A 69,248-nucleotide genomic window follows, 5' to 3' on the forward strand; every position below is an offset into this window, starting at 1 on the left:
GATTTGCTTGATAAAGAAATCTATACTAAGATTATATCGTGAATCACAAACCATCGATCTAACCAATTACACAAGTTGTTTCAACACGATTTGTTCGACAAAGAAAATTATAGTACTAGAATTATACCGTAAATCACAAACTATCAAATTTAAGCAATTGTACAAGTCGTTTTCATAAATATTTGTGCATTATGTTATCTCAAATCCGACCTTTTCATGAGTACTTAATTACTCGAACTAATATTTATTTATTTAATTATGTTACGATTACGTGAAGAGCAATGGACTGTTCATAAATGTCGTCAAACGTGCATGCTACAATTTTTTTTTAAAAAAAAAAAGTAGTATTACCACTTTATTACTATAATAAAAACACTTAAAGACTCCTCCCTCGTGCGATTGACCTGACCTTTTGATTGCTTAAATTACAAATCCCGTTCCCTGCTCGATCGACATTGACTTAACACATGAATAGATGTGTTAAAATGGGTGATTTTGATAGATTTGGATGAATTAAAGTGGGTAATGAATATAAGTGAGTCAACTCATTTTTACCCATTTTATTAGATGGGTATAAATGAATAAGTCAAAAAATGAGTTGGGTAACCCAATTACTTATTTACAACCCATTTATTCCAATTTTTTACAAACTTGTCTAAATTTATTTTGTAAACTAAATTATATATTTATATCACCCTTTGCAGTTTGCACCCATCATTAATTTTAAATATTTACTTGTAATGCTCATTACGTCTAATTATCATTTTTCCTCCCATTTGCGTGATATGTCGTAAAATTACATACTATTTAATAATTGAACAATAAGAATATTTTTGTTGTGTAATATGGAAAGGATTTGGAACCATGAAAAAGAGAGATTAAATAATGATTGACCAACTTATGAACTTGAAACTGGATACCAATAAAATACAAATGAAAATAGGACAGAAAAATCTCCAAATGTATAGTTATCCTTTAACTTTAAATTAAAAACTGGCCAACAAATTCTCCCATCTTTCGGTTAGGTTCTCCACTTTTCGATGCTAACTTTGGTCAAAGGTGACGAAGAAATTAGGATACTATTACTAAAGACAATTCTAAATTGATGTAATTGTAGACAATTCTAAATGGGTTAATTGGATTTGATGGATTATCCAATTATATACATTTAATTTATTAAATGGATATTATTGAGTAACCCATTTATACCTATATATAAAATCTTAAGATACCCATACTCATCTATTCATGGACGGGTACGAATAAATTTGTCTAAATGGATTTGTTTGACACCTATACTCATGAAAATTAAGCGGATTCAGTTAAAAAATTTGTAAACCGTTAGATAAAAGCTTGATGCTGAAACCGGCTCTGCATTTGAGCACTTCAAAAAGATATTCAAACCTCATTAATTTTAGAGATTCCTACATTTGTGTCCATCGTCGCCGTGATCTTCAACCGTTTAGATTCAATTAATTAATTGTTTCTTTGTCTGAAAAGTCTTTGTTTCAATGGGTTAGGTTGCTGCAACGTTCTGTGCACTTAAACAACGGAAGCCACTAGCAATTTTTTGCCGGTTAAGTTGGCTTTAAAAAAGCAAATTTGGACCATTTGACAGTTCCTCCCGAAGCTTGTTTAATTAGGCCATATATTGCTGCTCAATTAATATACTAGCCCATTGTATCCAGTACTCTATTCTAGCTACGCACAAAAAAGATTCGACCATCGTTTAGAATGTTGTTATGTTATAATAACAACTTTAAGGAAATCGAGCCATTTCATGCCGTAGTCTCAATCTGTCATCGATCGATTCTGCCCAATAATTCAATAATGTCATTCTTTATCTGTGGCCAGGGGCGGGGAGCAGCCCAGGAAAGCAAATTAGCAAAAACACCCACAAATTACAATTCACTTCAACATCTCGAGGCCACGTTATAAAAGCCATTTCGTGGATGGTGTCTCATCCCATCCCTTCTTTTCCTGCGCTGAGGGGTGCTAGCGGTAGTGGGCATGCACTTTTACAACACAATGTTGGCTTCTCGCTGCACATTATTATGGTTTCAAGTGAGATTTGAAGCATAAAAGGAGAGTCATACTTATAGAGAGTGTTTCATGCACGGCCTACGAGATTGTAGAGTTCATGCATGATTAACAATGCAATCATATCCAATCTCCTTTAAAAGTTGCTTTTGGGGTCATATTTTATAGAATGTATTTGTCAATTTCACCTACCAAAAAGTAGCATTGTAATGATGTAAAATTCATCAATTTGATTAATCTTTATCGTGCCTCTATGACCAGTTCTTGGACTGATGTTTTGAAATGGATTTGCGAATAATAATCGGTGCAAGCTGTGCTATTTCCGAACTTCTTGGTTGCTCTATTTACACCTCATGTTTCGACTAGTGAAATTAGAAATAATAAAAAAAAAAAGTCATCTAGAAATTCATATTTGGATTATAGCTCGTTGTGTATGCCACTTCGTTAACAATGGCTTTCTTGAAGGTGATGAAACGAAATATACATCAACCCCTGAAAAGATTTCCTATAGCTCGTTTTATGCTCCACACCACCTCACAATTAATATTTTTCTTCAGATTACTGCCCAGGCCCCTTTATTTCTTTATCTCCATGGAGATGGAACTCTCAAAAAAGGTCACTCTTTGTCCTTTTCTTAAGGACTCTCTCTCTCTCTCTCGCTCTTTTTTTTTTATTGTTAATTAATTTTATTTTTCAGTTCTATCCGACCCAGAAAATAGTGGGCCGGGTTGGCCAGTTAACAAGTCCACCACAACATGCAGGCCGTTTAAGGGCCACTTCATTTGACATTGGAAGCCCAAGTTACACAACAAATCTAACGGCCTTTTACTGCGTAGGCTGTCTCTCCGCAACGGTTATTCTGCGACCAAGTTCTCTCTTTTTTCGCGGTCTTCTTTGAACACAAGCTGTTTTTCGATGAACTAAGTAATCACCTGCCAACTTCCATTACAAAATTTTCCTCAAATTAGATACCTTACCAACTTCTCCTAATTTAGCGCAAATGCCTAGCTTGTCGGAACCAATATCAGATTCAAGTTCTCTTGACGAAATTTGTGCGGTCAAAATCTAATATATATCCTAGACAATACTGCAGAGCCTCTCAGATGATGGTTTAGTCTTGAATCATTTTCTAACCTCACATTGTCATCCCCCTTGTGACACCCTGAATTCATCTTCTATAGAGAGTCTTGGGGGCTACCCCTGGCAGCTTGGCATTGCGTTCTCATAAAAAATGCAGGGTTCCAGCTGCTTCATCCTTTCTCTCCTCCTATTTTCTCCCATAGTATCTTCACTTTCTTCTGCACTTTCGGACGAAGAAGCATCAGTAATTGCTATTGCCGAGGGCCAATTCTCAACCCTTCCTGAAAATGGCGACTTACCTGATGATTTTGAGTTTAATGTAGACGTTAAAGTTGAATGTCCCAATCCAAGGCTTCGACGTGCCTACATTGCGCTCCAAGCTTGGAAAAATGCCATACATTCTGATCCTTCAAATTTTACAGGCAATTGGGAAGGGCCTGATGTTTGCAGCTACAATGGTGTATTTTGCGCAACTGCCCTTGATGATCCAAATACAACAGTTGTAGCCGGCGTCGATCTCAACCATGCTGATATTGCAGGCTACCTTCCTGTTGAATTGGGATTGTTGAAAGATGTAGCTCTTCTTCATCTGAATTCCAATCGTTTTTGTGGGATTGTTCCCAAAAGTCTGTCCAAGCTCGCATTATTGCATGAGTTGGACATAAGCAACAACAGATTTGTCGGCCCTTTCCCTAAATCAGTCCTTTCGATGCCTAGGCTTAAGTACCTCGACATCAGGTTCAACAATTTTGAGGGAGAGTTGCCTCCTCGACTTTTTGACAAAGATCTTGATGCATTATTCGTGAATAATAATTGGTTCAATTCATATATTCCTGAGAATCTCGGGAAATCTCCAGTTTCTGTGGTGGTATTTGCAAATAACAAGTTCAAAGGCTGCATTCCGTCTACCATTGGTAACATGACAAACACCTTGGATGAAATTATATTCTTGAAGAATGAACTTTCAGGGTGTTTGCCATCAGAAATCGGACAGCTGAGGAATACAACTGTCGTCGATGTTTCATTCAATTCATTCTCTGGCATCCTGCCGAGGACATTCAGTGGCCTTGAAAAGGTCGAGTTCTTGGATCTTTCTCACAATATGTTGACAGGCTTTGTTTCTGATGCCGTTTGCCAGTTGCCAAGTTTGTCAAACTTCTCATTTGCATACAACTACTTCAACGGAGAGGGAAAACCCTGCGTGCCAAATTCTAGGAAAGATATTGCAGTGGATGATACAAGTAACTGTTTGCCAGACAGACCGAAACAAAAGTCCCAGAAAGAATGCAATCCTGTGGTGAGCAAGCCGGTTGATTGTAGCAAGGCCAAATGTGGTGCGTCAAAGCCTTCGCATAAAGAAAGCCCTGCTGGGAGGTCTAAGCCGTCAAAACCACAGCCTAAACCATCACCAAATCCACCAAAATCGACTCAACCAAAGCCTAATCCTCCGCCAGTTGTAAAGCCACAACCTCCAAAATCAGCCCCTCATCCTCCACCGGCTGCAAAACCACAGCCTCCAAAATTATCCCCTCATCCTCCACCAGTTGCAAAGCCACAACCTCCAAATACTCCGCCAGTTACAATGCCATCACCCGTCGTTCATTCTCCTCCACCACCAGTCTCCTCCCCACCCCCTCCCATTTTCTCCCCACCACCACCACCAGTAGTCCACTCCCCACCTCCTCCAATCTATTCCCCGCCACCACCCGTCTTACATTCCCCACCCCTGGTAGTCCACTCCCCACCACCTGTGGTCCACTCTCCACCCCCTCCAACTTATTTCCCACCACAACCCGTTGTTCACTCTCCTCCCCCACCACCTCGTGACTACTCTCCACCACTACCCGTTTCCTCTCCTCCTCCTCCGCCACCTCCATATCAAGATGTTGTACTTCCGCCAACTATTGGTGCGGTCTATGCATCACCACCTCCACCAATATTTCCGGGATATTAGCTGATACTAATAAACTGATGGGTTTTACTTAAAATTACCAGTAACACCACCAGTTTTGCTAACCAATAGCACTAGTAGTTATTAGAAGAAACAGAGGGATTAATTTTACCAATTCAAAGTGGTATTTTGGTCGCGTTCCTATGATTCAGGATACGAAATGTAAATTGTATACTACCTATTACAACTGTAAATAGACAAATCAATTAAACCCAGGATGGCCTGGCGTTGTGGTATGAACCTGATGATTCACTGCTGTTTCACATAGTCAACATATTTGCCTACTTTTAGATTAGGGTTATTATCACTTTACCCCTTAACGTTTGGTGCCACTGTTAATTTCCCCCTTAACATTATATTTTAGTCACTTTACCCCCAAGACTAACGGTCAAACTTAACGAATTTTGTTAATTAAAGTGAAAAGACACGTTTAACCCTTAAAATTATTATCACTTTATCCCCATAAACTATAGTCTCATTATCAATTTACTCGGTAGAATTCTTTTTTAGGCAATTTATCCTACCATTAAACCAACTTAGTAAGTTAAAAAAAATTTAGAAGAAAATACCCTGCTCTTTGCATAATAAAAATAATAAAAAATTTAAAGCGGTTCTTCTCCTTTTTAGTATCAAGAACAAAAATCAAAGTATTAATTTCTTCTTCTTGGCAATCTTATTAATATATATATATATATATATATATATATATATAAGATGGAGAGAGGAAGGGGGAGAGGGAGAGGGAGAGGGAGAGCTCAATTCTTTTTTTTTTAAATTACAAATAAGAAAGAATTAAATACTTTTATTATTTTAAAATTATTTCACTTTTCTATTTACTACCAAATTCCAATCCTAATCCTCATAACCTTAAAGTAATATGATAATGTTATACTTTTCTTTATTTTTTTTCTTTGCAAATTCTAATTTTCTGTCTCCTTCTTTCCTATCTCTTTTTCTTTTCCTAGTATTGATAAGTGTGAAAAAAAAAATTTGAGAAAACCCTTTTATTTTTATGTTTTTTGATCTCTTAAAGTGAAAAAAAAGAAAGAATAACCATTCCAATTTTTTTTACCTTTAATTATATATAAAAAAGGGTGAATATATTAAAAAAATTTTGACCATACTAGTTAGATTAACGATGAGGTAAAATACCTAAAAAATAATGTTATGAACTAAAGTGATTGTATCACTATAATCTAAACAAATAAAGTGATAATAACAATGTAGTAATGCTATAAAATAAAAGGATATTTTTGTCCAAAATTTCTTAACATATTGAGTTGAATTACTTATGCGAGTAAAATGACTAAAAGATAACTTTATGTGGTAAACTGATAGTAGTGATATAGTTTAAGGGAATAAAATGAAAATAACCCTTTAGATTATCATGTTTAAGGATATCAGTTATCCTGCCCGGAATGTCCGGTTGTATTTCATCTATCAGGTTTTGGCAGTTCTCTAAAAACGGCGCAAACAAATGCAGAGCATAGGGATGGCAATGGGGGCGGGGGGGAATTATTTCCCCCCGCTTAGAAACGGGGCGGGGGGCGGGGGAGTATACCCCCGCCCCATCCCCCGCCCCCGCCCGCAAAAAATATATATATATATATAAATATATATAATATGTAAGTTAATTAGTTATAAACTTATGATAATGATATTATTAGTTAGATGTATTATATAATGTATATTAGTTTATGTAATATAATTGATATTATCAATTATATGAATAATTATGCATGTCTACTAATAGAATTTATTAATTAGTTATATAAATTTACTAATACATTTATACTAAATTTCTAATTACACTTAATAGAATAACACTTTTTTCTCAAAAAAAAGCACAAACACAATAAAGAATTAGTGATTGCATTTGTACTAAAAGTGAAAATTTGACTATTTTAGTTATATTTATTTCATCATATTGGATTGTATTCAAATAACTTCTGTTTGATTGTTTTTATGAGTTTCAATTGTAAAATTACAATGAATAATAATTTGGTGATGTGTTGATATTTTAGTACTTGGCGGGTGCCCCCGCGGGGGAAGCGGGGCGGGGCGAGGCGGGGGAGCGGGAAACGGGGGACGGGGGGAACTAAGAACATCCACAATGGGGGTGTAATACACCCCCATTACACCACTCCATGACACGGCTCCCCATGGGAGCCGTGTCATGGAGATTACACGCATCACATGTATGATGCGTGTAATTCTCAGAATATGGGCCTAGGCAACGGTACAATTTCAGCATTTCCAACGGCACCCAATATTTCCTTTCCAACGGCACCCAATTTTCCTTTCAGCATTTCCAGCATTTCCAACGGCACCCAAATTTCAGCATTTCCAACGGCACCCAACAGCATTTCAGCATTTGATTTAACTTATGTAATATTATGTTATGGAGTTCAACTAATTACATTCCGAATTATTAATTAAGTATGGATTATTATGATATCTTCGCATTTGAAGTATCAAATATTTGTTTAATTTCCTACATAATTATTTTTTAAAAAATAACAATATATTATTTTTGAAACATAGAAAAAGATATATTATTCAAACTTAAAAATTAATAATATCATTTTTAGAAAATAAAAAAATTCAAAATGTACAAAATTTAACGAAAGTTAGTACTTTATTTTTTAAAAATAACAAAATTAGTTTTAAAAATTACTTTATTTATTTATGGGATATGAGTTATGCATTATTAAAATAAATATTTGATTAATTGTGGACCCATGCTATTACACCTTGTGGAGTGTAATCCATTGTGAGTGAAAGTGTAATAAAAGAGGAGAAAGTGGAATGCTGACGTGGCATGTGGATTACACTCCACAAAGTGTAATAGCATTGTAGATGCTCTAATAGGCAATGGGGCGGGGGGCGGGAACCCTGCCCCGTTGCCATCCCTAGCAGAGCATCTTGGAAGTGGAAGACTGATTGATTCTTTCTTGTACTGTTGTGTTTGGTGGTTCAGTCTATTGTTTGCAGTTCAAAACTGGGCATAGCGTAGACATAAGATTTTGGTACTTCAACAAACTGGGCAAAAGGACCCTCAAGAATTCCATTTTTGGCTAAAGGCAGTAAATAGAATAGAGCAGGCTGCCAGCAACGAGGGGTCGGGCCCAACAAATGAAGACTGAAAGCAAAAGCATGTCAGTCCTAGGCCCCAAATGACTTCAATTAGAGAAGGCACCATTAATTAAAATGAACTCATTTAAAGTGCAAAACTTTAATGTAATAACTACTGGATTAAAAGCTAGTGGAGTGGTAAAATTAACTTTAGATGTGCAATTCATTTTAACTTGAGAAGTGCAAAACTTATTCCAACAAGCAGACTAGAAGCTGCTACAGTATATTCTATGAACCGTATGAGTAATGTTGCTAAATCTGGTTATAATTGATACATTGGTTAATTTAGTAATATTGTTAGAAGCTCAATATTTATTCATGATAAATTGCCTTTTGTGTTTATCTGAAAGTAAATACATGTTTTTTTTTAGCATCCGGTGTTTAATAATTGACCTATTGATATTTCACATAGTATACCCTACCCACTGGCTGCAAATCAGCTGTTGGTGGCAGAGGAAGAAGGAAGGTCCCATGCATGCATTATTTTAATACCAGCATCTAACTCGACCCGTACAAGTATCATGGGCCTGTGAAAGGAAAACATATATATATATGCTACACGACAAATCTAAATTATTATATATTTCTTGTGATTTAATAAAATGTGATGAATATTTCAAACAATTATTGCTGTACACACCAAATACCAGATTCCACGCTATGGTCCTCTGATTTAAGTCGTAAAAAATGTTATCCGTCGAGTCCAACCCTCCGTTGGTCCTTCCCATACCAGTCGCAGGGCAAAATGAAAAAGAAACGGTTTACATCATTTTGTGCTATTTTTATTTTATTTTATTTATACTCCTTGAAAACACCTGAAGTTTTTGAATATTGATTCGACGAATCTTATGCGGGTCTTTCCCGTCATACGCGTGAACTGGCTCCGCGCAAAATGACAAGGAAACGATTCCAGTCGTTTTCTGCTATTTTCATTTTCTTTGCACGACTTCAAAGTTCAAATCCCCTCATGTTTTGACGTCAAAGTCCTCTAACGTCTAATCATTCGGTCTAATACCGTTTGAGTGGTAGAAACGGAAACCAAACCACCGTAACATTTTGACTCGGCTTTTTCTTTCATTTCATTAAAATTGTCATATTTTTTTTTAATATATTTATTTTATTAAAAACATTAAATTTCTTTTTAAACTCTTCTTCTAGTATGAGGATAAAATGAAAAAAAAATACAATCATCACTATTAAGTCACAATACATCTTGGTAGATGAAGAATGGGTGAATTCCAATCTTAGATGCTAGGCATCAGTGATCTTGTAGGACAGTTTGTCCGTTTGATTGGACCCTTGTTCAAATACTGTAAAGTTTACGGATCTATATATATAAAGCTAACGTTTCGACAAAAAAAAAAAAAATCACTATTAAGTCACCATTCTTAAAATATTGAACCTATGAAATATGATAGTAAAATAATTAGGAGGGAGAAAATATTATTATAATATCCACGACACTCAGCGAAGATTCTGCGAAGCAATGGGACGCCACCACGAAGACACTTGCGGACGTCAGAAAGCGTTATGGGAGAGGCACGTGAATAATTGTTGTGGTCCTGTGAGGGGCCCAGCGTGAAAGGACGTAAACATTTTCCAAATAATGGGTTTGTCAATTGGTTTGTTTGGATATCAAATTTTTTTAAAAGACTATTAGGGGGAGAGAGAGAGAGTTGAACGTGCGAACGTGGACAGAGCTGTCGAATTAAAAATGCAAAGTTCCAGGACCAAAAACAAAAATGCAACGCAGCAGCGATTGAATTAACTAACGAGGAGAATTGAAATGTACGATTAATTACGCCAACCATGGGTAGAGGATCAGAAAAACGTGACCCGCCAAATATGGGTCAACATCAAGTAGTGCTGAAAGGAAAAGCACAAGAAATGGGTAGGTAGAAAAGTAATACTTAATCCTTTTATATACAATAATTAGAATTAAGATAATAAATGCAAGTACAGTACTAAATATTAAATATAACTAGTCTTTAGATATAGATTCATCATTTATATTTAAATTATCTTTTACTATTGATAAGAAAAATGTATGTAAGATTCAGATCACGTGTGTGTTTTGATTGCCATTTTTCAAAGGAAAATTGTTACGCTTTTTATGAACACATTTTTTAATCATTTTTTTACTTCATATATATCAAATCGTTATAATAATATTTTTTTACAAAAAGAATTCAGAAAAATATAATCCAAACAAGACGATGGGTACATCATTTTTTACATCATTCATAAAAATTTGTTTTATATTTACTTTACGATCAAAAATGAATTACTGATCTTGAAGAAATAAAAGATACTCCGTACATCTTGCGTAGCTCCAAATCCGTTTCACGTGGCGGGCGCAAGCACACAATAGCCTCCAGAATAGGAAAATGCATCTGAAAGTTGAATGGCATATTCGAACAAAAACCTCCAGTTCTGTAAAGGACAAAAGACCTTTTCGTCTTCTTTCCCATCAGCATCTTTAGACATATTTAAAAGTTTTTGAAATATTGGGTCTCAGAGTATCTTTCCTATCATATTAGTCATGAAGTTTGAAATATTGGGTCGTGGTCAATAGCCAGGAAGAGTCCGCTAAAACTTTTCCGCATTTGGCCAGAATTTTAAGCCTCCCCCTCCACCTCCCTAATCCTTCTTTTGCTAAAACGATTCAGAGAGTGCAATGCACTTGTCTGTCTGATTTAAGTGGTTCACTCCCCCTTGTCTGCTTGCCTGTCTAAGTGCAGACAAGTAAGAGTAGGAGCAGGTTTTCTGGGCTTTCTCTATAGAATAAAGAGGAGGTTAATTAGCTACGGTAAGAGTAAGAGTAAATTAGCTAATTACCGTTGAAGGCAAACGCAAAAAAAAAAAAAAAAGAATTTTTGTGTTGTTTGTATAATTCACCGACAGACCTATCCCTATAAGCTGCTGATTGCAACTGATGCCAACACAATTGGTATTTCTTTGAATCCACTATTGAGTCGATGCTGCGGGGTTGGTGGGCGATTCTAAGACCGAGGCCAAATCCACCCAAATATTAAAACAAAGGCAGCTGCCTGTCCTCCTCACTTTCTACATACCCCCTCAGTCAAAATTTGCAAGTGGCAGACAACACTTCTCTATTGTTTCTTTTGCTTTGATTCATAGTGCTATGGCTCATAATGTTCAAGTACTTCCATGGGGAACAGCGGTTGCCGTGGGCGGTCCTGCTGTTGCATTAGGTGGGCTTTCCTTATTGTTTCTGAAAGCATATGCTGATGATCAGAGGAGGAAGTCGTCTTCCAACCTTCCGCTGGTCCCTGGTAACTTCTATATGGTCACTCTTTCTTGATATTTCTATGATTCTGCTGAGTTACTAATCCCATATAGTTTCGGACACAGCTTATTGGTTAAAGGGTCTCCGGTCCTCGTCTTAGAAATTAGAATGGTTATTCCTTTTCTTCAACCCGCAATCCCTCCTTCCCTTGTTTGTTCTTCCCCTTTAAAAGTTCTCATTAAGGCTTTGCGTATCTTGAATAGTAGTGATATCTGCAGATTGAACCCGAACCCGGGTGAAAGTTTAATTTCTAATGTACTTTTATTACTGGCGTAGAGGTACCGGGGCTACCGTTGATTGGGAATTTGCTGCAGCTGAAGGAGAAAAAACCCCACAGGACTTTTGCTAGATGGGCTGAGACTTACGGACCCATTTATTCTATCCAAACTGGTGCCAACAAAATTGTTGTCCTCAACTCTAATGATGTTGCTAAGGAGGTATGCATATTCTCTCTTTCGCTTACAACCATTCAACAGCAAACAATACTGGTTAGTCCTGGATAATGACCTTTTGACTGCTGCTACTGTTTCAATAATGAAAAGGTAAGAGATACAAAATGTGACAATTTAAAGCTTCAGAGTAAGTGGCCTTGGTTCTAGGAACACTGCTACTCAATTTGAACATTATATGAGAGGGCAATTTATGGATTATTATGCAGGACGATGAATTGGAATGCTCCCAATATAGGGGGATTGTCACTAACAGTATAACCTCAAAAGTTTCTGATAAAAAAAAAAAGTTGAAAAATGTTCGCCTGTCATCTTTGTGTTAAGATAAGTAAGTGCAGAAATTTGAGTGACTAGCACTATGGTTTGCTCTTTTTTCCGACTTTTTCCGTAATTATTGCTTCCCGTTAGAGAAAAATCACATGCAAATTTGATTCCACTATTCTTAATGAAAGTTGATATACATGGAATGATTGGTTGTAAGAGCTAATTTTTAAAGCAGAATGGTGTTGTCTGAGTTAGCCAACCATGAATCTGGTATTTCAAGAAGTGGAAAATGTTGTAGACCTACTCTAATAAATGCCACTCCCATGACCTAATGGACTGCCTTTTTTTTTTTTGACATTTGGACAATGGGGCTAAGAAGATTGGTCTACCTAGTATATCACTTTCCCCTTAATATTTGTTTACATGACATACAAGATGAGTAGCATCCTGTCCGTGATAGTTTTTTGTCATGGAATGAGTAGTCTTTTGTCGCTTGTGATTTAGAATTTTCAGCTTTCTCTACCTGTCTGGATTACAATTTCTTCCACCAAGACTAAGGGCCCGTTTGGATGGTGAGTTTTTTGAGTGTTCATATAAAATTTTTTGAGTTGTGTATTTTAAAAACTTAGGAGACTTTTTAGAGGCTATTATAGCTAAAGTTATTAAAAAACTTGAAGGGAAAAAAATCACCAAAAAACCCATGTGCCAAGTAGGCCCTAAGATTTGTCAAGGTTGTTGAGAGAGACACACATCCTATTTGCTTGACTGAAATCGTTTTGGCTTCAGCGTCCCTCTTCTGACCTGGTTTCTGTTCTGGAAATATAGCATAGTTTTGAGGAAGTTCTATTTCACACAATAAGTCCACAGAATAATTTTCAAATGCATTCTAAACTGTCCATTATCACAATGATGATATAGTAACCTTCTCATGCGTTATGTTCCTATGTGGATGTGCATCTTAAACTGGCATGTCGAAAATCACATGAACCACAGAGCAGGCTTGTTAATATTGGTGTAGTCGTTTTGTCCATTTTAACAATATGAGAACATACATTGTTGCATAAATGTCTCAAATGTGTTTGTTTGGTTTAGGCTATGGTGACTAGATACTCATCCATCTCAACAAGGAAACTATCAAAGGCACTCACTATTCTCACTGCTGGTAAAAATATTATTGCAATGAGTGATTATGATGAGTTCTACAAGACGGCAAAGAAGCATATACTCATCAGTACTTTAGGAACACATGCACAGGTTTGTAGTGTGTACTATTGCCGGGTTGCACAACTTATTCACAGAATTGTCTATATTTGTGATTATTGGCTTTGCTGATTCAAACTTCTTGTATTTCAGAGACGACATCGTGCCCACAGAGATGCACTGACAGAGAATATTTGTAATGAATTGCACGCTTCTCTAAATGAAAATCCCCTTGAAGCTGTAAATTTCAGGGACATATACCTGCCTGAACTTTTCCGCTTAGGACTAAAAGAAGTGAGTTTATCTTTTATTGCTCGAAAGGACTCCTCATATTTGGACTGGCTATCAGTATTCAAGTACTTGAAATCCTTGTTTTGGATTTGCAGGTTCTGGGAGAGGATGTCGAGTCCATTTACGTGGAGGAATTTGGAACTACATTCTCAAAGGAAGAGCTACTTAAGGTCTTAGTGCATGACCTGATGGTGGGGGCAATTGAGGTGGACTGGAGAGATTTCTTCCCTTTTCTGAGCTGGATTCCTAATAAAAGTTTTGAAGACAAAATCCATCAAATGGATCTCCGCAGGGGAGCAGCCACGAAAGCCCTTATTAAGCAGCAGAGGAAACACTTCAAACCAGGACAGGTAATCCTGCTCTTCCTTGCACAACTTGATTTTGGATTTCTATGGTTAATCTATGAATATGTAATGGCTTAATATTCATGATTAGTTAATTTGATTCCCTTTCAGGAAATAAACTGTTACCTAGACAGCTTATTGTCCGATGAAAAGGCATTTACTGAGGAACAAATAATGATGTTAATCTGGGAGGGAATAATTGAAACATCAGACACTACTTTGGTAACTGCAGAATGGGCAATGTATGAACTTGCAAAGGATCCAGCAAAACAGGTTGTCACACTCGATCCTTTCTGTAATTCCATAATGCATAGCCTCCTATATGATTTTAGCTGCTCTGATTTCACCATAATCCACAGGACCGTCTGTTTCGCGAAATCAAAAATGTTTGTGGACCCAACAAGGTTACCGAGGAGAACATGTGTAAACTCCCTTATTTGTCTGCCATATTTCATGAAACTTTGAGGAGACACAGTCCTGTGCCCGTAGTTCCTCTGAGATATGTGCATGAAGATACAGTGATAGGCGGATATCATATTCCTGCTGGAACTGAGGTGAATGCCTAACCGTGAGCTGTTTCATGTTTGCTATCCTTGCTAAGACATTTCTACCTTATATTATATACTTACTGAACCGTCTCTTACAATGTGTAGATTGCTATCAACCTTTACGGGTGTAACATGGACAAAGAAAGGTGGGAAAACCCTGAACAGTGGATTCCTGAGAGATTTCTTGATGGGATGCATGATTACATGGAATTGCACAAGACGACTGCCTTTGGAGGTGGAAAGAGGGTATGTGCAGGTGCTCTTCAGGCTATGTTGATCGCGTGCATTACAATTGCGAGGTTAGTGCAGGAGTTTGAATGGAGACTTGCAGATGGAGAAGAAGAAAATGTGGATATTGTCGGGCTTACCAACCTAAAACTTCATCCCCTGCGAGCAATCATAAAGCCAAGAACCTGATTGGAAAGCCTCAACCATCTTGGTTCATGCCTAGAGTTGGTAACTTCAGATACAATATGTAATCTTTATCTTAATGTATCTCCGTCATTTTTGAGTCATTAAGAATGGGGAATTTTATGTTCCAGCTTCTGGAGCTCCATATCTTCTGTATGGTACATAAAACGAGGGCTGAAAAATGTTGCTGTTGTTTAATGGCCTATATTAGGAAGTCTTGAGTGATGACTGGAGAGGTGGAGTAGCTTCTTGTATGAAACAAAAGAATCATGCTGATTGCAACTTGGTTTCGAATAAATGGTTTTTTCTAAATTACAGTACCAGGGTACTCCGTAAAATATTGGCGTAGTTAAGAATTGACAGACTTGCCGTAGAAAGTAGTGCGTTTAGCTTTCGTGTGTTATGGATGATCGCTGCGTGTGTGAGAGATGAGATTCACTCTCTCTTTGTTTTGCTGCCTATTGCTTGAATTGTTCTCCGACCATTACCAATGTTGCAGAATTACGGTTTACCTCAGTCGAATTAAGGTTTAACACTACCTGCTCCGGAAGCCTTTTGATTTGGTGGGAGCAGTAAGACACGCATTCTTTTGCCAGGAACAAGAAAAGAAGAAGATGATGATCAAGTATTGAAAGCCCACCCGCTTGAAAGTAATACAGCATATGAAATTAATGTATAAGTTGTTCATTATTCACAATTTCTTGTAGTTTATATATATATATATTGATACTACTTTTCTTTTCTTTTCTTTTTTTCCCGACGATAACAGAACTTTCATTCATTCATTAAAAAAAAAAAAAAGGTTTACATCACGGGAGCAACTGCTCCTTCTTAGTTCTTAGCCTCATTCCTTTCCTTTGCCTCCACCAAACTATTCCACCAATGTCAGAAATTGTTCCTGTAACCATCAAGACCATCCCAACTAATGGGCTTTTCAAATCGCTATTTTTTGCTATAGATTCGACGGCCTAAGAACTATCATGATTTTGATGTTTGTCTAAGAAACTTCAAAGAATAAAAAGGGAAGTAGTTACATCTTGACATTTGGGATGTAGTAACTCAAAAGACGCACAGAAATTCTTAATGAGAGATTTGGGAAATAAGCACAGCACTGTTTTGTTACATGTGGGATCATTCTCAGCTGGGCAATTTTGTCGCAAACGGTGCTCTGGCAGAAGATGCGGTGGCGACTAGGGGTGTATTCGAGCCGAGTCGAGCTAGAGTACCGCTATACTCGAGCTCGATTCGGCTATAATATAATTATACTCGAGCTCGAGCTCGAGATCGATCGAGTCGGAGAATCACAGCTCGAGCTCGAGCTCGATCGAGTCCTTAAAAAGCTCGAGCTCGATTTGATAAGGGTACTCACCGGTAATTTTTCAGAATTTATTTACTTATATTAGTAATTTTATATATAATTTTTTTTTAATTTTTTTATGTGATATTCGATAGAGCTCGTCGAGCTCTCAAGTATCAAATTTCTGAGCTCGAGCTCCTGATCGAGTACATATCGAGCTCAAGTCGACTAGCTTGAATCAGCTCCACCCTAGTGGCGACCATTTCCCTTCACCAACCCACACGCCCGATAAAAGACAATACTGATTGATGCCATTTATTATTCATTCAGTTGGATGTGACGGCTCTGATTGATGTTACTCACTTACTAGGCGTGGACTCTTTGGAGCATAATCATATTTACAAAAAAATAATTATTTTTAACACACTTTTCGTATACCAACCTATCTTGTATTACATTACAAAAAATATATTTTTTTATATCAATTTATTTCACATGCATCACGTCACATCATAATTTTATTTAGCCCACAATTGTCCCGTCAATCTTTAAATCTGCATTCACCGGTCCGCCCTAGAAGAAGGAAAAGATCCATGACGTCTAACCCTTTGCGTGGTGGATTGATGGTTGAAGATTCTTCTAACCTTTGCTCAAAAGCTGAATAATCGGGTGAATCTTAGGCCGCATCTGATAAGTGAATTTTTTTTGGTATTTATCTAAAATTTTACTGTATGTTACTATAAAAGTTATAGAAAAAATTTTTAAAATGTGTAAATTTTTAGATATTTTGAAATGTATAGTTTAAAAATTTTGAAAATTTTTTTGTAATCACTGTAGGTAAAATTATTAAAAAAATTATAACAGACAAATTTGATCAAAAACTTGCTTATCAAACAAGGCCTTCTTTTACATTGCAAAGTTCTACTTCTTCGTCGGATCTTAATACTCAGGGTAATAACACTCGTATTGAATGAGGCGAGAGCTCGTCGAGCTCAATTGAGTTCAATTGAACCTCATATATATATATATTTATATATATATATATATATATTAATTATTTATTAGCATAAAATATTTATTTTATTCCTCATTTAAAATTGTATAAAATATATTCATATTTCTTAAACTCGATTGATCTTGAAATAAGCTCGATTTGTCTCGAAGAGCACGAGCTTGAGACGAGATAGAATAATGCATAACAAAATCCAATCGAGTTAGAGTTCGAATCCAAGTTTTCTAACGAGTCATGGAGTTATAAAAATATGCTATATATTATGGGGAAGAGACTTGCTTAAATCTGGATTGAAATGGAGGATAATGATAGGGACTTCGGTGAGCATAACTGACGAATGGATTCCTAATTACAGGAAACCCCTTTGCGGTAATGTGTTGTTTAGCCGATATCTTACACTCAAGGTTTCGGATTTAGTTGACCAGAATAAGAAGTGGAGAGAATCCGTCGTTCAGGCCATATTTCCTGAGCCAGCATTGCAGAGAATTTTAGCGATCTATGTTCCTCTCCAACCGGTTGATGATCGCATGATATGGGAATTTGATAAAGCAAGACGATATATATAGTCAAGACTGGCCATCTTCAAGCCTGGAATCTTCGCATTACGGGACAGCCATCTTCATCCTCAACGATGGAGTTCTTACAGGTTCCCATGAAAGCTTGGAAGAAGATGTGGTCACTTTCAATACCAGCCAAGGTGCAGTTCTTCTTATGGCGTCTATCGCATAATATATGTCCTAATAACCAGGTCTTGTTTCCAAGGGGCTGTTGCTTTGAACCTCTCTGCTTTAGGTGCACGAAGAGAACATCTCTCATCTTTTCGACTTTTCTAGAATGTGATGCTTTCCAGAGAGCTTGGCAGGTTTCATGGTTAGGATTCTCTTTCAATATTGGTCAACCTAGTTCGTTTACATGATGGTTTACTGGTTGGCTCTGTTTTGGTCCTTCTGATAATAAGATCATGTTGTCGGCAAACGTCTCATGACAAATTTGGATAGAGAGGAACCATTTCTCATGGGAGGACCGACCAACCATTTGATCCTATACAAATTTTGCATGCAGTATGCAGTTCAACCCGCTTGAGAATCCCTTTTGAAAGGGATTCTCCCCCAAGAAAAAAAAAACATTAAGATTGTCAATTCAAGTGGAGTATAATTGGAGGAAGGAATATGGTCATCCTTCTTCAAGAACCTAAGAATATGAAGGATTATATGCACGCATGCAGTGGGGTTATCACGTTTGATGGATCTTTCTCTATTCAACAGAACTCAGCAGGCATTGGTTGGGCGTTTCAAGATCCGGAGTACAATATTATACATCAATTGAGCAGGTCAAGACTGATTGCCTTTTGCTGTTAAAGTATCTCTTTGATCTATCCAATTCAGATGTTTATGTCAGGGCCATTTTGTAAGATACTCCCTCCGTTCCACTTTGATAGTTCTGATTTTTTTTTCCACACAATTTAATAAAAATTAGTTAACTTTATTGGAACAATCAATTTAGATAGCTATTTTTCTAAAATACCCTCACATTAATTAGAGTACAACTTTATGGGAACTTGAATTGATGGTAAAAAAAAAATTAACTCTCATTAAATAGAGTAGGTTTATAGTAACAATAACTTACATTCAATAAGGATATTTTACAAAAATTAATATACAACTACATTTTTCAATTGGAAAGTGGACTACAATTTGGGACAGACGAAAAAGGAAAACAAGACTATCAAAGTGGGGCTGAGGAAATATATTTTATTTTGTATTCCTCAATCCTCAATCCTTTGCTAAGGTTTTTTTTTCCGTCTAAGTTTGCAGATCATCTGTACGCCTTTCTTTCAAGTTATGATAGGGACATCATAAAAAGATCTCTTCTTAAAAGCTAAACCCAACCCCCCCCCCCCCCCCCCCCGGCTCCGCCCTCCAAAAAAGACAGACCAAAAAAGATATCAACCGTTCATGGCCGGCCTCATTTCAAGTTTTTTGGTGCTGTTTTTTCTTTTTAATTTAAAAAAAAGATAATTGCAGAAACCTCCACTGAGTTTTCTTACACTAGCACCCACCTCCCTTATAGTTTCTAAAATTGCACTAACCTCCCCTAGGAAGAAATTGGACCTATTACTAACAATAAATTGTATGATTTTACTTTTATACCCTAACTAATTGCAAAAACTTAATGAACAAATTTTAGAAAAGAAAATTTATTTTTTGTCGACAAATTGAGTGACTAATTAAACTAGATTACCTGTGAGTTTTAGTATCATTAGCCATTGTAAACAAAACTAAAGAATGGTGCCAATTGAGGAGAGAAAATAGCGTACATATTTCCATATTATGTTTTTCAAATCAATCAATTTTAGTTTAATTTTATACAACTGCACAGAGGAAGGCCAATAAGTAATTTTTGAGGTTCTACTAAAGTAAGTATAAAGAGAATTTCCATAAATGTATCTACTCAAATCATTTATATTTCAAAATCTCCTCTAATTCAGCCTACTACCACCTTTCAAATTGCTACATCTTTTTCCATCAACACAGTTATAATTCTGTAATTTGAAAATATCATCAGCAGCAGTAGCAGTTTTAGTACGTGGTTTTAATGCACTTATTGTAGTTTTCATTTATTAAAGACAACTTTATCTTATTATTATACACTTCTAATTATTTGTAACTAAACTTATCCCATGCTCAGTAACTTTTAGTGATGTTTAAGTTTGCTATTAATTAACTGATTGTTCAGTGATTTTTTTTTTTTTTTTTTGTATATGATTGGTGCTGATAATATAAATAGTTGTGTTACCCCCACAAATAGTTATTCATATTACTAATAGAGAGTTTTAAAGTGACGTGTATTCTTTATAAACTTTGCTGCAAGAACCTGGATATATATAGTCATTTAACTAGCCGTTAGTAATATCCCTTAAATTTTACTAATTCTTAATAACTTTTCATATTCCTCTATTAATACAACTTGACAAGCAGTATGAAGGGCAAATCTGATACAAATTTTTCATCTCATTGCTTAAAAAAAATTTGTAACGGTAACTTTTCTGGCATAGACTGTGAATCTGCAACACAATTCTTAAGTTTAAGGGTTGTAAGTGTTATTTTGTAAACCATAAGGAAGGTAAGTGCTAATATTAGAAACCTCAAAGGAGGTTTATGCAATTTTCGCAAAAAAAAATGCCACTTTAGTTAGCTCCAGCGCCAATATGTATTTTATATTACGAAAAATGAAACGTCACGTTGCTTGCTCCAAAGAGAAAAGGGGGGGTTTCGAGGAGATGGGGGGGACCGGACAGCCATGCCATTTTACTTGTCATCTATTTTCTAGGAAACAGCATCACCTACGAATAATCAAAATTGTAATTAAAAATTAGCATCACCCCGTGACACACAGACACACGATTATTATTATTATTGACTCCATCTGAAGCCGGGGTTGTTAGATGCAATTTCATCTTATTCATGGCAATAATAATAATAATAAGTCTCATCCGTAGGTACAAAAAAGAATCATGAAGAATGTGCAGTTGAACCCACAAACCAAAATTACTAATTGTGTTTGGATTGAATTTTTTAGAATTTTTTGTAAAAAAATTACTGTAACAATTTGATGTATATGAGAAAAAAATATAATCACGAGAAATGATGTAATTTTCCGACGAAAAAAGGCTATTCTTTTTTCTTTTTTTTTGTCGACACAGAGATGTCCGGGTCAATCCTTACGGGGCCCGACTAATCCCCTGCGACCCGAGCCTTGACGCCCCAACCCGACCCAAGCACGGTACCCAACCCGACCCTAAACCCGACCTAAGGCCCGAAAAATGGCTATTCAAACCAGGCCTTATTTGTTTTCCAAAAAAAAAAATCATTAGCTAGCTTTTATCCAAGATAGTCATGTACATTTGAACCTTTCTTTTTATTTTTCACAATATTTGTCTTGAATTATGTGAGGATTGACCTGACTCGATTGAGTCCAGTCCAATATTGATTGATTGATTAGCCGTTAGACAATATAAATAAGTGTGAATCTCGAACACAATCTTTGTATTTTATATCTTTCTCCTTTGGTTGCCGTCCTTTATTGAAGTCCATTTAAGCTCCTACTCAAGCGCAATCTTCAAGGGAGTGGTTGGTATTTATTATTTAATCAAAAAAATCAAATACTGTAATGGATTCACTCACTCTACCCACTTTCATCAGTGTCACGTGCAGAATAGGAAAAAATTGCAGATTTTTGTACCATTAGTGATTAAAATAACCGGAAATTGACAATTGAATTACTGACATTATTGACACCGGACACCTACAGTTTCACGGCATTTGAGATATTTATTTACCATTGACAAGCACACAGGTTCCACTAGCCTCCAGAACAGGAAAAATTGTGGCCACCAGACCAGAAAAAATCGCATATTCCACCCCTGCTTCGACTTCACTATAAGACGAGAGCTTATTGTCTTCTTTCTCATCAACTTCTTGGGGTATCATTAACCAAGAAGTTCGATTCTTTTGCATAGAGAACTCCTCTTGTTCTGTTTATATAATCCAGCGTCACTTCCATCCTCATCCTCATCCCGTCTTTGTACACCCTCTCAGGCAAAATTTGCTAGTAAAAACAGACTTTTTCTATTGTCCATTTTGCTTTCATTCGTAGCACTGGTACAATACTATGGCTCTGATGGAAGGAATTCTTGATGTTCAAGTAGTTCCTTTGGGGACTGCCGTTGCCGTGGCTGTTGTTTTAGGTGGGCTTTCCTTACTGTTCCTGAAAGCATTTGTTAATGCTCAGAGGAGGAAATCGTCTTCCAACCTTCCACTGGTCCCTGGTAACTTCTATATGATCGCTCTTTCTTGATATTTCTATGATTCTGCTGTGTTACTAGTCCCAAATAGTATCGGATACAGCTTTTTGGATAAAGGGTCTCCGATCCTCGTCTTACAATTGTTATTCTTTTTTCAAAACCCCAATCCGTGCTTCCCTTATTTGTTCTTGCCCTTTAAAAATTCTCAAAGGAGAGTTTTTTTTTGGGGGGGGGGGGGTGGGGGTTTGCTTATCTTGAACAGTGATATCTGCAGATCGAAACCGAACCCGGGTGAAAGTTCAAGTTTTAATGTACTTTAATTACCGTTGCAGAGGTACCAGGGCTACCGTGGCTTGGGAATTTACTGCAGCTGAAGGAGAAAAAGCCCCACAGGACTTTTGCTAGATTTGCTGAGACTTATGGACCCATTTATTCTATCAAAACTGGTGCCAACAAAATAGTTGTCCTCAACTCTAACGATGTTGCTAAGGAGGTATATATATTCTCTCTTTCGCTCACAACCATTCAACAGCAAACAATATATGGATCATTATGCAGGAAGATGAATCGGAATGCTCCCAATTTAGGGGAAATGTCACTAACAGTTTTGTAACCTCAAAGTTTTGACAAAAAGTTGAAAAATGTTCGCTAGTCATCTTTGGGTTAAGACAAGTAGGAGCAAAAATTTGAGCGACTAGCACTATGGTTTGCTCCTTTTTCCGTAATTATTACTTCTTGTTAGAGAAAAATCACATGCAAATTTGATTGCACTATTCTTAATGAAAGTTGATATACATGGAGTAATTGGTTGTAATAGCTAATTTCTAAAGCAGAGCGGTGTTGTCTGAGTTAGCCAACTATGAATCTGAGTATTTCAAGAAGTGGAGAATGTTGTAGACCTACTTTACTAAATTTCACTCCCATAACCTAATGGACTGCCTTATTACTTTTTTTTCAACATTTGGACAACGGTGTTAAGAAGATTGGTCTACCTGCATATCACTTTACCTTAAATATTTATTTACATGGAAGATTGGATCGAGTTGTATTTTGTCGCTTGTGATTTAAAATTTTCAGCTTCTCTACCTATCTGGATTACAAAATTCTTTCACCAAGACTATAATTTGTCAAGATTGTTGAAAGAGAGACATCCTATTTGCTTTGACTGAAATCGTTGTACCCCTTCAGCCTCCCTTTGCTGACCTAGGTTCTGTTCTGTAAATATAGTATAGTTTCTCGGAAGTTCTATTTCACACAATAAGTCCATGGAATAATTTTCAAAATGCATTCTAAACTTTCCGATACACAAATACCACATAGCAATTTTCTCACGTGTCATGTTCTTTTGTGGATGTGTGCATCTTAAACCGGTGTCGAAAATCACGTGAACCAGGGAGCGGGCATGTTGATATTGGTGTAGTCGTTTGTGCTGCATAAATGTTTGAATTTTGTTTGTTTGGTTTAGGCTATGGTGACCAGATACTCATCCATCTCATCAAGGAAGCTATCAAAGGCACTCACTATTCTCACTGCTGGTAAAAGTATTATTGCAATGAGTGATTATGATGAGTACTACAAGATGGCAAAGAAGCATATACTCAACAGTACTTTAGGAACAAATGCACAGGTTTGTACCGTGTACTATTGCCGGGTTGCACAACTTTGTCCACGGAATTGTCTATATTTGCTATTAGTGGCTTTGCTGGTGAACTTGCTGATTCAAACTTCTTGTATTTCAGAAACGACATCGTGCCCACAGAGACGCACTGACAGAGAATATTTGTAATAAATTGCGTACTTCTCTGAATGAAAATCCCCTTGAAGCTGTAAATTTCAGGAACATATACCTGTTTGAACTTTTCAGCTTAGCACTAAAAGAAGTGAGTTTATCTTTTATTACTCAAAAGGGCTCCTCGTATTTGAACTGGCTATCAGTATTCAAGTACTTGAAATCCTTGTTTTGGATTTGCAGGTTCTGGGAGAGGATGTTGAGTCCATTTTTGTGGAGGAATTCGGAACAACATTCTCAAAGGAAGAGCTAATTAAGGTCTTAGTGCATGACCCGATGGAGGGGGCGCTTGAGGTGGACTGGAGGGATTTCTTCCCTTTTCTGAGGTGGATTCCTAATAAAAGTTTTGAAGACAAAATCCATCAAATGGATCTCCGCAGGGGAGCAGTCACAAAAGCCCTTATTAAGAAGCAGAAGAAACGCTTTGAATCAGGACAGGTATTCCTGCTCTTCCTTGCATAACTTGATTTTGGATTTCTATGGTTAATCTATGAATTTGTAATGGCTTGCTATTCATGATTAGTTAATTTGATTCCCTTTCAGGAAATTTACTGTTACCTAGACAGCATATTGTCCGATGAAAAGTCATTTACTGAGAAACAAATAATGATGTTAATCTGGGAGGCAATTATTGAAACATCAGACACTACTTTGGTAACTGCAGAATGGGCCATGTACGAACTTGCAAAAGATCCAGTAAAGCAGGTTGTCACACTTGATCCTTTCTGTGATTCCATAATGCATAGTGTCCTGTATGATTTTAGTTTCTCTGATTTCACCATAATCCACAGGACCGTCTGTTTCGGGATATCAAAAATGTTTGTGGACCGAACAAGGTTACCGAGGAGAACCTGGGTCAACTTCCTTATTTGTCTGCCATATTTCATGAAACATTGAGGAGACACAGTCCTGTGCCCGTAGTTCCTCTGAGATATGTGCATGAAGATACAGAGTTAGGAGGATATCATATTCCTGCTGGAACTGAGGTTAATGCCTAACCGTGAGCTGTTGCATGTTTGCTATCCTTGCTAAGACATTTCTACCTTGTATTATATACTTACTGAACCGTCTCTTACAATGTGTAGATTGCTATCAACCTTTACGGGTGTAACATGGACAAAAAAACTTGGGAGAACCCTGAACAGTGGATTCCCGAGAGATTTGTTGATGGCTTGCATGATTACATGGAATTGCACAAGACGATTGCCTTTGGAGGTGGAAAGAGGGTATGTGCAGGTGCTCTTCAGGCTATGTTGATCGCGTGCATTACAATTGCTAGGTTAGTACAGGAGTTTGAATGGAGAGTTGTAGATGGAGAAAAAGATAATGTGGATACTCTGGGGCTTACCAACCAAAAACTTCATCCCCTGCGAGCAATCATAAAGCGAAGAACTTGATTGGAAAGCCTCGACCACATCTTTGTTAATGTTCCAGCTTATCCTTATCTTCAGACACATTATGTAATCCTTATCTTCCTCTTTATCTCCGTCATTTCTGAGTCATTGGAAGTGGGGAATTTTATGTTCCAGCTTCTTGAGCCGAGCCCCATATCGTTTGTATGGTACTTAAAAACAAGGGCTGAAAGATGTTGCTGTTGTTTAATGTCCTGTATTAGGAAAGTCTTGAGTAATCACTAGAGAGGTGGAGTAGCTTGTATGAATGAAACAAATAAATCATGCTGTGGCACCATTTGGTTTTCAATAAACGGGTTTTCTAAATTACAGGACCAGGGTGCACCGTAAAATATTGGCGTAGTCAAGAATTTACAGGGTTGCTATAGAAAGTGGGACGTTTAGCTCTCTTTCTTGTTTTTATAGATGGCCGCTGCCTTTTGCTTGAATTGTTCTCCTGCCAATGTTGCAAAATTACGGTTTACTCGTCACATTGACAAGCAAATTTTTGTATAACCTCGAGATAGCAAGTTTATATTGTTGTCGGAGCTGCTAAACAATGGCGCAAGGTTCGGAAGAACATAAAATCACTGCCGTTTCATAAAATCAAATACCTTTTGGGTTGGCGGGAGCAGCAAGACGTGCATTCTTTTGCTAGGAATGAAAAAAGAAAAAGAAGAAGAAGAAGAAGATGAAGGACTGAAAGCCCAACCACTTGAATTAATGAGCATGAAATGAATGTGCGAGTTCATTGCTCACAATTTCTTCTTGTAGTTTATATATGTCATAAAGTTGAAGCTACTATTTTGATTAATTAGTTTTTTTTTTATGTTGTCGGTTATTTTTGTATTCCGATTATAAAATCTTTGATCACTAAAAAAGTAAAAATATATAATCATTCAATAACTTTTACTGATTTTGATTATTTTCAATAATCAGTTTTTATACTCAAATTATGCAAAATCTGAAGCAACCGAAAGGAAGGCCTTAATATGAATGAATGGGACACATCATCATGGTCCATGCTACAGAAGCTGCAACCGAAAACAAGGCCTTAACATTAATATGAATGAAAGCCATGCTATACAGACGCATATCAGCTTCAGCCAACGCCCAAACGGAAGCTACCAACCCAAAGCCTCCCTCCCCGCGGGCCTCGTCAAATCTCTCTGCAGCTTCTCTGGCCGACGCCTGCCTCCTCCTGCGCCTGGTATTGTTCTTCCCATTACTCATATTCATTGAAAACTAACACTAAAGTATATGGCAGTTAATTTTGAACCAAGACTCTGGAATTCTGAGATGGATAACGGACGTATTTCAGAGAATGCGAATGTAAATCACGGGGTCCTAATTGAAATCTTTAGAACCAAAAAATCAAGTTTATCTGAACAATAATGTACCGCCAATTGATGCATAAGATGTATGCTAGAACCAAAAAATAGGCAGGCTTTGTTTGGATTGCATTTTTCTGGTCCTTTTGTAGAAAAATTATTATAGCGATTTAATAATATTTGTGAGGTAAAAAGAAATGCTAAATTTAATGGTTCAGGAGGCAAAGTACAACTCGTAACTGTTGAACGGAGCATATTGCAATTAACCATCTTTATAATGATCAAGATGAATGTGGAGTTCAACCAAGAAAAAACAAAAAGCCTTTTGTATACATTCATTGTACAGAAGAAATACAACAAATGTGTTACAACCTGCGTTTGATTGTCTTCTTTTCTTTCTTTTTTTCTATAATCTTTTTCGTCATCATAAGTTCCTGAAAATTTGACTGCCAATTTGTCTCATTGCAGTTAACAAGATACTACTATTAAGCAAATTACACAATTAATTATAAGCTGTAAAGTACACGGGTATTCTGTTAGGTTACCGCTTGATTGCAGCTTATCATAAGGTGAGTTTAGTGGGTAATTAAATAACAAGGAAGTAAAGATATTTGATAAAACAACCACAAGAAAAAACTCAGTCCAAACAGTCCAGCAATAAAAATATATTTTTTTAAAAAAATGGAAAAGGGGCGAAAAGGTTTTAGTATTGTTAAGTAGTGGTGTTTATTGGTAAGATGGTAATTAAGGACTAATTAGGAATTGATTACGTAATGTAGGGCCGTCTTTGGCGTCTTCTTCTCTTAACTTACAGAAGAAACTACTCACATACTACAATACAACCACTGCTTTTAGTTTAGTAGGAGTACTACCGTCTTGGGTTTGCACTGTTGCTAAAAGGATGACTTAAATTAAAGAGGAGGAGAGAATCAGGAGTTGCAGAGGCCGAAAAATCCGGCAGCAAGTGATGATCAGAGCCTACAAAGTCCAACAACGCATCCGAGTGGGTGGAAATAGGCAGAGAGGGAGAATGGGATTTGGGAGATGTTGATGATGATGATGATGGCCGCCTGATCGGGGATGATGAAGGAAACTGAAGAGTGGGGAAAGAGGGGACGACCCAATAATTGCTCCCCACGCTCTCCCGACACTAATCATGCTGTCTGCTGTCTAATCCCAAAATTTCCCCCTCCAAACCCTCCCTCTCTCTCCTGTCTGTTTCTTGTTTCTAGGCTGATGGCTTCTCTTTTCTCGAGTCTTGACTGTTGTTTCAAATGCCAATTGCTCATGACACGAACCCCAACTTTGAGAACTTCGTTACTCTGTCTTTTTCTTCTTCCTCTTCTTCTTCTCCTCTCACGGGGCTGCAGTTTGAATTGTTGTTTTTTTGAAGTTTTTTTGTAAAAAATTGTATTGTAGTAAAAATTTATTCACAAAAAATCAAAAAAATTTTCAGGAAATCATCACATTTTTAAACTCCTCGAAAAATCCCTAAGGAATGTCTGAGTTTTTTTTTTTTTTTTAAATAAGGTCTCATTCGAATTGTTAATTTTTTGAGTTTTTGTAAAAAAAAAAATATTGTACTATAGCAGAAATTTACTCACAAAAAATTTTTTAGGAAATGATATTAGCACTTCTCTAATGTTAGTGTTTGAATAGAGTATTATTTGAAATAATTATTACCGTAGCACTTTTTATGATGTGATATATGTAATATAAAAAATATGGTTGAAATAAGTGTTTGGATAGAGTATTATTTGAAATAATTATTATAACACTTTTTGTGATATGATGTATATGAGATAAAAAAGTAGTTGGGAATATAAAAAAAGTGGATTGAAAAATGTGTTTACGATGCAAGCAAAATATTATTTGAAAAAATTCAACAATCCAAACACACTAATCAATGAATTGGAGAATATGTTTACAATGCAAACCAAATTTGGCAAAATTGAGATATCCAAATCCGAACACCACTTGACCCTTTGCTTGTACGCGGTGAGATTTTTCTTTCCCTTTTCGTTAATGAGATGAAGAACAGATTAAGTAGTATTACTCTTGCATGCATAGGGAATGCACTGAAATTAGGAAGAATGCTCAATATGTTTATCTTATGATACAACTTTCTTTTTTCAGAGGGATTATGATGACTTCCATTCTCGAAATGGAAAAAGAAAAAGAAAATTCCTGTAACTTGGGTGAGAATAACAGTTACTAAATGATTTGCTTAGTTCTGATCACTGTAACTTCCCCTCCCTGCTTGCTGTTACTTCCAGCTGCTTGTGTCTTTGGAGGCGTGACAAAATCCCCAAAAAGAAGAAAAAATCTAAATTAACTATCCAAATGTTTAGGCAAGGGTTCTTCAGATTTTAGTTAGCTCAAGGACATATGATCGACAAGAAGGATTCCATGGCGTTTGATTATTTGACTTAAAAAGATAGCAAAATATTTGAAACTGGTTATGCAGATCTACAATATTATTGTTGTGGATGCTTAGTAGTATCCGCTCAAAGCACAGGATTTCTTTATTTGTTTATTTATATGTTGAGAAACATCCTAGGATAAGTTTGGCAGATCTAATGATGATTGGTAGGTCTAATTACTTATAAATGAAAGTTTGGACAATCTCTTTCCGAGATATATAAAAAAAAAAAGCAAAAAAAGTAAAAACATGTTACAATCTCGAGGCGAAACATCACTGCAGTCCGTATGTTTGGATTGGAAATTATCTGAAATAAATTATTTTGAAAAAATTGTTTGGATTACACATCGTTCTTTCCACCTTATTTACACACACTGATTCGTTTGCATCATCAACACATTTTTCAATCATCTTTTTATTCCACATATATCACATCAAAAAAAGTGTTACAGTATTTTTTCACAAAATTATCTCAAATAATTTATTATCCAAACACAATCATGTATTACTTTTTATGATGTAATATATATATATATATATATGTACGAAAAAATGACTAATGAAAAAATAAAAAAATTATTGAAAAACGTGTTTATGGTATAATTAAAAAATATTTTACAAATTAAACTCAATCCAAACACATTATAGAATGTCTATAATTTTAAAATGAGATGCTTTGAAGTTTCATTGCATATTTGCATGTAAGCGTACATCAAGGACTATAGACAAAGACAATAAACAATTTGAGCCATGAAGATTCAAGATCATCAACGGTCTAAATACGCTCTGCACACCAGACCACTAAAAACCGTAATAATCGGAGGCACCGCATGTTTTCAAGTGTCAAAGTTCGCACTTAATTCAGATATCAGATTAAAAGGTGTAATCATTTCCCTTAATCCGTTAATCTTGGATTCTCCTGGACCTTGGGTCAAAATCATATATAGATTTCGGTCAGTTTTTTTAATCTGATCGTTGTTGTATAGAATAGACTATTGAGTCTTCTTAACCGCCTCCAACTTCTTTATTTTATTTTTTTTTGTTGGGGTTGAAATTTTCACCTTAGCACTCATTGCTTGCTTAGAATTTTTCTCACGCGTCTAGCCTCTGGAAACAAACACAGCTCGTGGAAGTTTGTCTGGACTTTGGAGCTGCTGCCCATTCATTGAACACGTTTCGATCCCTCTTACTTGACCGGCAAGTTTCAAGTGCTTTTTCTTGCAAATATAATTGGGGCAGCTCAAGTGATTTTTTCTATGATTAGGAGTCTATTAAATTTCATCTAGTTTATGCAAAATCAGTGCTCACATGTGTACAGGTAGGGGAAAAGGTGATTTGCAGATTACGACCTCACAAATTGATTTTTATCCAATTCAAATTGAATCGTGTAACTTCTACAATTTCTAGTAACATGAGTTTGAATTTATCAACTCATGCAGTTAAACTGATAATTACAGTACTAAAATTAAAAGTGTACGAGTTTACATCCAATATAATAAGAATTACACGATCCGATTTGATCGAACAAAACTAAGGCCTTGTTTGGATTGCGATTTTCCGTCGAAAAATTACGTTGTTTTCCGTGATCACATTTTCCTATAACTTTTTTCCTTCACATATATCAAATCGCTACAATAATTTTTGTATGAAAAATCATGAAAAATACAATCCAAACATAACCTAAACTTGCGGAGACATAACACTCAATAATAAACACTTGCCATTACATAAGAGTTGAATTGTGGCTCGGACAAACCCGTTATTTTCTACTTGCTATTTATTTACGTACTCGCACCAAACCTTTTCTTAATCTCAACTTAAGAGATGGAGAAAAAAATTTGTACAAAACATAAATAATTCAACTCATTACTAGTATTCCGGAGTGTACACTGCACCTCACCCATTTGGATCGAAAATTGTTTGTTTGAAAAGTCTTTTTTTTTTTTACCATGATAGTAACGAAAAACGTGTAATGATATAGTGATATATATAAAATAAAAAATAATTTTAAAATTTTGGAAAACGTATTAATGGTGTAATAAATTTTTTTTTGCAAACAACTATTAATACGAAAGCAATTGCGCGGGTTTGTTTGGATTGGGCTTTATTTCCCCAAATTTATTTACTTACATCATCATTACAATTTCCAATACACCTTTTTACCTTCCCAATTACTTTTTTATCTCATATACTCCCTCCCTTTTTTTATAACTGACGTTTAAGAAATTTGCTCTAGTGTACTTTTATCTGTCGTTTTATTATCCCCATACAGTATTAATTATTTTTTCACAATTTTACCCTTTTATTTCTCTTTTCCAATACAAGATTCTTAATTACTACTCCTAGTTTGGTGGGAGTTAGTTTGCATTGCTTTTGGCCTAGTAAAACAGCAACATTTAGTACTCTAGTGAGAGAATACATGGGTGAATTGGATAATTAATGAGGGTACAAAAGGAAAGTAGCGTACAGATTTAAGCAATGAAAAACTTTTCTTAATTGGTGTGCAAAACCTTAAACGTCAGTTACAAAAAAAGGGAGGGAGTACATCACATCACAAAAAGTGCTACAGTAAAAATATCTCTAATAATTCACAATCCAAACAGACATTCTATAAAGGTATCTCGTGCTATAAAAAAAATAAAAAAGAATTAAAGAAATATATATATATAAAAAGAGAGAGAGAGAGAAACAATTAGCCTGCCTTCTTGGTGCTTACTATACTACTTTACTCTATTCTGTGTCAGGCTCTCACTGAATATAAAATTGATTTCTCTCTTCCAGAACAAATCCTTTTTCAGTTCTCACTCTCTAGTCTCTACCCTTTCTTTTATCCCCCACCCTCCCAACAAATATTTTTTGTCTCTTTCCTAATATCCCCACCCTCCGAAGTCTCCTCAGCACCTGCTAAATCCAAGATACCAATATTCCACCCATACTACCAGACAAGGACAACTCAAAATGTCCTCGGAAACCGGTGACCCACGGCCGGCGAGGCTGTCAACCATGGCAACGAGGCCATCGGAGCCTGAGCACCTCCCATGCCCCCGGTGCGACTCCACCAACACCAAGTTCTGTTACTACAACAACTACAACCTCTCTCAGCCCCGCCACTTCTGCAAATCTTGCCGCCGTTACTGGACTCGCGGCGGAACCCTCCGCAACGTCCCCGTCGGCGGTGGCTCCCGCAAGTCTTCTTCCTCATCCTCCTCCTCTAGCTCCTCTTCCAACAAACGTCCCCGCACCACATCCGGCACTAACAGTCCAACCGCCACCACTCCCACTGCGTCGTCTTCTTCTGATAGTATGGCCCAGGCCCACCATCATGAGCCGCCCCTGCATGCGAACCCGGTAGCCATGCTTCCCCAAATGGGCTTAATGGGCTGCGAGGTGAACCTGAATGAGGCCGTCCCAGAGGCTTCCAGCTTCAGTACTCTGCTGACCACCACGCCGGGCAACATGTTTCCATTTGGAGGTGGATACGGGCTCGGGCCGGGCCTGCATGGTTTGGGATTCGGGCTTGGGGGGATGGACTGGCCCATGGAGTCAGTCGTAGCTGGTCAAGGGAATGGCGGCGGCGTGGGCGGAGCTGGAGTTGGAGTGGGAGGAGGGGATGGGATAAGTGATGGTTCGGGCGCAGGGGGTTCTTCTTCATCAGGATGTAACAACACGTGGCAGATGGGCAGTGGGGTTGAAGGCGGTTTAGCGGAGGGTGATTGCTTTGGTTGGCCGGACCTGGCAATATCAATGCCAGGCAAGGGTCTCAAGTGAAAAGTAAACCACTTACTTTGTTTAGTCTTTCGAGAGAATGGACAAAAGATAGGCTTTTTGTTGTATTTTGTTTTTTTTCGGCCTTGGAGGATCGAGTGGACTTACTTTTTGTTACTTGGCTTGTCGGTTCTTCTCCTCTCTCTCTCTCAGTATGGCTTTTTTGTTTGCGCCTTTGCGGTAGCTTATGTAGCCTAGGAATACACGTACTGATTACTTAGTGCTCCGGTAGTTAAATATGTACTATTAGTATATGATCTGCCTATATGGATTTGATGATGATCAGGATTTTGGCATTCGGCAAGCCACACATTTCTGTCTTGGGCTTTGCTTTGTTTGATATATTAACAAAAGGGTTTCTTGTATATGTATTGGGGTTGCATTCTTTGGACGACATGTAAGAAAACAAAACAAAGTAGTAGTAGTAGTAGAAGATTTTCCGGGCTAGCCTTGTCTTTCTCTGATTTTGAGTTGTTTTACTTTTTGTAGTTGCATTTTTTTACTATCTGTTCATCTGCACTTGTTCTTCTGGACTAGCTTAGATAGGGTATGAGAAAGCTTCGAATCTTTGTCCAAGAAAGATAGCCTCCGCAGGCGATGGGTGTGAGTTAGGTTCCTTTTCGGTTGGGTCTGGTGTGATGATGGTAGCTAGTAGTAGTATTAGATGTTCATTAATTCAATCAGGTGCATCCTCCTTGTCTTTCACTGGTGAGCATTTTGAAACTGAAATCATGTATGTACTACTTGTCATTTGGTTGAATGGAACGAGGAGGGAATAGGTAAAGGCTTGCCATCTGCTGCCATACACTATTAATGACTGTCTACTACGACTGAACTCGATAATGAAAAAGGCTGATAGGTTAGCAGCAATGTGGAATAGTGAGCCTAGTATTGTCCGGGTGACTATACATATATACATGGCTGAATTGGTTCCGAAGCCTGAAAACCTCGGGGGATAAAAAGAGAGTCTGAGTTAAATGGAGAAGTCGAGGTTGATATAGTGTTGTGTTTACGTGTTTTCTTCCTCTTCCATTAAGTGAAAGGGATCACGGACGACAGACCACCGACCTTCGGGCCCATTTTGGTGGAACATGGGAAAGGAGTGTTTTAATAGTCTATGGTTTCTGATACGATGATTCTGCAAGTTTGTCCGTTTCGGACTTTCCATTTTATTCTCTGCTCTGTACCTGGACCGAAACTCCCCAACAAAACCAAGCGAAGGGGCTTCCAACTGACTCGTTAGTTCGGAGCCTTGAGAGAGGCAATGCATTGTACTAGCATGCAAGTATACAGCGGCATCGCTTTACCCCACCGTAGCAGCGGTGATTAGTACGGTAGTCGACCGCTCATCCTGTTTGGATTGCAATTTTTTTTGGATATTTTTTTTAAAAAAAATTATTATAATAATTTGATATATTTGAGATAAAATGATGATTGAAAAATGTAGATTTCTTGTTGTTCATTTTTAATATGGATCTTAATTTGTATGCTTGGTTAGCCAGTCTCGGAAATTTGGATCTTGAAGAGCCTCTTGTGAGTTCAACTTTCGACCGTCATCAAGTGATTTTTTTTTTTTTTTTTGTCGACACAGGGGTGTTCGGATCAATTCTTACGGGTCCGACTAATTCCCTGCGGCCCGAACCGGGGTCATCAAGTGATTTAGTACCAAGTCGTTGGACAGGTAGCTTATTTTCCTATTGCAAATATTTTGGACCGTCATCAAGTGATTTGGTACCGTCATCGAGGTGATTCATACCACCAATGTATTGTTCAGCCAACATAATTATTTTGTGGACGAAAATGGACTTCAAATATGTTAAATTTGGGTGGGGCAAAAGGAAAGGAAAATTCTAAAAATTTGGTACTTGAATATTCTTTTTTTTTTTTTGAACGTAATAAATGCAAAGGATCAGAAAAACCAAAAACTGTTTCATCCACCAACATTTGCTCGCTGCAACAAGAATTCCGTTGCGGCCTAGCCGACAGCCACACTCAGACTACAACCCTCAAAACATCAATTAATCTTCCTGATTTTGGACTCCTTTCATTCAAACTATAGATCCCAAATTTCAACCTAGATTAATAAATTCTCCACCCACCATTCCATGATAAATTGGCATCCAAGAAATCTCATGTCAATCATTTCACTTTAGCAGTAGTGAGTTTAAAAATAAACAACAGATGGATTTTCAAGTGCGCTCTGAAGGCGGATCACAAATAGGAATGAAGCCAAACTTCTGTGAATGGTTTGCCTTTTTTGCCCCTTGAATTACCTAAGTTGTTTTCTTGATTTGTTTATTTATTTATGTGTCAATTTTTTTTAAGGGTGTTCAATAAATTTCAGAAGTTCTGAAAAAGAACATTGATAGGAAAAAATGAAATATTTAGGATACGATTCCCCGGTTTCCTAGTTAAAAACTAAACTAGTGGTGATTATTTGTTCATAACACTACTATGGCAAGTACGGACTGTCACGCCCTCCCAAGCCTTCTTAGACTTGGTGGTGCGGGAAGTCAATGGTTCGAGCCTTGCCTCCCACAAAAATTGTCACAATATGTGACGGTCTTCATTGACCAGCTTCGATGGAGTTTCTACTCACATCGAGTCCCCTTCCCCTCCCCCCTAGAATAGGTTAGCTTAGTTATAGAAATTCTATCGTATCGACAAAAAAAAAAAGTACGAACTGTCACCATCATATTTTCTTAATAAAGTAGCAAAAGTTGAGGTTTTGAGAATTAAAGACCTTGAATGAAATCACCTTTCCCCGCCTCTTGCTATCCCACCCTTTTTATACTAAAAATAAATAAATAAACCATTGATAATGTTGTAATATAAATCAATCTTTTAGTCTAATACTAGCATTATCCTAACGTTTAAATATATCTACCTTTGAAGAATGTATATTCTCTCCATTTTTTTTTTTAAATATCAGACATTTACATTGTGGCTATGAAATCACAACTTCTGTCATGCAACTATTGTACAAAGAGAAGAGGGAAAAAATTTAGTGTGAAAATAACTAACAAGATCAATTACAATTTGTTTCTAAGTACAGTTTCTGTGGTTCATTTGACAACTTTTCCATGGAAGCCAGCTTATAAGGGAAATTCATTCTCAATTCAATAGAAAGTTGGCGTTAGATGAAGTTTAGTTTTGTTTGTTACTGTTTTTTCACTTAATTGTGTACGATTTACTACTATAAATTCTTGTAAATTTTTTTTAAAAAAACACTAATATAGCATGGTCCGAGCTTAGTGTGAGTTAAGCTCGAGAGAGTTGACATTAAAGCCTTAGGCTTAGGCTCAGAGGTTTAGCCCAACTGGAAGTCCAACTTATAAGATTACTCTGTTCTTAAGTTGTTGGTGTGCCCGGATCAATACCGATCGGGTATATATATATATATATTGCGTTATGTGGCATGATTTTAAGATGCTTATATTCAATTCTACAGAATCTCTTTTCTTTGCTGGGAATATGTTTTGGGGAGTTTATTGCCAAAATAACTCTTCTTCCAAAATATATACCCAAAGTAACCTATTTTTATAATTTATTACCTTTATAATCCTTTTTTTGCCACTTAGGCAGCATATGTGTCAGGATGGAGATAAAAACACATTCCATTTCTCTTTTCAATCTAATATCTTCCCCAATTTTCTTTCTAAATCTTCCCGCATTTTTTTGTTTAATTATCTTTCCCTTGTCAAACATATATTTGAGATATTTTTACTGTAGCACTTTTTTTGATATGATGTATGTGAGATAAAAAAGTGATTGAAAAATGTGTTGATGATACAAACAAGTCAGTGTGTGTAAATAAGGTGTAAATAAAGTGAAATAATCTTCAATCCAAACACACTCGTAATTCTAAGAAATCAATATTTATATTAACAGCATCTAAAAAATATGCTTCTCGAGTTGATAATCTCAAGGCAAATGAAAATTATTCTCGTGTCTTTTTAAGGAGTAGAAATGATAACATAAATAAATATGATAGTCTTGAAGTTTTTTAATTGCTTACAATTTTTGTTGAAATTTTTGTTGCAACTTTTGTATTTTTAAAATTTATTTTTTGAAAAATATATATGCAATAGGTTTGATACATTTTAAAAAAATTAGAGCCCAATAATAGCAAGGTCAATAATGGTAGAATTTATTTTAAATAATTATAAAGAAATTATAAAAGTTATGCAATCTTCTTGTGCCTCTGTAATAAAAAAAATTTAAATTTTTAGTTCATGTTGGATACTTTAAATTAGATTTGAATTTTCTTTTTTTGTTATCGTGCATGGTAATCAAGATAACTAGATGGCAACAATAACATCATTATGGGAATAAATTTTGAAAGTAAATCACATTGGGAATATTTTTTAACAAGAGTGTTATTTTGGCAATAAACTCATGCTTTGGGATCATGACAAAAAAAAAATCTTTTTATTTTCTAGATCTTCATCTCTTGTTTGGTAGACAAGTTTTTTGTTAAGTTTGTCTGCTACAAGTTTTTTAAAAATTTTAGCTACAATAACCTCAAAAAATTTCTCATAAGTTTTTAAACTATACACTTCAAAATATTTTTTTTTAAAAAAAACACACTTCAAAAAACTTCTACAGTAAGTTATACTCCCTCCGTCCCACTTTGATAGTCCTGGTTCTTTTTTCACACAGTTTAATAAAAAATAGTTAACTTTGTTGGAACAATCAATTTAGGTAGCTATTTTCCTAAAATACCCTCACATTAATTAGAGTACAACTTTATGGGAACTTGAATTGATGGTAAAAAAAGAATCAACTCTCATTAAATGAGGTAGGTTTATAGTAACAACAACTTACATTGAATAAGGGTATTTTAGGAAAATTAAAATATAACTACATTCTTCAATTGGAAAGTGGACTATAATTTGGGACAGACAAAAAAGAAAAACAGGACTATCAAAGTGGGACGGAGGGAGTAGTAAAGTTGTGACGTCCAATGGATCAATTCCTTTGGAATTTGAATCGGTGGCACCGAGAGTGGGAAATAATCATGATGCAAGCCTAGCGTTTGTGTTTGTGTTGGTGTTGGTGGTCACAATTTTGGATTTCCCACCAACTTGAACGAAACTTCATTCAACGGGCGGTGTGCGGCCAGAGATGCAGACAAGATGGGAAGGATTGCTTTGGCATCTGCTCCCTTGAAAATCTTACCAATGATAGCCATCCCCTTGAATGTGCTCTAGCTTTAGTGCTTCAAAACAACCAAGCATGAAACGCTACTCCCAAGAGGAACCAACTTTGCCTAACAAAGACACGCTCAACATCAAGTGGTAAAAAGATTTATACGACTTTTTTGGTTTTGCCACTTTGCCTATTACAACACATAATTAGATAAGACAGACCATAATCGGATAACGATCTGATTTCCATGTGGAGGAACATAAAGGGCCAAAAAAAAAGAAGGGAAAAATGACTTCGACGCAGGCACACTTGCTTTGTCTACATACATATACTAACTAGTTGGGCTTAAAGAATTTCAGCTTAAGGCCACTGTTGACAATACTCCAAATGCCTCCAATAGAGAAGGCGAGGCTGAATGCAACGCCCAACCAACCGAGAGTCCAGTGAAAGTACCAATTGAAGCTGTATTTTGTTGGCTTTTTTATGAGAACCCACATGAAGCAAGGGTAAGCAAATGTGACTGGTAGAGTGAGCCCTCCGAGCAAACCAGCAAGGCTGGACAGGAAAGGCAGTGCCACCCCTATAAAGAAGGAGACAAATCCGAAGAAGACTCGGAAACCTGAGCGAACCCAAATCGAGCATGGACGGTTTGTACGACTCGTGTAGCCTGCTTCAAAACTGTCAAAAGCGGGCATTGAGTATATCTGGAAACTGCTCAGGCAGTTGAACACGACAAGAAGAAATGTCATTGCCAGGAGTCCCCTGGGAATGTCATGACTGTGAAATGCATACAATGCGTTGAGAATTCCTCCTGAGGGCATCTGAAAAGCATAGAACTCCAAAATTTTAAGTGAAAAAGCATACAATGTTGTACAGGATGTGAAAAAATATCTCACTTTCCTGAAGAAAGCCTGTGAATATTGAATGGTGGAAAACAGAAGATTGAGAAGCAGTATGCTTACCAGGTTTCCATATGCCCAGAAACCTCCAATAGCGACGGGGAACAGGCACATGGCAATGAAGCAATAGGCAAACTTGGCTCCCTTCCACATCGGCACATGAGCTGGGTGCTTGAAGGTTGATGGCATTGTTGCCTACAAAACACCGTTGACGTTTATAACAGCAGATAATTGCAGTGACTTAAGAATGTACATCGCGATGGTCTTTAACAGCACTAAACATGATATACATTTCAACCAACTCAGAGCATACCTGAATTTCTAGGACCAAATTGTGGCCTCTAAATGCAAATGCAATGATACCAAGTGCATTTAGGAAAGAAGAGAGTGTAGCGGAAGGTGAAGACAATGAGATGGGCTGGTAAGAGATCAAGGGTGGTCTCTGTTGGCTTACAGAGAGTATCCAAGCCATGGTGGAGTAGATTATGGCAGTAACTGCTCCTACCAATGAGAGTCCAGCAATTGAGTTAAGGTTTGGGAGCTGGGATAACACAATGCACAAGGATGTGAACACCAGATACCACTCAACAGTTGTCAGAGGATTTGAAGAACACAGGGGGCCGCATACAATTTGAAAGAACAGTTTCATGGTCTCCCCTCCAATGAGAATCAAAGCTGTCGCTGTTCCTGCTGACAGATACACCGTAGGGAAAAGCGCGAGCCATACACCTAATCTATCCCCTGAAAATTCAAGTAGTAAACGCAAAATCAGTTTCATGCAAAGGTGCAAAGGAAATGATAATGCAAGAATCTCTCGTTACCAGTAGGACCACTGTGTTTAACTGTAAGATTTTCTATTAATTTATCTCCCCGTGTAGGAATCTGTGACAAAATTCTATATTGTGAGACGGTTTAGTGAATCAGGACTTGCAGCTGTCCCTGTATCTTCGAATGTGCAAGAGGTAATAAGAACTAGCATTTCTTGAGGACAATTGCATTATTAATAATCTGCTACTGTCTATAGGAGAAAGAAATAAATGAATTGTTTGCTACTATCCTTTTAAATTATGTTTCAGAAGCTATCTCACCAAATGCTGCTTGTGCAAGTTCTACATATCTGTTGTATCTCTTCCCAGGAACTGCTTCATGTAACTGAACGAGAATCCACAAAGTGTAAAGTTGCCAGAAGTAAGCTATCGTCAAGGAAATTATGCCCCAACTCCTGCATATTGTTGCAAGAACTATGAACTAGATAACTAACTAAAAAAGCTTACAGAATTGGCCTGACATAATTTTGGAATTTATGCGATATGACTTTCTTAAATTAGAGAAAAAATCTTCAAGATAATCAGCACATGGATCACTAAAGTCCAAAGATAAAAGTCTAAGGCAGATATCCAGATTAGTGAAAGCTTAACTGCTGATTAATTGGAATTAGTATAAAAGTATTGACGCTGTAGTGCTGGGGAGGGAAAAAAAACCATTCTGGGGTAGAGAACATCACGTAATAATTTAGCATCAAAAGGGATTGAATTGCAAGATAAAGCACTGCCATGCCAATTATACCAATCAAGCATAAAGCAGAGCCAACTGTCTTCATCCTCAAAAGGCAAAATACAGAATCATGAAAGGACCCATTCTATGCAGCGTTCTATGAAAAAGTAAAAGGCTGAAAAAAGAAAAGAAGGATATGACTTGCCTCGAGGATCTTTCTTACTTCTATTCAAATCAAATGAAAATGATGAACCTTGGAAAAAGCAACAAAAGAAATCAAAAGATAAAGAAGATACGATCACCTGGTAGACCCACAAGTCCATCACATACTCAGATTCAATCAACTTCAAAGAAAAACTACTTAATAAGTATCAGTCCAGAGGGAGGAAAAAATGAGTTATGAGCTATAAAAGGAAAAAGAAATCTGTCGAAGAAGTTAACAATAGGGAAAAAAGGGAATTACTGCACTATTCAAATTTCAAAGTGACAAAACACGAAGCCAAGAACAATTTGAATACAGAAAGACAGAGTACCTAGCTTATTTCTACCCTTCAAACATCAAAGCTAGAATTTTTATGCCATTAATTCTTCCAAAAATTGAAGCTTCATGCACATGCCAAATTTTCATTATAATTTCAGGATGGAAAAAGCACGCTACAAGGACCACTACTCCACACTAGCATACTAGTAGTTGAAAAATGGATAAAAGGAAGCCAGCTTTAAACACAGAGTGTAGATCTTTTACCCTCGTTAACCTAATGCACTGCATATATGCTTCCAAAAGCAGTTAAAACCTCCTATCATTGACAAAAGGACCACAAGTTAAGCACAAATCCCTCGACGTAACATTCAAGAACTACAAAGCACAAAGGACACAGTCAAAACCAAAGCTAACTGAGGATTGAATCTAGCCAATAGTCTTTGCTGATTTGTACATAGTAAACCAATTAGTTAAGCTTAAGCAACTATGCAAGCATCAAAGTTGATAGGACTACACACCAGCCAAGAAAAGAGAATGCAACAGGCAAGACCAGAGCTTGGAACCCAAAACCAGCATTGAGGTTATGAAAAGCTGCATAATGAGCATTCCCATTGCGAGACTCGGTAATGGGAAGCCAAGCATCTTGCGGGTTCAGCTTTGTCAAGTGTCCCACCTCCTCTAAATATCCCTTCATGTTAACCAACACCCTCTTCATAGGCGTCCCAATGGGGCTCAAGAACCTCGGAGATATAAACGAAGTCGGGGTCCATGACTTAGCCTCTTTTGATGCTGGCCCAGTTGAGGCCAACCCCCTGGGAGACCTCTGGCCGGACGGCGTGAGTATTTCCGGCGTCGACGCACGTGGGGTTGCCGGAATCGAAATTAGCTCTGTCTCTGGCCTCTCCTCCATTGATGATTAGCAGTTTGTTAGTGCTCTGCGTTTTTCTGGGTTCTGCTGCTCTGTTTCTTCTGTTGCTGAAAGTGAAAATGAGTGAGAAATGGGGAAGAATATATATAAGACCGGTGAGTGAGAGTCGGGGAGACTGAGCATGCAGGGGGACTGGGGCTGGGAGTACGGTGGGAACGGATGCTGATAGTAAAGGATGTGAGGGGTGTGAGAGTTTGTAAAGGTTTGATCTTGACCGTTGGTGTGGTGTTGATTGCACGAACCTCGATAGTTTTGATTCTCACCGATGAAAGCGTAAAGTCTGGAAGTGAAATGTATGAAATGAGAACCTTGGAGCTTTCAAAAAAACAAAAAAAAAGGAACCTTGGAGCTTTAATTTCAGGTTGATTGATGGTGGAGGTGTGGATCGTATATGACAAGGGGTACAGTAGCTTTATGGCGCAGGTCCGGACCTGTTGTAGGCATATGTTAGGGATTGGCCTATAATTTATACTAGCTCGGCCGGTCTAGACTTTTACAATAACGGATGTGCAAAATGAGACATCCACCACAAATAGAGAGACTATTGTAAGTTCTAGTTGTTTGCAGGTTGGTGGTATATGTGTTCAAAGGATTTGATATTACAAATTCTATTTTGGGGTAAACTGCAATTTTGACTCCAAGTTTAGTAATTTTTCATTTAACCTTTTTATATAGTTTAAATTGTCAAGGCGATTAAAACTTGTCCCCTGTCATAGGGCCAACTTAAATGTCAAAGAGCATTCCAAGATCAAGATGTAAATTGAATTACTCCATTTATTAACCATAAGTGATTATGCATAGATTTTGAAAAACTTCAAGTTAATTATGTTGAAAATTTTTAAATTAGGGACGAATGAGTAATCAGTTCTAGATTTATATATCTTGAAGTAATATTTGGAATAATTTTGCAATCCAAACACACTTCAAGATATATAAATTTTGTTTATATCACAAATACAATTTTTAATCAATTTTTTTTATCTTTCTAATCACTTTTTTTTTATCTTATATGCATCATATCATAAAAACTATTACAGTGATTATTCCAAACGAAAGTGATCTTAACAATTTTGTTGGTTCCATTACAAAGGATGGTTTCGGTCGTTTTGATACTATAGTATAAATTATGAGGGATCACGTATAACTTTTAAAATCATAATCTTATTATGTGCAAAAGTATTTAATCGTCAAGGGTGAGCTGTTCATTTTATCATTGATACTCTTTTTTTGAACTTAAAATCATGTAATAAATACATAAAAATTATAAGCAAATGTTTTTTTTTTTTGTTGTAGATTAAGCAAAGAATTTTATATGTACATGCATGCAATGTACTAAGATTATTTTGTCTCTGTCATCAAATTAGTGTACACTATGCACCAAAAAAAAAAGGTACCATTTGGTTTTCTGATACTCTAATAATTGCAATTACTACAGACAGGTTACCTGAATGCACTGAAAATGCAGTGGCAAATACATCAACAGGGGCTCTGCAAAGAGTAAAGAGGGGGGGTTAACTTTTAAGAGCTTCCCGGTGGGTTTTGGCTCTTCGGAGTGTACTGTATCTCTCTCACTATCTCAGTAGAGAGGCAGGAGTGTCAAGTGTGGGTCCGTTTAAAATCCTATTGAGTGTCATTTATAGTCAAAGATCTTTAGTGAAAGCACAGAAGCGAAGTGGCGAACTAGATTGAATTGTTGTGGACCTGATGTTTACGAACAAGGGACCTGAGGGGTAAATGGGCCAAGTTAAATGGACTAGCTGGGAAGGTTTTTATTTTTAATTTTTTTTTATCAAAATTTGAGTTCGAACACAGATGTCCGTGCGTGTGCGCGCCATATATATATATATATATTAAAATTATTATTATAAAATGTCTATTTTATCTCTTGTTTAAAATTGTGTAAATGCAATTTTATATTATTTAAACTTTGATTGGGTTTGATCAAGCTTGATTGAAATCAATTGGGCTTGATTTGAGTCAAGCTCGAATAAAATAAATTAAAATCGAACTCGAATTTGAACTCAATTTTCTAAAGTTTGATAAACTAAAACTCAAGTTTTTTAAGTCTAGTTGAGTTCTAATAGTGTACTATTGAAATGCGACTCAACTCGATTTAGTCATACGTTTAGGTACTACAGTTTCAACGAGAAAATTAATAATAAGCTATCATGATAAATTAGAGTCCGTATTTAATCTTTAACTGGTATCTTTCTTCTTTACGCCCTGTGTCATCATGGTTAAGAAAAGCAGAAAACTCTCCACCTGTAGGTCTAGGTTGCAAATGAATCGAATTTGATCCAAAATTCAATCTGTCAGACTAGATTGATTTATAATTTGAAGTTTGCAGAGGCCCCGTCCTGGGCCTGTACACGTGGCAGCCCAGGAAGCTCCGAGTTGGGCTTAGACCCCGGCCCATGAGAACTGTCCCGCGGCCCTCCGCCGCTAGGGCTCCGAAGGGGCTCCAGAGAGCAATCCCGCATAGGTCGGGATTGCTCTCCCTCAGTGCGGGATATGAGCTATTCTGGGCAAATCCCGAAAACGTACGGAGGTCGGACTCCTAAGCAGGTATAAATGATAACGCACATTTGACTGCGCAAGGTATGCACACTATTGGACAATTACTCCCGACCGTTCTACTTCCCGTGAACCTCACTCACGGAAACTAACTTGACCGTCGGAGTCGGGGACAATCTCAGGGGCCCCTGTTAGTTCACTCTCTTGTTTGTCTTTCAGGCTTAGGACGCGCTCTCTCCATCAGCAAGCCGAGCTCGTCAGCTCAGCTCTGTCCGGGGAAGTTCCGTGCTTCTTCAAAGTTCAAATTCAAGCTCGACGTTATAAGAAACTAAAATTTAAACTGGAGTTTGATTTGATTTAGCATTTTGATAGATTCTAATTCGACTCAAAAGCTCGAAATATTATTTAATTTTTTATATCTTGGAGCCTTAATCAAATTTATTTTTCTTTTTGATGAAACATCATACTTTCATTTCATCTTCACTAATGATAAAAATTACGTTGAGCGTACATAGATGTAACATATTTGAAAAACGCACAATACCATGCTATAATCAATAAAAACTACACCATAAAATTCTAACAGCATTAAAAAATTATTTTTTTCTAATAAGTTTTAATATGTAAAGGTTTGAATTCGATTCAATACTTTAATTCAAACTTCAATTATTTTAAAATCAAACTCGAATAATCAAGGCTTTAGCGAATCGAGATCCAACCAACGATTGGCTGTGGGGGTGATTTGTTTTTAGCCTATGTGCTGCGACCGCCGTCGAAATGGCGGGTGCGCGTGGAGTGATTGGGATGAAGGTCAAGAGTGTGTCTGCAAAATAGAATGGTCCCACAATGATTCCACGGGGTTGCAGCGCAAACAAAGCAAAAAATGACTGTTGAATTTGACCAAGAAATGGCCGCGACAAGAAGCCCCATGTGGAATAGCAGCGCATAATCCGGAAAATCTCAGGCGTGCCATTTTAATCAAAACAGTCCCGCCAATGCGATTTATTACTTCATTACACGCCAAGCTCTGCTCTCTTTCATTCCTGTCGCCATGCGGCCATGGATGCATTTGCTGTATCTTCTCTTCTAAAACAACAACAGCTAAAATACAATTGATGATGCTTCTCTTCACGCTGTTGAAGGTGGGGCACCTTCCCACACCTTCACCAAACAAGCGTGAAGAAGATCCTTAAGGTAATCAATCCCATCACACAAAATTAGAAGAGCAGCTGCTCCAGGATTTCCATGATAAAAGTAACATTTAATGTATTTTTTGAGAAACTGCAATTTATGACTTCAATTTTCACCCTAACCGTTCCTCAATAAGTTAGCATTATTCACATGATGAACGATCTTGGTTTAAAATACTAGATATTCTTCAATAGGTAAGGTGCCCACTAAACATTTACTTCATATCAACTTATTATTTGAATGTATACGCTCAAATCTGTTGCACATTTGTGTTTTTGACATTTTTTCCAAATCAACTTCATTCTTTTTACACTTGTTTTTTTTTTTAAAAAAATCGATGCCTTAAATCGAATCGGCGCACGTGTGTGTGTATATATAAATGCATATACGTATTTATGTATGTACATGCGCACGCACGCGCTGACCACATAAATGTAGTAAGAGTAAATCTTTGGTTACTTTTTTTGCTGCCCGAATTTGAGCAGCCACAATTTCTCTTGTGTTTAGTTCACGCCTAAAAAGGGCAAAAAGAACAAAAATGGCCTTTTCTAACTAGTTTGAAAAGAGTAGCTGACAAAGAATATGGCACGACAAAGGAGTTTAGATTTAGTTAATGGATTAAGAAGACTCTTTAGTGTGAGGCGAGGGTGTGCTGCTTAGCAAAATGAGAAATGCTGGGCTGGGGTCCCGAATAAGTGCGGCTTCCTATGTAAAGTCTACCCAAGACCCATCCATATTTTGATTTGGCCCGTGCATTTTTGAATGAGCATCCTTAAGATGATTTCTCCATCCAAGAGAGTTTTCAGAATCCAGTTTGCTTTCTTCTTGTCGGAACCTGGACAACGAAACACCTATTTGAGATCCTATTTTCATTTCATTTCTCAATTCATGATTCAAAGTGGGCTTATATACTTGGATGGCCCTTGGGCTGCTAGGCCTAAATTCATTTAGCTTGGGCCAGTCCAGCGCCACTGATGAAAAATCACTGTTGTCGATGGACAATCCCTTCAACAATTCTCACAACTTTTCCATGCTGTTAAGAGATGATCGGCTTTGTTTGGCAGATAAGTTTTTTGTCAAGTTTATCTGCTACAAGTTTTTAAAAACTTTAACTACAGTAACCTCAAAAAACTTCTCAAAGTTTTTAAACTATACACCTCAAAATATTAAAAAAAAAACACACTTCAAAAATTTTTTTAAAAAAACTTCTACAGTACGCTACAGTAAAATTTTAGATAAACACCAAAAAAACTCACTTGCCAAACAGGGTCGACATTTGGGCTGAGACGTCCCTTTTAGGTAGCACACAGTTGAGTTAATTTCAAAGTTAGAGGATGAGACGATTAGTTTCGGTCTTGAGATGGCAACATTTTCAAAAATTTGAAATATAAACAACTATATCATCGTCCACAATATAATTGAGGGAACGCCTCCCAAAAGGAACTGTAGAATTTCCTAAAGTAATATCTAAAATTACTTCTACAACTTGTCACACATTCTTGAGCTAAAGATGAATCTTTCTCCCGATCTCACCAAGTATGGTTAAATCGTTGTTAATTGAATATTTAATGAGGATAACCATCTCTATGTAAACTTGGTTAAGGCCTCCCACTGGCCTTCCCCCCCCCCCCCACCCCCCCAAAAATACCGGGCAGAAAGAAAAAATAAAATAGAAAAGTTAAGATTAATGTAAATTCATGACTTGTACAGAAATTCGTGAACGAATTCCCCAGTCATATTCAATCAATAACTGATAACATGTCAAATAAATTGGAAGCGTAGGCCATAAAAATGATCTGGCCACTGATGTAAGAAAGTTCTAGTGCACTAAAAAAAAAATTTTTTTTGTCAACACAGGAAGTATCCTTTCAGACTAATTTTCTTGCGCTTATGCACCCGCCCTTTAAGATACATAAGACGGTAGAAGGAATCAAACCTTGATCACATGGTGCCGAAACCTAATGACGCAACCCCAGCACCAGCTGAGCCGACCCGAGGGACTAGTGCACTCAATTAAGGGACAGTTCTCTAGCTTATTGAACAACAGAAGGGAAAACTATTTTTCTGTAAGAAGAATGTTTAACTAGGCATCTGAAATTGCTGGCTTTAGTGATGGTGATGTTTTATAAAACTAATACTAAATAAAAGGGAAAAATCAGACGGACGTTTCTTGGTTGCCAGTCAAACAAACGACCTTTCACTCACTAAATCATGGAGGGTCCATCCAATTACTCACCACTGATGTATGCGCCTCCGTCACTCGGAAAAGAAAAGAAAGGGCCAGGATCCCCGTTATCAGTTTTGACAACCAAGCTCAGCCGTTTAACAAAGAGAATGAAATTTTGGATTCAAACTCTTTCATTTATATAAAAGAATATATATAATGATTCATTAAAAAGCTTTTGTGATAGGTGTGATTATAGACATGAACGTCATTCATCCAATAGAATGTGCTTAATGATTAAGCTTTTATTATCTTCCAAATACTAGTATAAAGGCACCGTTACTCTCGGATTTATTCTTGACCAAACAAATCGAGATTTTAACTTTAGTGATGGATGTTAGCAGCTTAATGGAGCCCTTCAACAGTGTGCACATGTGACGTTGACTTAGGACCTCGTCAAAAGATAAAAGGAAAATTTGTAAAATTGGTCCCTAATATTTGTCAAAAAAATATTTTTTAGTCCCTAACATTTAAAATCAGCTAGAATTGTCCATAACATTTAAATTATGATTCATTTTGGTTATAATACTCGTATTTGCTCATTTCTTCGACTAAAAACAGCACGCCTATAATCCGTGTACTTTTGTTTTCAACGAGAAATGAAGTACGTTTTCTAATTTTGCCCTTATAAATATGTCTATGTGAGAGAGACGTGCTATTTTTAATCAAAAAAAAATGAGCAAATACAAGCATTAGGATCAAAATGGATCATAATTTAAATGTTATGGATAATTTTGGCTGATTTTAAATGTTAGGGACTAAAAAATTTTGTTGGCAAATATTAGGGACCAATTTGATAAATTTTCCGAAGATAAAAATAAAGGAAGAGTGCGGTGACGGGAATTGTTACTGCAGCCACTGATAGTTATGGCTCGACAAAACATTTTCCAAGTATAGGTTATTATATAAGTAAATATTTTCTTTCGTTTACCAGGTAAGAAAGAAAAAAAAAAATTCAACACAGCATATCATTGTAAGAACTAAACTAATATGTTATCCTAGGACCGTGCGTGTGTTTTGTATTCCTTTCTCTTTTTTTTTTTTTATTTAAATGGAAATTTTTATAAAGAAACTTCAACAATTAACATTAACTAAATTCTTGAAGGTGCAGAGTTGAAATCTATGCCACTGACCAAAGTTCAAAGTTTTGCATATTAACCAAAGTTCAAAAACTAAGACCAATACATAAATCACAGTAAATCAATACGTTAGATTGAACTTAAATTCTTGTAAATTTAGAATTCGAATCTATGACACTGACCAAAGTTTAAAATTTTACATCCTAACCAGAGTTTCAAAAGTAAATCAACACGCTAGGATGAACTTAAATTTGGGTAGAGCCATCGAACCTGCTCAACAAAAGAAATGAAAGAAAAAGAAGGCGACAAGCCATACTTAACGGCAGTGGAGCCATTGAACCTGCGCAACAAACAATAGCGAAAGAGAAGAAAAGAAGACGACAAGCCATATGTAACGGCAGTAGCCTACAGTAACTTTACTCTTCACCTGCTCAGCAACGGCGCCCAGCCAATTGGTTATCTGAAATTTCCGAAAGTTTGGGCACCCAAGGGGTAAAAAGGCGGAAGGTTGCCACTTGCTAGGAAGCAACCCCAACCGAATTGGCGTAAAGAAATTAAGGAAAACAACAAAATAATACTAATAAGGGTTCCTGATTGCTTCGACTAGTCAAAGTCAAAAAAATTTAAAAACATAAAAGGACTTAAAAGACACAGATACCCTCTATTTTGTTCATACTTACAAGTTTAGTCAATGAAGACTCTATGCTGACCAGCGAGTGCCAAGTACTGCTTCTCACAACCGGAGCATTTAATGTAGAGCATTTATTTAGGCAAAGCAGAGTTTTTTGTTTTTCCTTGACAACGAATTTTCTGATTATCTGTTTCCATTTTCCTTTATTTTCTTTGTTTTTTGGGTGTTTGGTAGTGAAGCATGGCCCTTGCCATTTCTCGTTTTAAATAGAAAACATATTTTCTCCCAAATTACCAAAGGATGAATTGAAATCGAATAATGAATTATCTCATAGTAAATTTCCATGTATTATACGAGAATTTAAAGTCTTTGCAATTCTTTAGTACACACAGAAAGTAATTTGATAAATTTCAATGTATGTAAACTTATATTCAATTTAAAAAAGAAATATGCTATGTTCTATATAATAGTATTACTCTTTCACTCTTTTTTCCTTCTTCACTTTTTAAATAAAATTATCACATCGTCACAATTTGCATGATGAATTTTTTATATTATAAGCTGCAAAAATATAACCATAGATGATAAGATAGTTAAACTAAACTCACAACTATGAGACTTGATTAAACAACTTGCTGCCATGTTAAATTTGTACTAATCAGTAATAATAAAAATTAAGAGCATATTTGGATTGCTATTTTTTATGAAAAATTTTCTTTACATATTTTCAATTTTTTTTTTACCTTACATACACACACACACATATATATATATATATATATATATGAATACAATATATTTTTCTACAAAATTTTTAAAAATTCACAATCCAGACAGGCCCTGGCCAATCCCACACATAATTTGCAAAAACTTCGTATAATTTGGTGTAGAAGTTTAGGGCGTTTGGCAGCGATGCACTCTAATTCTTTCGAAATAGCATCCAGAATTATGTATGTTACTATGCTAAAGAAATTGAATCCTCTCAATCATTCAAGTATTTTGGTCTTTACAGGATAATTGAAGAAATTTTCTTTAAAAAGAAATACAAATTAGTCTACTCTCGAGAGTTTATACTTTGTTAATATAAATAAAAATGGAGATTTTAGATAATTATGGTGTCTGCGTTCCTTAAGTTTGGGACTCGTACTTAAAGCCTTTAAATTTATTAGTCTTTAGTAGAAAATAAATAAACCATAAAAAGGGAAGAATGCAAAATCATTTCTTTTCATATGCACGCTGATGGAAAAAGAAAAATGAAAAAAAAAAAAGAAACAGAAAAGCAAAAATATATCCTCGGCAGATAAGTGAATTAGTTAAAAAGGCGTTTCCGTAATTAGAACCAACTGTAAGGGCCTTTGCACACTCCGTCCTACTACTTGCAGCCAATTCTTATCCCCTTAAAACCTCCCTTCTTTCCCCGTTCCTATTTTGTTTTCTTGGCGTCCCCATAACAAAAAGTCGTTGAATTCGACTTCCTCCCCCTCTTCCCTTACCTGAGCTCCCTCTCCACCGGAGATCATAGCTCAGCAGCTCCGATTTTGGACCCCCCCGACCACCCCCCAAAATTTTCACCGATTTCTGTACTAAGCCCTCCTTCTGTAGTCAAACTTTTCAATTCAATCTTTCTGGTTCCGATCAATCTCTGATCGCTTCCATTTTGATGGCATTTCTTGGTTTGTTCTAGGCCTTTTGATACCCCCTCCGTCACTCTCCGACCCCACTATTTTCCACATATTATTCCGTTTATTGCAATTCGTACTTATGGCGATCCGCTTCACCGTCACCTACTCCGGCTACTTGGCCCAAAATCTGGCCGCCTGTGCCACCTCCAAGGCCTCTACCGCTAACTGCCGCTTCTTACATGAATGCGCCGCGTCCCGGTCCCTCTTCAAAACCGAACGCAATTACCCCTCCGATTTCCGGCCACGGCCGCCCAAGCCCAAGACCACCGCCTGCTCCTCCTCCGCCTATTCAATGTATTCAACTCTCGCTGCTGAAATCTTCGGAGGAAAATCTCAAAGCTCTTTGGTAGTCGCCTTAATTTCGCTCATGAATCCAACCTCCTCTTCGTCTTCCTCATCGTCTATCGTTTCTTCTTCTACGGGTGTTTTTGGGATTTCGCCGGTTAAGCCGGCGTCCATCATCCCCTTCTTACAGGCGTCTAAGTGGTTGCCCTGTAGCCAGCCCAGTATTGGGAAGGCGGGGAGTCTGGTAGATAAAGGGGGAACTGCTGCTACGGCGGATAAGTCTAGTAACACCAGGAAGCAAGGGCCTGTTGTGGAGAAGACTACTGTTGCTGCTGTGGCGGCTGCTTCATCAGAGGCTATGTCCGAGGATTTAAAGCTTTCTAGAAGCAGTTGGTTGTCGAAATTGTTAAATGTCTGTTCCGATGATGCTAAAGCTGCTTTTACTGCTTTGAGCGTTAGCATTCTGTTCAGATCATCTTTAGCTGAGCCAAGATCAATTCCCTCGACCTCTATGTACCCCACTCTTGACGTAGGCGACCGCATTCTTGCTGAGAAGGTAGATTTTTGATGACTTTTGCTACTTATTTCCCTAATTCAGTTTTTAGGGGATATATTTTTTTAATATGTTGGGTTGCTTTATTTATGTCTATGTACCCCACTCTTGACGTAGGCGACCGCATTCTTGCTGAGAAGGTAGATTTTTGATGACTTTTGCTACTTATTTCCCTAATTCAGTTTTTAGGGGATATATTTTTTTAATATGTTGGGTTGCTTTATTTATGTCTGAATTGAAGTCCACTGGATTATGTAATGCAATTTTTGGACATCTAAGCATTTCGTACCAGTTTATTAACTTGTTCTGTTGAACTGATGGTTTTTGTGTTGTCAAGCAAATGAAGAGATGACATGGAAGTTTCATATATTGTTTCTTATTTCTCACTTATGCTAACATTTTTTTGGTAAATAAAGAGTTTTTTAATTTTTTAACTTTATTTGTTATTAGGAAGCCTAATTTTAGTTAGGATCACAGACAAAAGTTTTGAGGGAATGGAGGAATTCTTATGGGTGCAATGAGTGGGCAGACTTTCCGTTTTTGCTATTGTCATACTTTTCATTCTTCAAACCTCTAAAATATTACATGTTCAGACGACAATTTTTTTGCATTGTCAGACAACGATGTAGAAAGGAATATGCTGTATTGCTGATCAAGATCCTTGTGCTGAGAAATCAAAATCAATTTGCTGTCATTGATGTGAGATTACTTGTGTTGTGATTTGTTAAATTTGGTTTGTCGGCTCTGTTGTGATTCAGTTGCTTCCTTTTTCAGTCTAGTTTATTCAATTCTCATTTCTTTCCTTTGACAATAATATAGGCAATCTTCTTGAAATCATCTGGGATAATAATTGTAGTTTGTGTATATATGTATGCATATCTTCTTCTTTCTCCAGCTGGTCGCTTCTTTAATTATGTACTTTGGTTGTCATGATAAATTGAATCAATTGTTGTTTAGTTGAAGAGCATATTTCTTAAAGCTTTGTCTTCTTGAATGTGTCTTGAGTGCTGATACTCTGTCTTCCACCATATTGTTTTGCAGGTTTCGTATGTTTTTAGGAAGCCTGAAGTTTCAGATATTGTGATTTTTAAAGCACCTCCAATTCTTCAAGTATGTGATGCGCCGTTTGACTTCTTTCTTGTCTTAACTCTCAGTGTCTGATTTTTGATGACTCAAGGACTAAGGTTGCGTTCTTATTCAGGAAATTGGTTATAGTTCTGGTGATGTCTTCATTAAGAGAGTTGTCGCTAAGGCTGGAGACTATGTGGAGGTATGTGATTCTTTTCCATATAATCTAGCGACGTTTTTTCTTTAATGGCATTGAGGTTATGGTTTTTAATTTACAATGTTCTCTTAACATTAGGTTCGTGATGGCAAATTGCTGGTAAATGGGGTTGCTCAAGATGAGGATTTCATCTTAGAACCAGTGGCATATGAGATGGATCCGGTGGTATGTCAACTTGTCCCTTGGATTGCTTTTTCATGATATGAATATAATTTCTTGTTTTGAATTTCAAACCCATTTTCATTGATTTGTAAATGCGCTGCCCTGTGTTTTCTGTAGCTTGTCCCTGAGGGGTATGTCTTTGTCATGGGGGATAACCGCAACAACAGTTTCGACTCGCACAACTGGTAATGATTGATCTGCAGTTTTTTTATACACGGAGAAGGACATCTCCTAGTATCTGGAATTGGTTGTGTTTCATTTTTGGTTTGGTTATGCCTTGAGTAGATTTCTACTAGAATCCTCGTTTAGAACAACACATACTTAGTTTGCACTACAATCATCATCATCACAGGTAAAGGAAGAAGCATAGGGGCATTTTTGATTGATTATTTTTTCACTCTTATTGATGAATGTGTTAATATATCTTTCCCTGTTTTGGTAACTATGTTTATACATAGGTTAATGTGAATTTAGCCTTTTCATCTTGAATATTCCATTTTTCCTGGAAAATTGGCTTGCGATTTATTTCCTGACTTCTATCTTCTCATTTCATCACTTGCAGGGGCCCCCTTCCAATTCAAAACATTGTTGGTAGATCAGTGTTTCGATATTGGCCTCCGTCCAAAGTTTCTGACACTCTATGTGACTCGCCTCTGACTACGACTGCTGTTGCATTTTCTTGACTGGTTTATCCGGAAAGACTTGCTGTACAGACTCCCACAGTAGGAAGATTGCTGTTACAGTTTTATGACTCCAGCACTTCGATTCAGAGACAGGGTCCCAAAACTTGTTTCTTCCTTTTGATCATCTTTTACCAATCATTCATTCATCCTTTGGGGTGTTTTCCGGCTGCTGTGAATACTTAATCTCCCTGGTGTTATGGCTTTGAACATACGAAGCTGTTGTGTGGATGGATAATCTCATCCATCCTATGATCATTATTGCTGTTATACTATACATTATTGACTGGGTTCTTAGTTCCATTTAAAGGGGAAGGGCAAAAAAAAAAAAAAAAAAAAAGTTAACAAAAGAGGTTGTCTTGCCCCGCCCCCAACCCCCAAAAAAAAAAAAAAATCAGGACCCCATCTGTAAGCTTTCAATTTTTAATGTAGTGTGTTTTTTATTTTTTTTGGGTACCAAGTGTTATTCTCTTATTCGAGTGTCGTTAGTTTTGACTTGTAGCAAAAAGGTGAAAAACAAACGAGGCTATGAATTATGATCTAGTTGATTTCCTTTGTGAAGTAGCATCGGAAGTGTTTTTCCATTCAAAGCAAATACTCCACAATCTTGAATTGCTCCTTTATGACCAACCAAAATGGAAATGACTAATCCTTGAAATCAAAGAAACTGTCAAGGGCTGATATGATGCTGCTTGAACTAGCGGGGCCGAATAGAAGATCAAGCATCCAATAATAGTAATTGGATATATCATCAAGTTAATATCCTATAAAAAAGACGGCCGGAAGGAAAAAGTAGATCAATTGTAGGTATGATGTATATCTGGTGTGGACTCGTTGCATTTCTGATATAAACTGGAGTAACGTAATTGTAAATTTTTATTTTTGAGGGTAACGTAAATGTAAATTAAACTGAGCGAAACTGCAATTTCTCCAAAATATATATTCTCTCCAGACTCCACCCGGAGATCTTGCCGACCAAAGCCCCGTCGTTTCAAGCCCTTCCCGGTCAGTTTCCATCACCGAACCTTCAAAGCCCCATTCCAAAGTCCCTCACGGATTCATTCAGTCCTGCTCATCATCCATCAAAGAAAACAATAATGTCCATAAATTCCCATTCCCAATCCCATCCACCTCTCTTCTCAAATCTCCATTTTATGACAGTTGTATTAGTATTACTGCTACTATTAACTCCACTAACTCCCTCCGCTGCTTCTCCATCGATACCACCATCCTTCAACCTCTCCCATTATTTTCTTTTTGCCACCTCTAACGACGTCGTTAACAACCGCCAACACCATCACCGCTCCGACTCCCAACCCAATTCTTCCCCCTTCTTAAAGGTACTACTGCCTGAGAAAAAGTTCAATAAACTATATTCAGTTTACTTTATTTAATATGTTTAATTGCTGTTTTGTGCTTTAATTACTTTATTTAATTAGGATGTGTTGAAGGAAATTGGATCGAGGGAGAAGTGGGATTTGCAAGAATTTAGCGTTTCAAAGTTGGATGTGAAGAAAGCAAAGCTCGGGGACTTGCAACGGTACGAGTTTCGGGTTCGATTTGGTAAAAGCGAATTTGTGTTCAAGCTGTTGGATCAAGTTTCCCGGTGGAAGAGATTTGAACAACTGGAAAACGAATTGGGTTTTGAAGATTTGGTTAATAAAATTACCTCCAAGGCTGCTGTGCTCGGTACTCTCAAAATTCAAGGCCCTTTTCACTTGCGTCTCGCCGGAGATCATCAGCTCAAACTCTTTTTGCCGGTAAATAGTTCGTGTCTCTGTGTGTGTGTTTTTAAGATTGAAGTAGTGGGAGAACTGACGTGCAAAACAGGATTATTTTGTTGGTACTTTTAAGTGGCTAAGCAACATCCTGGATTTTGTTTGCTGTCATTAAATTTCGGCCTTAGTTTTAACTATCCTTGGCTAGTGTTTAATTGCGTTTGTTTGCGAAATTTAGGAGGGTAACGCTGTAAAAGTAGAAAATATTGATGTTTGGTTGCACAGTGCATAGACGATGCTCCGTGTATGAGTTGCTTGTTTTGTTTCATGGCTCCAATTCCGCTGAACACTTGCCATTGACTCTACTAAAACGTAGTGTTAAGCCAATTTATAATCTCGTTTCCATGATTGTCATTTGTCCAACTCGTTTTTTAAGCTAAAGACAATTCATGTGGGCAGCCGTTTTATCTCAGTACATTTTTCATTCTTCCAAATGTGGTTCTTTACCTTGCCCTGTTCAACTTTCATTCTGATCTCTGGAGGTAAATTGGGAATACCTCAATCCAAAATTTTCACCGTTGGGCAAATTTTCCTGTTAACTGTTAGGGTGTCTAGATCTTGCTGCCATTCCTGGTCCAGTAAAACAAGTCCCCGACGCTGGGTGTACTACTACATAATTTTCATAATAGGCATTATTCATATGCAGTTATAATTTCATTATATTTCTGCTTCTTGATTTTTTGTTTCGATTGAAAGCCCATCCTCACTGTTTGTATCTCTTGGTGTCTTGATCAGCTCAAGAACTCGTTTTCTGGTCTGAAAGACATTCTTGTCGGTGAAGGCATTACTGTGGAAATCACAGGTGCTGAAGAAGTCTCTCTCTTTCACCCAACAAGTGCTTCAAGTAGTTTAGGGAGAACTGACTCTCGATACTTCTGGCCTTCATTATGCATGGCATGGCCTCCTATACGTGTGGTAGGTTCTGCTACAGTTGTAGCTTACAGGAATGGAAACCCTGAGGCATTCATCAAAACTGTTTTCTTGTCTAACAGAACTGTTGAGCTGTTGCCAGAGAAGTGTTATGAACGGCGCATGTTCCAAATGTGGGACAGAGATTCTCACATCAGTTCTCTTAGCACAAGGATTGCTTTGCTAGAAAGAGTTCTGCAGACTTTTCTTGTACATAAAACCAATAAAAATGCGAGCGTAGGTTTTGCAAAAGTAAAAATTACTGCATCATCAGTATTCCGCTTCCAGCTGGAATTGGAAAGAGTTATTCAAAGCAACGATCCTTACTGGAGTACATTAGCTGAGTGGCGTACCAAGCCTACTGTTGAACGTGCATGGTTTGAGGTGGTGGGGAGGCTCGACAGAGAGGTTCTGAAGCCCTTAACTGTTAAGAAGATAAGACCATTTATTGATGCAGACTCAAAGGCTTGGAGTAATTTGATGTCAAATGTTTCGTTCACGAAGTTCCCATCCATCCTGGTACCTCAAGAGGCTCTCACCTTGGATGTGAAATGGTAGAGAAAATGGATTTTTGTTCCTTTGCAACATTCACTATTCAATATGTGATGTCACGCGGGTTATCATTTTCCTAAGACCCTATGTTCAGTTTAACACATTACAAGATTTGTACAGATTGACACATGATATAGTTTTATAAAGTGATATGAATGACAGAAAGCTTGCTGAAGATGTGGTACACCTTTTTTTTTTAAGATGTGGTGGAAAAATCCGCCAGCATCAAGCACGGTATGGGGTATCTTAAATGTTTCCACCGATGAATTCTAGGTTTGAGAACTCCAGGACAAATAATTACCCTGAATGAAACATTAACTGATGTCCAGTTAATAATTTGCATTATTGATCGAAAGAAATATCTATTGCGCTGGTTTGCCTTGCATGTATTACGGGATTAGATAAAGCAATTCTGCCTTTGATGTATTTACTGATTTCATTTTGCAGATGGATCATTAGAATAAACGAGTCCTTTGCTTTGACTAGAACTTGTTTTTTGACCTTTCCTTCGTTAGAAATGAATGGACTACCTGGCTTAGTACCCCTGCTATTTGGAATATCATGGTGTTTTGTTTATGTCCAATTGAACCTAGTTTTTTCTGGTTGCTTGGCAATACTCTCTGTTAGGTCAGGCGAAAGAATAGTTTTGTACTTTTCCTGGCATTGTTTAGTCTGGGGAAAAATTCTTTTAAGAATTATGATGAGAAGCTGAATCTTTGCTTCAATCTGCCCGTCGTTTTCTTTTTATGCTTTTCGAGAGTTGATAACACTGATTGTCAGCTATAATAAGCCACTGTCCTTGCAACAAGGCACTGCATATGGTGAGTCATTCGGTGGCTGCGTTTATTATTCGTCTTGAGCGTCTCTTTGCTTAGTTCTTGGTACTCAAAATACAACAACAAAATTTGTTCTCAATGTCAAAATTTATTTGCAAACTGGACAAGTGGATGCATAGCAGTATGAACTATACTGTTACAATTATGACAAAAAACAACCACAAGGCTACATCTCTAGATTTTGCTGTTCCTACATCTGCTTGCCTAAACTGTTTCCTCTGGATCTACCTTAGAATCAGCGTCTACTTGCTTCATGTCTATCTTTTTGTACTTGTACCAGGATGCACACATCAAATAAACTCCGAAGTTGGCTACACTTAAACCTGCTAGCAACCAATAGAAATAGTTCAAATTATCTCTGTTAAGATTGTTACTAGCCAGCCACCCGCCACTCACCTTGTTCACCACATTCACTACTACCGTACTCGTGTAGTAACCAAATGCCAAGGAACACCAGGAGATGGCTGTGCTCAATGACTTCATGCCTGATGAGCTCTCTGCATAGAAGAAATCCAGCAGTCCCACCAATGTGAACATGTCAGCCATGCCGAATATAGCATACTGGATGCCCAGCCAGAACACACTTATAGGCAAAGGTTCAAGCGAGTCGACCATGTTGTGCTTAACAGCAACCGATTTCCTGCGGGTTTCAATAACTCCAGCGACTGCCATGGATATTGCAGAAAGTACAAGCCCAACACCAACTCGCTGCAGTTGGCGTATTCCGGTTGGTATTCCTGTGAACTTCCGTGCTATAGGGACGAAAACGTGCTCATACACTGGGATTAGGACGAACATAAAGAACAGGGGAATAAATGGAATCGAGGCTGCGGGTACTTGAAAGCCTCTGATGCTTCTATCCATTGTTGTGCCTTGCTGAATGGAGAAAGTTTGAAGCTGAGCCAAACATGTATTCATAAAGACAGTGCTTAATATAACTGGGAGCATGCGAATAAGAATCTTAGTTTCTTCAACTTGTGTGACGGTACAGAGTCTCCAGGGTCCAGGAACAATGACTGTGGTTGAATCTTCTGTACTCCTGACAATTGCAGCCCGATTCAAAATTCTGAAAGACGAGGTTATTGTGGTTATTCACTAGAAATTACATCACAAGGACACTAAAAAAAAATGGTGAAAGATGTCGAAGTACTTGAACTGATCAGTTCTCTCAAGAATCTCAATCTCATTTCCTTTCCTGGCTTCTTTGTCACGTATCTGGTGTAAATCATCTGCCAATTCTGGCATCGGAAGATTTCTGTTTCTAATGGCAGCAACAAAAACCTGAATGAAGAGTGCCAAATACTTGGCTTAGCGTTGATTAAACTATTACAGTAGTAGTTTATACGCAGTTGTTGCTAAAAGGGTGCATACCTGTGCAATACGAACAAATGGACTTCCCTTGGGGACATTATTCCGGTAGATTGATCTTCCCATGCTCAAGAACAGAAGTCCCATTGTTACAGCAATAGTACAAACACCAAATGACCAATCCCATCCCTGATTTGTACTTATCCATACTAAAAATGTGACCCCAAGCATTGCTCCGGTGGTGATGGAGAATAACAACCAGTTGAAGAAGCTGGCAAGTTTAGGTGCCTCCAGGGGGTTCCTTTCATCAAATTGGTCGGCTCCCAGGGATGGCAATGCTGCTTTTACTCCGCTGTTGCCAAACGCGAACAAATAGAGACCTGCAAATAAGAGGGCTCCTTGGCTTCTGGTTATTGCCTCACATTGAGTCGACTTCAGCGTGGCTGCATCCTTGCAGGGAATTGGTCTTAGTTGTGGAAAATGTGCTTGCACTGTCAGGACAGCAAGTCCCTGAAAAAGTCATAATAATATGCTCAGCCAACATCTTTTTAAGAGATTTCACGTTTTGCCCGCTTAAATAAATAGAAAAAATAAAACATTTTGCCTACTCGAATTCCAGGTATAGCCCATTTTTAAGTACCTTAAGTAAAGGAATATATTGCTAAATAGTTAGTTATAGTACCTAAAACAACTCCTAGCTTAAAACAGCTTTGAAATCATCTTACTTTGCGGGAAAAATTAAGACAAAACAGGATATGTCTTTGTCAGCATACTTTCAAGTGAAATGGCAATTGATGATTCTTAGCATACTATACTATTAGTCGGTTGTTACAGCATGAATGCTTCATCTGCACACGTATCATATATTATTCATCTAAGTTTTCACTGTCTGTTGGATGGGAGAGCGTGGACTGTGGAAGTGGTTGGGTGTTACCATGATTAGCAAATTACATGCATGGTTCATTTATTTGCTGTTTATTGAGAAACAACCAGATCAACATCTTGTCATTTCTGCTTAATATATTACAACCTGACCCTAGTCTTATGACAGAAGAAAAGCTATTCAGTAACCAGAAGTTATGTCTGTACGAGGATGTTGGCATTCAACAACCAGATGTTGATATGGTTCAAATTACAAGTTACACTTTGTTAGATGATATTTCTGCGATTAGGAATTGATGAATTTAACAAGAGACAAGGGGAATTTCTAAAGATTAAGAAGAAAAGCTACAGACCACAAATATAAATATGCTTATGGTACAAGTACAAAAAAGTGCAGATATATGCATTAGAGGGAATTGGTGTGGATGAGACTTGAAGACTTTTACTTACCACAGCTTCTATGCATCCAAAGAGAATGGAAGTCTTGAATCTTGACAGGTAAGTATCAGATATAAACCCTCCGAATAATGACAGCAAAAAGGCTGTTCCCATGAGGTTTGTTAGTGTAGTGGCCGACTTTGTCAAGCTGAAGTTCATGTATCCATGGAAGTAAGTGAATAAGCTCACAGCATTAGAGATAAATGCCATATTCTCCAGTGAGGCCATTGCTGCACATAGATGATCAATCAGTCATAGTAAAAAGAAAAAAAGAAAAAAGAAATCAAGCATATATAGTTAAAAAAGAAAAGGAACAAGTAAAAAAGGAAATGACTATAACTACTAGTGATTACTGAATAGCGTATTCGTAATAGAAACTTGAAGTTATACAATATACAAATAAGGCAGCTCGTGTTCCTCCAAGCTTTGCTCGTGGCTTAGGCTGAGTTTCAATGCATATGGCCTGAATATTAACAACCAAAAAAGTTGCTGATCAGTTGGCAAATTTCTTCCTTATTGAATGTACCACTAAGGGGGAAAAAGAATTGCCAAATGCATTATAGCTCTTATGACTTAATTGTTAGCATGAACGAATAGGCAAATTCTATGCCTTAAACAATTGCTTACCATTTTGTTGAGAGCTTCTTTGGAAGCAGCCTCAATGCAAGAATGAAAATGGCTTCTGCAAAGAACGATTAGGGGTTTGGAGAAGTTGAGCTTTGATGCTTTATTTATATAGAGGCATACGGGCACAACTACTCGGTCTTCAAAAAAAAAAAAAAATGACAAGCAAACCACAAAGGAATCAAGGAGGCATCTATGCATATGAAGAAAACTTGGTGGAGTAATGGGTTCTTTTTGTTTCTTCTGATTGGATTTAATGTGTATCGATCCTCCGTTTCTGTTCATTAATGTGAAGTTTGTTAGCAAACAGCCTGAGACGTGCTTCTTTTGACTTTATTAGTTGACATTAGCAAATGATTTTGCAGAATCCCATGGAGACCGAGTTGGTTGCACACAGATGAAATTGCCTATCACAAATATTAAGGTCAGCATTCCATGTATTAGGCCAAGAACTGATAATCTTCATGAGAAAGTGCCCTGGTTTGGTGGTAGGCTGGCTTTTCTTCTGAAAAAAAAAAAGAAAAGAGCATCAAGAATTACAACAACTAATCCTGTTTAGATGCTTCTATAATCCTCTTGGACTGAGTTTTTGCCCTTGCCTCCTACAAAATTATCATCAATGCACACAAATTTGAGTTTGAATGGCCTTTCAAGACTGCTCAGTAACTGGGAAAAAAGAAAAAACATTTTTTTCCAAGATTGTCTAGTTGTGTTAGACCAAATAGAAATAGGTTCCAAAATTTTAGACCAAATGAATGTTGTATATTTTGGCTGGTCTGCAGCATATAAGAAAAGAGAAAACAAGAAAAAAAAATTGAAAATCTAGAGAATGGTCATTTGTCAGCTGTAGGCCGGACGTCTACGTTCATTAATTTAATGTAATCCAATAATTAGGCTGGAAAAATTTGACGTTGCTGATCATATTCAAAGGCGTGCTGTCTGGATGCCCTATTATTACCCTCGACTACAACCCGAATCTTCTATGCAGACCAAAACATTTAAGCATCTTGAAATGGAAAACGCCTACAAGTTCTGATCTGTTGGTAACAAACCAAAAACCCAAAAAAAATATGCAAACTTAGCAAGAATCAGATCATTTTGATTGAAAGAGCCCACTTATAGGAATGATTCTTGCAGATCATAATCGGAAGATCCCAGACTTCAGCTCTGACACAACTGCTGTGAGTTTTTTTTTTTTTTTTTTTAAAATATATGTGGTGTTACACGAGCTAATCTTCCCATTATTTTGCCAAAAAATAAAAAGAAAAAGCAAAAACATATAAACTCCTTGGGTATCTTACTACCTTTCAGACGGACATTTGTACTCCGGAAAATGCTCAGTAGCTAATTAAATGATCTGTTGTCTTAAACCAGTCAACTGCCCTTAACTAGTTAGTTGCGGCTGTAGGAGTTAACCATAGGTATCCTTACAAGTTACAATATCCCCACCTCCCCGCCGCCCACTGCATGTTTCCCATCTCCCGAATTCTTGGAAAGCATTTGAGGTGATCGATCACACAATTCAGTTGGCAAACTATTAGTTGAATTCATTAAATGGTGCCGGTGCCATGCAGAATTAAAATTCTAGGCATACATTTCCAGCAGTCAGGTCCACAGAACTAATTTTTCTCACTACTTGGGCCAAGGTGATTGACAGATGAGATGAAGCTGAAGGTCATTTCACAAGCAATGGACATGGTTCAGATTTTATAACATAGATTATGATGTAAATCAATCCTTTTTTTTTTTTTTAGTGTTACAGTTAACCTCAACTTCAAAAATAATAAAGAAGACACTGTGCTATTACTGTGGCCAAATCCGCCATCATGAATTACAGCAAGCCCCTAATAATAAGAACCCAAAAAAAAAGATTTTTTTTTTAAGATTCAATTTTTGTACCATTTATGTCTAGAGAACACAAAAGTATACCTTGTTTGTCTTATTCTCATCAGTTTATTAGACTACCATTTTACTAACCATTGATTATATATAAAACAAGGAATAATGGTTGCCTAAGTTAGCAGACAAGATTTGGATAACAGAATCCATGGGAAGACGAACAAAACCATCCACTAAAAGATGCTCCAAGAGAAGGGGTTAAATCTAACGCTTTGCAGTGAGCGAAAAATTGACCTGGGAGGCGTGCTTATAAGTCGTGTGGCCTGAGGACAGACCGGAAACTAGGACATGCTCCGACAGGAAGGGGCTTCAAGCAAGTTCCACAATCTTGCTTACACAAAACTACTTGCATTTTGCTTATTTGCTCCTACAAAGAATTGGCGTTGACACATAGCTCAAACTCTTTATATTTTACTCAGGTCAACCTCAAAATATTGAGTAAGTATCCATTTAAACAATCATTTGCACTCGTTAACAAACATTATGATGCATCTATCACCCAATAATCGTCTCGCATTTTGGTCGTGATTCAATTGAACGAAGGCAAACGTGTCAACCGTCAGTAGGAACCATCATGGTTTACACTTCATTCAGCTATGTAATTATTATTTATGAATGATACAAGTACTCCTGTCCTCGACAACCTCTCCATCTACCTTCTTTTTTAAAATAAATAAATAAATAAAGTGAGAGGTCTTGATTCTAGACACTCCATTTCCAGCCCACTACCAGTGCTCCATTTCCACCCTGCACAACAAATATGGACCTTTTGGAATTAACGAGTAACCAAACCCAAGTGTCATTAGCGCTAGCTAAACACTTAAATCTTGACGGAGGCCAAGGACCACAACTTCGTGTGCATGAACCTAAATTTAGCTGCATTTGCTGTTTGCAGCTATAGAATCGAAAATTCAACATGTGAAGGTATTAATCCCCTGAGCTGTTGCTTGGCACAATTTCTAGCTAACTTTTCCTGCTTCTTTTCCTTGCGCATTTTGGGCGATTTGAGATTACGCGGACCACGAGGGTCAATTATAAGTTTCTCGAGGACAATAGTATTCTCGAGGAAGTATTCAACAAGTTCTAGTTCACTTCTGTGACCATAGTATCCAAGTAACTCGACCACTTTCAGATGTTGGAGCGGAAAGCTAGCAGCTTTCTTCAACTTTCTATCTCCCCTGACCATATCATCCCACCATGATTCCAACTGCAAACAGATTAAGCTGTCAATAACTAAAATATTGCAGATCAAAAAGAATGGGGGAAAATCTGCTAAGAGTACCCAACACAAATTAGAAAAAGAAAGAAAAGAATAGGAGCAGCAGCAGAAACAGCATGTCTGATACCAAGCATATTAGTATAATCATTGCTTTCTCGCTTTCAAGAATTGATTGGGATCCTAAACTGCATTTAAAAGTTCATAATCATAAGAATGTTCAAGTCCCAGAGTATAATGCTCAATGGCATGGCATGGCATATGGCAAATGCCACAGTGAAAGACAAGAATAACTAAAGCAAGGCTCAAGAAAACCAAACGAGACAATAAAAGAAAGCAATGCCTGAGATTAGTACAGCAATATGCTACCTTCAGCACAAACTTCTCCAAGTTGGGCGAAGCCCTGATCAAAGAAGTAAATCCAATCAAACTGTCATCTTTTGATGCAAAGGCTATTAAGACGAACTCCTTCAGATTAGTAAGTTGAGGAAGCTCACGAACAATTCCTTTTTCCTAGGATGATCAGACAAGAAGAAAGCAAAGTCAAACCAGTGAGGCAAGCAGTTGGCAGTGATTATTAAGCAATACATGGAAAAGAATCTCTTCCAAGAATTTCACTGAATAACTTGAAAAAACCTGTGAAATGTGAAGCGTATTGGCACGTAAAGTAAGAACCTCTAGTTTTGACAAGCAGCAAGAAAGCCAAGAAACAACATCCCTGACCAAGTTAAGGGAATCCCCAGAAACCCATACATTCACAAGCATGGGGACATTCTGAAGTACAAGATGGTGTGCTGCAGCAGTTTTAAGGGAGACTAAATTTGTGTCGTTGACAATAATGGATTGCAACCTCAAACAGTAGCATACCTCCAGATATTTCAAGGCAATAGATGGACCACAAACTCGAAGGTTGATCAAAACTGAAGAGGCCTCCACTACCAGGCGCTCAAGAAATGGACAATTGATCAAGAAGAATTCCAGTACCTCCCCAGTTACATTCAGACTTTTCAAACTCAATGCTCTAAGGGACTTGAAGCCAATCTGTGAATGATGACGGATTTCAGAGTAACCAGGTTGAGATTTACCACTGCTAAGGCGAAAAAGTTCATAATGGAAAGTATATGATTCTCGAGAAGAAGGCGGGCCATCATCTGGAAACAGGTTCAATTCCAGCCTTTGCACTTTCCTTGCAAATGCATGCTGAGGCCATTTATGAATCTTATCTCCATAAAATTTGTCCAAATAAAAAGCAACTCTCAAATAACCTAATGCCAAGGACTTGTCTGATTGAAGCAGCACCTTGTCAACCCATTCAACCTACTTCGCCTTTCCTTTCTAACAAAGGCCACATACCTTCCCCAGCTGGGTATTGAGAACATCTTCTTTAGCACTTTTAATGCATCAAAATCAAGGCAAGCCATGGACCTCCATGGATCTATCCAACGCTTTGAAAGAACACTTGTTCTGGCAGCTTCTTTTAGCATTAGACAAGACAGAATATAAACAAGGATTCCATCTGGAAGCTGACTAATCTGATCCTTGAGGGGCTGCCCTGTCTTTGCACACTATTAAGAAGGGCGAGAGGAAGAAAAAGATCCAGCAGCAAACATATGTTTCCTTTAGCAAATAGTTACAAGAAAGAAACTTCTTTTGTTTTGTGTTAGTAAGAGTGATCCTGTCTCACCTTCCTCGGTCCAAAACCAGTGGCAAGTATTGCCCTTGATTCCATTAAGATCAAAACTTTCTGCTACTTTTCTGTCTGTTATCAGGAATGAGAAAATGAACGACAAAGAATTCCATTTAGTACCATTTTAAGAACAAGATTACTATGCTGAAGCTCGTTAATTGACCACCTGGAGTCCTATGTGAACAAAAGAACCATAAAAGTCCTTAGAAGGAAAGTAAGCCTGACAAAATACCCATTAAGAATGACCAGGACAGATAGCATAGAATCCAAAAACAACAGCCAAAAAAAAAAATCTGCTACAACCCAGGATTGTTTTGTTGTCCTCCTCGCATGCTCTTCTTCCAACGTAAATAACAATACATAAAACACAAATATACCGCAGCAATAAAAACATAACCTTGGAATAAACCGCAAGCATGCCGGCAGACAAAATCAGTCAACAAATGAAACAAATATAATTCAGCTTAAGCATGTTTACCAGAAATTCGTCCTATAATCAAAGAAATCTAATATAAATTCTGTCTTGGCCAAAATCATTCTAATTAAAGGATGCTGCATGACAAAATTGCTCCAAAAATCTAACAGATATCAAACATTCATGGTAGGAATATATATGCATATAAGCTACCAAAAAACGTAAACCACAAACTTAGCAGGCAAATAACATGGCTAAACTAAAGATCCTACCAGAAAACAAAAAAGAAAAGAAAACTAATATGGAAGTGAGGCAGCTACAATCAATTACGATTCCAAAAAAAAAAAAGGAATTTTGAAACTAACTGCTGCAGCCCACTGTCGAGCCAGGGGAGATAAGTACAGCCACCGTTCTAAACGCCCGGTATCCGCCTACTTCAGCTTTCGAAAGTGGCCAGGAATAAAATAAGCTGGAGATTGTTACTTGTTTGAGCAAGAGAGAAGACTGATTTTTAGGCTGCTTTCGTAAAGTTGCCAGTTGCATCTCTTCTGATTGTTGGGTGGAGTCCCGTTGGGCCCTACAAACATTAAACATGGGCTCGTGTCCATTTAGGATAATATCAGAAACCTCCCCTGGGTTCTCTTAATAAGTTTTAAGAATAATCACTTTTTTTTTCCAACAACCGTTTAAGAATAATCACTTACCTCCCTTATTTTTGTTATTTGTGTAATAAAATTTTTAAAAATCCTAAACTATCCTATTACTTGTTAAATGAAAATACTCCTAAATCACTTTATTTACTTTTAAAAAATCATTATCTGAAAAACAATCTCTACTAGTACTGCCATATTATAATGCTATAGTCCATAAAAATATATATTTGAAAAATAAAAATGATATTTGTAAAGAAATATGCTTGACTAATTTAACTCTATATATTTAAAATTGATTTCTTATGAACTTTATATTTTTTTCAACTTCTTCTCAACCTATGTCCAAATCTTTAAATTGTACTGATCATTATAAAAATCAACTTAAAATAAGCAAATAAATCATACCCATTCTATCACAATCATAAAAACTAAAAGATAAACAAAATTCAATTTATTATAATTTACAAATAAAAATCACATAATCATCCAAAAGATGAATAAGAGAGAATGTTGAAGAAAAGAAAAAGAGAAGAAAATGACTTTTGTTTTTTTGTTTTTAATTTTTGAACTCCATTAATTTGATATATGAATTATGTATCAAGTGAAAGTTAATATTTTTTTTTTTGAATTTATTAGTAGGGGTAAGTGATATTTTTAAAATTTTAGGAGGGTCAAGTGATATTAGAAGAAACCTCAACGGAGGAGGATTCTGATAATATCCCGCCCATTTATCCTTCGGCCAGCGATACAAATTTTAAAACTCGCAAGTTCTAACTAATACGCGTGGTGAAAACCAATGGTGGATTTTACGTTTTCTCATATCTCTCTTTTCGTGTCATCTAATCCTCTTGAGACCATTATCTCTTTGATACCTAAAACAGAGGCTCCAGTGAACTTAACTAGCTATAGACCTATTAGTCTCTGCACTGTCTTGTACAAAATCATTTATAAAATTGTGGCCAATAGGTTGAAAAGATTTCTCAAGCATTGCATCAGTTGTTCTCGATCAGCTTTAATTCTAGAAAGACGGATCCTAGAAAATGTCTTGATTGCTCAGGAAATCCTTCATTTTTTGAAAAACAAAAGGGAAGGAAAAACTAGTTTCCTGACAATTAAACTGGACATGTTTAAGGTTTATAATAGAATTGAATGGAATTTTCTTGGGAGAATGATGATACAAATGGGATTTTATCCTATTTTTGTTAGGTGGATCATGGTCTGTGTCTCTACTGTTTCTTACTCTTTGAACTTGAATGGTGACCAAACAGTAAAATAATCACCTCCTGCTGGCTGAAATGTATGAGATTGAGAAATTTGCTATACCCTGCTATCGTCTTTGATCAGAAATCCACTAATGGATGGCCCCGACACCTAAGCTGAAGTTCCAACCTCCAGAGACTCTTTTGGGCCTCACATAGTTTTTTTTTTTTTTTTTTGCAACGGTGATATTCCTATAATTTAATCTATTCTAATCTAGAGGAATCAATAGGAATAGAAACTACATTGCAGAAAGCTACCGAAGACAGCCACATATAGTGGCAAATAGTTTGGACTCACATAACTTGGTCTACATATAAATGCTGTCTCCTGACGGCTCCAACATTTGTTGGCCTGAAAATTCTGGGCTCACTTGACCCGCTTTTACTGGAAGAAAATGTTCGCGCTCCTTTATTACTTAACGTTCATTTGCGGATTAAATGTGCAAGAAAATATTTGATAGCATTATGCCTAAATTAGGGGTGGCAGCTAATTAAGATGCTCACCGGTAGTTCGCTCAAACTTGATCGAATTGAAACTTGACAAATTGCTGACCGATCATTTGCGGCATTTGCTGTTTAAAGATGCAAGAAAATATTTAATAGCATTATGCACAATTGGGGAGGGGGTGGGAGGCAAAGAATCGACGTGCTTGAGAGCAGTTGATTAAAAACTCCACTCAACTTTGGTCAAATCGGAGATCAAGCTACTCGAGTACATT

General features: G+C 37.1%; 9 protein-coding genes across 9 annotated transcripts; 6 read left to right on the top strand and 3 right to left on the bottom strand.

Moving 5' to 3' along the window:
• Window positions 1-3,271: 3,271 nt before the first annotated feature.
• LOC113749227 (pollen-specific leucine-rich repeat extensin-like protein 3) lies at window positions 3,272-5,074 on the top strand. The gene has a single exon (XM_027292911.1). It carries the CDS (start codon window positions 3,272-3,274, stop codon window positions 5,072-5,074), a length of 1,803 nt encoding a protein of 600 aa, XP_027148712.1.
• A 6,075-nt stretch (window positions 5,075-11,149) lies between these two features.
• LOC113749348 (ent-kaurene oxidase, chloroplastic-like) lies at window positions 11,150-15,338 on the top strand. Its single transcript, XM_027293048.1, has 8 exons — window positions 11,150-11,502; window positions 11,793-11,953; window positions 13,322-13,483; window positions 13,583-13,723; window positions 13,816-14,070; window positions 14,176-14,337; window positions 14,424-14,618; window positions 14,718-15,338. Exons 1-8 carry the CDS (start codon window positions 11,352-11,354, stop codon window positions 15,027-15,029), a joined length of 1,539 nt encoding a protein of 512 aa, XP_027148849.1. The 5' UTR covers window positions 11,150-11,351; the 3' UTR covers window positions 15,030-15,338.
• A 6,406-nt stretch (window positions 15,339-21,744) lies between these two features.
• LOC113750160 (ent-kaurene oxidase, chloroplastic-like) lies at window positions 21,745-25,648 on the top strand. Its single transcript, XM_027294108.1, has 8 exons — window positions 21,745-22,160; window positions 22,469-22,629; window positions 23,602-23,763; window positions 23,876-24,016; window positions 24,109-24,363; window positions 24,469-24,630; window positions 24,717-24,911; window positions 25,011-25,648. Exons 1-8 carry the CDS (start codon window positions 22,004-22,006, stop codon window positions 25,320-25,322), a joined length of 1,545 nt encoding a protein of 514 aa, XP_027149909.1. The 5' UTR covers window positions 21,745-22,003; the 3' UTR covers window positions 25,323-25,648.
• A 6,202-nt stretch (window positions 25,649-31,850) lies between these two features.
• On the top strand, window positions 31,851-33,199 carry LOC113749658 (dof zinc finger protein DOF3.4). Its single transcript, XM_027293475.1, has one exon. The coding sequence runs from the start codon at window positions 32,028-32,030 to the stop codon at window positions 32,835-32,837; it is 810 nt and encodes a 269-aa protein (XP_027149276.1). The 5' UTR covers window positions 31,851-32,027; the 3' UTR covers window positions 32,838-33,199.
• Window positions 33,200-37,739: 4,540 nt separating this feature from the next.
• On the bottom strand, window positions 37,740-42,020 carry LOC113748637 (lysine histidine transporter-like 8). The gene is made up of 5 exons (XM_027292138.1): window positions 41,378-42,020; window positions 39,973-40,106; window positions 39,198-39,625; window positions 38,948-39,079; window positions 37,740-38,806 (listed from the first exon to the last, which is right to left on the bottom strand). The coding sequence occupies exons 1-5, from the start codon at window positions 41,767-41,769 to the stop codon at window positions 38,321-38,323; spliced, it is 1,572 nt and encodes a 523-aa protein (XP_027147939.1). The 5' UTR covers window positions 41,770-42,020; the 3' UTR covers window positions 37,740-38,320.
• An 8,842-nt stretch (window positions 42,021-50,862) lies between these two features.
• On the top strand, window positions 50,863-54,637 carry LOC113748778 (thylakoidal processing peptidase 1, chloroplastic-like). Its single transcript, XM_027292326.1, has 6 exons — window positions 50,863-51,949; window positions 52,988-53,056; window positions 53,148-53,216; window positions 53,310-53,396; window positions 53,511-53,578; window positions 53,956-54,637. Exons 1-6 carry the CDS (start codon window positions 51,188-51,190, stop codon window positions 54,074-54,076), a joined length of 1,176 nt encoding a protein of 391 aa, XP_027148127.1. The 5' UTR covers window positions 50,863-51,187; the 3' UTR covers window positions 54,077-54,637.
• Window positions 54,638-54,977: 340 nt separating this feature from the next.
• Window positions 54,978-57,487, top strand: LOC113748777. Its single transcript, XM_027292325.1, has 3 exons — window positions 54,978-55,413; window positions 55,513-55,833; window positions 56,587-57,487. Exons 1-3 carry the CDS (start codon window positions 55,171-55,173, stop codon window positions 57,316-57,318), a joined length of 1,296 nt encoding a protein of 431 aa, XP_027148126.1. The 5' UTR covers window positions 54,978-55,170; the 3' UTR covers window positions 57,319-57,487.
• Window positions 57,488-58,285: 798 nt separating this feature from the next.
• LOC113750247 (protein NRT1/ PTR FAMILY 4.5-like) lies at window positions 58,286-61,006 on the bottom strand. Its single transcript, XM_027294242.1, has 4 exons — window positions 60,789-61,006; window positions 59,520-59,966; window positions 59,299-59,429; window positions 58,286-59,214 (listed from the first exon to the last, which is right to left on the bottom strand). Exons 1-4 carry the CDS (start codon window positions 61,002-61,004, stop codon window positions 58,353-58,355), a joined length of 1,656 nt encoding a protein of 551 aa, XP_027150043.1. The 5' UTR covers window positions 61,005-61,006; the 3' UTR covers window positions 58,286-58,352.
• A 2,833-nt stretch (window positions 61,007-63,839) lies between these two features.
• LOC113749228 (putative FBD-associated F-box protein At1g61330) lies at window positions 63,840-65,946 on the bottom strand. Its single transcript, XM_027292912.1, has 4 exons — window positions 65,941-65,946; window positions 65,152-65,832; window positions 64,885-65,028; window positions 63,840-64,506 (listed from the first exon to the last, which is right to left on the bottom strand). The coding sequence occupies exons 1-4, from the start codon at window positions 65,944-65,946 to the stop codon at window positions 64,195-64,197; spliced, it is 1,143 nt and encodes a 380-aa protein (XP_027148713.1). The 3' UTR covers window positions 63,840-64,194.
• Between the last annotated feature and the right edge of the window lie 3,302 nt (window positions 65,947-69,248).

This window comes from Coffea eugenioides, chromosome 10 (genome assembly GCF_003713205.1).
Source record: "Coffea eugenioides isolate CCC68of chromosome 10, Ceug_1.0, whole genome shotgun sequence".
In the NCBI taxonomy this organism is placed as follows: domain Eukaryota; kingdom Viridiplantae; phylum Streptophyta; class Magnoliopsida; order Gentianales; family Rubiaceae; genus Coffea; species Coffea eugenioides.

What these genes read in the sequence shown, in the direction of transcription:
- LOC113749227 (XM_027292911.1), top strand. Translation starts at nt 3,272, where the DNA reads ATGCAGGGTTCCAGCTGCTTCATCCTTTCTCTCCTCCTATTTTCTCCC.
- LOC113749348 (XM_027293048.1), top strand. Translation starts at nt 11,352, where the DNA reads ATGGCTCATAATGTTCAAGTACTTCCATGGGGAACAGCGGTTGCCGTG. An exon ending in CAACCTTCCGCTGGTCCCTG is followed by an intron (nt 11,503 to 11,792) that starts GTAACTTCTATA and finishes TTACTGGCGTAG; the next exon opens with AGGTACCGGGGCTACCGTTG. An exon ending in CTAATGATGTTGCTAAGGAG is followed by an intron (nt 11,954 to 13,321) that starts GTATGCATATTC and finishes TGTTTGGTTTAG; the next exon opens with GCTATGGTGACTAGATACTC.
- LOC113750160 (XM_027294108.1), top strand. Translation starts at nt 22,004, where the DNA reads ATGGCTCTGATGGAAGGAATTCTTGATGTTCAAGTAGTTCCTTTGGGG. An exon ending in CTTTAGGAACAAATGCACAG is followed by an intron (nt 23,764 to 23,875) that starts GTTTGTACCGTG and finishes CTTGTATTTCAG; the next exon opens with AAACGACATCGTGCCCACAG. An exon ending in ATATTCCTGCTGGAACTGAG is followed by an intron (nt 24,912 to 25,010) that starts GTTAATGCCTAA and finishes TACAATGTGTAG; the next exon opens with ATTGCTATCAACCTTTACGG.
- LOC113749658 (XM_027293475.1), top strand. Translation starts at nt 32,028, where the DNA reads ATGTCCTCGGAAACCGGTGACCCACGGCCGGCGAGGCTGTCAACCATG.
- LOC113748637 (XM_027292138.1), bottom strand. Translation starts at nt 41,769, where the DNA reads ATGGAGGAGAGGCCAGAGACAGAGCTAATTTCGATTCCGGCAACCCCA. An exon ending in ACTTGCACAAGCAGCATTTG is followed by an intron (nt 39,626 to 39,972) that starts GTGAGATAGCTT and finishes TTGAATTTTCAG; the next exon opens with GGGATAGATTAGGTGTATGG. An exon ending in ATTTGGTCCTAGAAATTCAG is followed by an intron (nt 39,080 to 39,197) that starts GTATGCTCTGAG and finishes GGTGTTTTGTAG; the next exon opens with GCAACAATGCCATCAACCTT.
- LOC113748778 (XM_027292326.1), top strand. Translation starts at nt 51,188, where the DNA reads ATGGCGATCCGCTTCACCGTCACCTACTCCGGCTACTTGGCCCAAAAT. An exon ending in ACCGCATTCTTGCTGAGAAG is followed by an intron (nt 51,950 to 52,987) that starts GTAGATTTTTGA and finishes ATTGTTTTGCAG; the next exon opens with GTTTCGTATGTTTTTAGGAA. An exon ending in AGTTTCGACTCGCACAACTG is followed by an intron (nt 53,579 to 53,955) that starts GTAATGATTGAT and finishes CATCACTTGCAG; the next exon opens with GGGCCCCCTTCCAATTCAAA.
- LOC113748777 (XM_027292325.1), top strand. Translation starts at nt 55,171, where the DNA reads ATGTCCATAAATTCCCATTCCCAATCCCATCCACCTCTCTTCTCAAAT. An exon ending in ATTCTTCCCCCTTCTTAAAG is followed by an intron (nt 55,414 to 55,512) that starts GTACTACTGCCT and finishes TTATTTAATTAG; the next exon opens with GATGTGTTGAAGGAAATTGG. An exon ending in AGCTCAAACTCTTTTTGCCG is followed by an intron (nt 55,834 to 56,586) that starts GTAAATAGTTCG and finishes TGTCTTGATCAG; the next exon opens with CTCAAGAACTCGTTTTCTGG.
- LOC113750247 (XM_027294242.1), bottom strand. Translation starts at nt 61,004, where the DNA reads ATGGCCTCACTGGAGAATATGGCATTTATCTCTAATGCTGTGAGCTTA. An exon ending in CATTTGTTCGTATTGCACAG is followed by an intron (nt 59,430 to 59,519) that starts GTATGCACCCTT and finishes CTCTTCATTCAG; the next exon opens with GTTTTTGTTGCTGCCATTAG. An exon ending in GAGAGAACTGATCAGTTCAA is followed by an intron (nt 59,215 to 59,298) that starts GTACTTCGACAT and finishes CTCGTCTTTCAG; the next exon opens with AATTTTGAATCGGGCTGCAA.
- LOC113749228 (XM_027292912.1), bottom strand. An exon ending in ATACGCTTCACATTTCACAG is followed by an intron (nt 65,029 to 65,151) that starts GTTTTTTCAAGT and finishes TGATCATCCTAG; the next exon opens with GAAAAAGGAATTGTTCGTGA. An exon ending in TGGAGAAGTTTGTGCTGAAG is followed by an intron (nt 64,507 to 64,884) that starts GTAGCATATTGC and finishes ATCTGTTTGCAG; the next exon opens with TTGGAATCATGGTGGGATGA.